Raw genomic sequence first — 71,131 nt, forward strand, 5'->3', positions numbered from 1 at the left:
GAAATAACCACCTGCAACGTTTGGTTTAGGTTTTAGGTGCATTTTTAATTTTATTGCTTAAATCGCATTTTCTCGACGAGCTGAGCACGTTTTCTGAAATGTGCTCCTCCCGTCACTCTGGTTGGGTGCGCATAGGAAAAAGTGCTCTTGGCAGCTAGAGAGTGCCGCGTTGACCACTGCGCATGAAGAAATAACCACCTGCAACGTTTGGTTTAGGTTTTAGGTGCATTTTTAATTTTATTGCTTAAATCACATTTTCTCGACGAGCTGAGCACGTTTTCTGAAATGTGCTCCTCCCGTCACTCTGGTTTGGTGCGCATAGTAAAAAGTGCTCTTGGCAGCTAGAGAGTGCCGCGTTGACTGCTGCGCATGAAGAAATAACCACCTGCAACGTTTGGTTTAGGTTTTATGTGCATTTTTAATTTTATTGCTTAAATCGCATTTTCTCGACGAGCTGAGCACGTTTTCTGAAATGTGCTCCTCCCGTCACTCTGGTTGGGTGCGCATAGTAAAAAGTGCTCTTGGCAGCTAGAGAGTGCCGCGTTGACCACTGCGCATGAAGAAATAACCACCTGCAACGTTTGGTTTAGGTTTTAGGTGCATTTTAAATTGTATTGCTTAAATCGCATTTTCTCGACGAGCTGAGCACGTTTTCTGAAATGTGCTCCTCCCGTCACTCTTGTTGGGTGCGCATAGTAAAAAGTGCTCTTGGCAGCTAGAGAGTGCCGCGTTGACCACTGCGCATGAAGAAATAACCACCTGCAACGTTTGGTTTAGGTTTTAGGTGCATTTTTAATTTTATTGCTTAAATCGCATTTTCTCGACGAGCTGAGCACGTTTTCTGAAATGTGCTCCTCCCGTCACTCTGGTTGGGTGCGCATAGTAAAAAGTGCTCTTGGCAGCTAGAGAGTGCCGTGTTGACCACTGCGCATGAAGAAATAACCACCTGCAACGTTTGGTTTAGGTTTTAGGTGCATTTTTAATTTTATTGCTTAAATCGCATTTTCTCGACGAGCTGAGCACGTTTTCTGAAATGTGCTCCTCCCGTCACTCTGGTTGAGTGCGCATAGTAAAAAGTGCTCTTGGCAGCTAGAGAGTGCCGCGTTGGCCACTGCGCATGAAGAAATAACCACCTGCAACGTTTGGTTTAGGTTTTGGGTGCATTTTTAATTTTATTGCTTAAATCGCATTTTCTCGACGAGCTGAGCACGTTTTCTGAAATGTGCTCCTCCCGTCACTCTGGTTGGGTGCGCATAGTAAAAATACTCTTGGCAGCTAGAGAGTGCCGCGTTGACCACTGCGCAAGAAGAAATAACCACCTGCAACGTTTGGTTTAGGTTTTATGTGCATTTTTAATTTTATTGCTTAAATCGCATTTTCTCGACGAGCCGAGCACGTTTTCTGAAATGTGCTCCTTTCCGTCACTCTGGTTGGGTGCACATAGTAAAAAGTGCTCTTGGCAGCTAGAGAGTGCCGCGTTGGCCACTGCGCATGAAGAAATAACCACCTGCAACGTTTGGTTTAGGTTTTGGGTGCATTTTTAATTTTATTGCTTAAATCGCATTTTCTCGACGAGCTGAGCACGTTTTCTGAAATGTGCTCCTCCCGTCACTCTGGTTGGGTGCGCATAGTAAAAAGTGCTCTTGGCAGCTAGAGAGTGCCGCGTTGACCACTGCGCAAGAAGAAATAACCACCTGCAACGTTTGGTTTAGGTTTTATGTGCATTTTTAATTTTATTGCTTAAATCGCATTTTCTCGACAAGCCGAGCACGTTTTCTGAAATGTGCTCCTTTCCGTCACTCTGGTTGGGTGCACATAGTAAAAGGTGCTCTTGGCAGCTAGAGAGTGCCGCGTTGACCACTGCGCATGAATAAATGACCATCTGCAACGTTTGGTTTAGGTTTTGGGTGCATTTTTAATTTGATTGCTTAAATCGCATTTTCTCGACGAGCTGAGCACGTTTTCTGAAATGTGCTCCTCCCGTCACTCTGATTGGGTGCGCATAGTAATAAGTGCTCTTGGCAGCTAGAGAGTGCCGCGTTGACTGCTGCGCATGAAGAAATAACCACCTGCAATGTTTGGTTTAGGTTTTGGGTGCATTTTTAATTTTATTGCTTAAATCGCATTTTCTCGACGAGCTGAGCACGTTTTCTGAAATGTGCTCCTCCCGTCACTCTGGTTGGGTGCGCATAGTAAAAAGTGCTCTTGGCAGCTAGAGAGTGCCACGTTGACCACTGCGCATGAAGAAATGACCATCTGCAACGTTTGGTTTAGGTCTTAGGTGCATTTTTAATTTTATTGCTTAAATCGCATTTTCTCGACAAGCTGAGCACGTTTTCTGAAATGTGCTCCTCCCGTCACTCTGGTTGGGTGCGCATAGTAAAAAGTGCTCTTGGCAGCTAGAGAGTGCAGCGTTGACCACTGCGCATGAAGAAATGACCATCTGCAACGTTTTTTTTTAGGTTTTGGGTGCATTTTTAATTTTATTGCTTAAATCGCATTTTCTCGACGAGCTGAGCACGTTTTCTGAAATGTGCTCCTCCCGTCACTCTGGTTGGGTGCGCATAGTAAAAAGTGCTCTTGGCAGCTAGAGAGTGCCGCGTTGACCACTGCGCATGAAGAAATAACCACCTGCATCGTTTGGTTTAGGTTTTAGGTGCATTTTTAATTTTATTGCTTAAATCACATTTTCTCGACGAGCTGAGCACGTTTTCTGAAATGTGCTCCTCCCGTCACTCTGGTTGGGTGCGCATAGTAAAAAGTGCTCTTGGCAGCTAGAGAGTGCCGCGTTGACCACTGCACATAAAGAAATAACCACGTGCAACGTTTGTTTTAGGTTTTAGGTGCATTTTTAATTTTATTGCTTAAATCGCATTTTCTCGACGAGCTGAGCACGTTTTCTGAAATGTGCTCCTCCCGTCACTCTGGTTGGGTGCGCATAGTAAAAAGTGCTCTTGGCAGCTAGAGAGTGCCGCGTTGACCACTGCGCATGAAGAAATAACCACCTGCAACGTTTGGTTTAGGTTTTAGGTGCATTTTTAATTTTATTGCTTAAATCGCATTTTCTCGACGAGCTGAGCACGTTTTCTGAAATGTGCTCCTCCCGTCACTCTGGTTGGGTGCGCATAGGAAAAAGTGCTCTTGGCAGCTAGAGAGTGCCGCGTTGACCACTGCGCATGAAGAAATAACCACGTGCAACGTTTGTTTTAGGTTTTAGGTGCATTTTTAATTTTATTGCTTAAATCGCATTTTCTCGACGAGCTGAGCACGTTTTCTGAAATGTGCTCCTCCCGTCACTCTGTTTGGGTGCGCATAGTAAAAAGTGCTCTTGGCAGCTAGAGAGTGCCGCGTTGACCGCTGCACATGAAGAAATAACCACCTGCAACGTTTGGTTTAGGTTTTAGGTGCATTTTTAATTTTATTGCTTAAATCGCATTTTCTCGACGAGCTGAGCACGTTTTCTGAAATGTGCTCCTCCCGTCACTCTGGTTGGGTGCGCATAGTAAAAAGTGCTCTTGGCAGCTAGAGAATGCCGCGTTGACCACTGCGCATGAAGAAATAACCACCTGCAACGTTTGGTTTAGGTTTTAGGTGCATTTTTAATTTTATTGCTTAAATCGAATTTTCTCGACGAGCTGAGCACGTTTTCTGAAATGTGCTCCTCCCGTCACTCTGGTTGGGTGCGCATAGGAAAAAGTGCTCTTGGCAGCTAGAGAGTGCCGCGTTGACCACTGCGCATGAAGAAATAACCACGTGCAACGTTTGTTTTAGGTTTTAGGTGCATTTTTAATTTTATTGCTTAAATCGCATTTTCTCGACGAGCTGAGCACGTTTTCTGAAATGTGCTCCTCCCGTCACTCTGTTTGGGTGCGCATAGTAAAAAGTGCTCTTGGCAGCTAGAGAGTGCCGCGTTGACCGCTGCACATGAAGAAATAACCACCTGCAACGTTTGGTTTAGGTTTTAGGTGCGTTTTTAATTTTATTGCTTAAATCGCATTTTCTCGACGAGCTGAGCACGTTTTCTGAAATGTGCTCCTCCCGTCACTCTGGTTGGGTGCGCATAGTAAAAAGTGCTCTTGGCAGCTAGAGAGTGCCGCGTTGACCACTGCGCATGAAGAAATAACCACCTGCAACGTTTGGTTTAGGTTTTAGGTGCATTTTTAATTTTATTGCTTACATCGAATTTTCTCGACGAGCTGAGCACGTTTTCTGAAATGTGCTCCTCCCGTCACTCTGGTTGGGTGCGCATAGTAAAAAGTGCTCTTGGCTGCTAGAGAGTGCCGCGTTGACTGCTGCGCATGAATAAATAACCACCTGCAACGTTTGGTTTAGGTTTTAGGTGCATTTTTAATTTTATTGCTTAAATCGCATTTTCTCGACGAGCTGAGCACGTTTTCTGAAATGTGCTCCTCCCGTCACTCTGGTTGGGTGCGCATAGTAAAAAGTGCTCTTGGCAGCTAGAGAGTGCCGCGTTGACCACTGCGCATGAAGAAATAACCACCTGCATCGTTTGGTTTAGGTTTTAGGTGCATTTTTAATTTTATTGCTTAAATCACATTTTCTCGACGAGCTGAGCACGTTTTCTGAAATTTGCTCCTCCCGTCACTCTGATTGGGTGTGCATAGTAAAAAGTGCTCTTGGCAGCTAGAGAGTGCCGCGTTGACCACTGCGCATGAAGAAATAACCATCTGCAACGTTTGGTTTAGGTTTTAGGTGCATTTTTAATTTTATTGCTTAAATCGCATTTTCTCGACGAGCTGAGCACGTTTTCTGAAATGTGCTCCTCCCGTCACTCTGGTTGGGTGCGCATAGTAAAAAGTGCTCTTGGCAGCTAGAGAGTGCCGCGTTGACCACTGCGCATGAAGAAATAACCACCTGCAACGTTTGGTTTAGGTTTTGGGTGCATTTTTAATTTTATTGCTTAAATCGCATTTTCTCGACGAGCTGAGCACGTTTTCTGAAATGTGCTCCTCTCGTCACTCTGGTTGGGTGCGCATAGTAAAAAGTGCTCTTGGCAGCTAGAGAGTGCCGCGTTGACCACTGCGCATGAAGAAATAACCACCTGCATCGTTTGGTTTAGGTTTTAGGTGCATTTTTAATTTTATTGCTTAAATCACATTTTCTCGACGAGCTGAGCACGTTTTCTGAAATGTGCTCCTCCCGTCACTCTGGTTGGGTGCGCATAGTAAAAAGTGCTCTTGGCAGCTAGAGAGTGCCGCGTTGACCACTGCGCATGAAGAAATAACCACGTGCAACGTTTGTTTTAGGTTTTGGGTGCATTTTTAATTTTATTGCTTAAATCGCATTTTCTCGTCGAGCTGAGCACGTTTTTAGAAATGTGCTCCTCCCGTCACTCTGATTGGGTGTGCATAGTAAAAAGTGCTCTTGGCAGCTAGAGAGTGCCGCGTTGACCACTGCGCATGAAGAAATGACCATCTGCAACGTTTGGTTTAGGTTTTAGGTGCATTTTTAATTTTATTGCTTAAATCGCATTTTCTCGACGAGCTGAGCACGTTTTCTGAAATGTGCTCCTCCTGTCACTCTGGTTGGGTGCGCATAGTAAAAAGTGCTCTTGGCAGCTAGAGAGTGCCGCGTTGACCACTGCGCATGAAGAAATAACCACCTGCAACGTTTGGTTTAGGTTTTGGGTGCATTTTTAATTTTATTGCTTAAATCGCATTTTCTCGACGAGCTGAGCACGTTTTCTGAAATGTGCTCCTCCCGTCACTCTGGTTGGGTGCGCATAGTGAAAAGTGCTCTTGGCAGCTAGAGAGTGCCGCGTTGACCACTGCGCATGAAGAAATAACCACCTGCATCGTTTGGTTTAGGTTTTAGGTGCATTTTTAATTTTATTGCTTAAATCACATTTTCTCGACGAGCTGAGCACGTTTTCTGAAATGTGCTCCTCCCGTCACTCTGGTTGGGTGCGCATAGTAAAAAGTGCTCTTGGCAGCTAGAGAGTGCCGCGTTGACCACTGCGCATGAAGAAATAACCACGTGCAACGTTTGTTTTAGGTTTTGGGTGCATTTTTAATTTTATTGCTTAAATCGCATTTTCTCGTCGAGCTGAGCACGTTTTCTGAAATGTGCTCCTCCCGTTACTCTGATTGGGTGCGCATAGTAATAAGTGCTCTTGGCAGCTAGAGAGTGCCGCGTTGACTGCTGCGCATGAAGAAATAACCACCTGCAACGTTTGGTTTAGGTTTTAGGTGCATTTTTCATTTTATTGCTTAAATCGCATTTTCTCGACGAGCTGAGCACGTTTTCTGAAATGTGCTCCTCCCGTCACTCTGGTTGGGTGCGCATAGTAAAAAGTGCTCTTGGCAGCTAGAGAGTGCCGCGTTGACCACTAGCCATGAAGAAATAACCACCTGCAACGTTTGGTTTAGGTTTTGGGTGCATTTTTAATTTTATTGCTTAAATCGCATTTTCTAGACGAGCTGAGCACGTTTTCTGAAATGTACTCCTCCCGTCACTCTGGTTGGGTGCGCATAGTAAAAAGTGCTCTTGGCAGCTAGAGAATGCCGCGTTGGCCACTGCGCATGAAGGAATAACCACCTGCAACGTTTGGTTTAGGTTTTAGGTGCATTTTTAATTTTATTGTTTAAATCGCATTTTCTGGACGAGCTGAGCACGTTTTCTGAAATGTGCTCCTCCCGTCACTCTGGTTGGGTGCGCATAGTAAAAAGTGCTCTTGGCAGCTAGAGAGTGCCGCGTTGACCACTGCGCATGAAGAAATAACCACCTGCAACGTTTGGTTTAGGTTTTGGGTGCATTTTTAATTTTATTGCTTAAATCGAATTTTCTCGACGAGCTGAGCACGTTTTCTGAAATGTGCTCCTCCCGTCACTCTTGTTGGGTGCGCATAGTAAAAAGTGCTCTTGGCAGCTAGAGAGTGCCGCGTTGACCACTGCGCATGAAGAAATGACCATCCGCAACGTTTGGTTTAGGTTTTAGGTGCATTTTTAATTTTATTGCTTAAATCGCATTTTCTCGACGAGCTGAGCACGTTTTCTGAAATGTGCTCCTCCCGTCACTCTGGTTGGGTGCGCATGGTAAAAAGTGCTCTTGGAGGCTAGAGAGTGCCACGTTGACCACTGAGCATGAAGACATAACCACCTGCAACGTGTGGTTTAGGTTTTAGGTGCATTTTTAATTTTATTGCTTAAATCGCATTTTCTCGACGAGCTGAGCACGTTTTCTGAAATGTGCTCCTCCCGTCACTCTGGTTGGGTGCGCATAGTAAAAAGTGCTCTTGGCAGCTAGAGAGTGCCGCGTTGACCACTGCGCATGAATAAAGAACCACATGCAACGTTTGGTTTAGGTTTTGGGTGCATTTTTAATTTTATTGCTTAAATCGCATTTTCTGGACGAGCTGAGCACGTTTTCTGAAATGTGCTCCTCCCGTCACTCTGGTTGGGTGCGCATAGTAAAAAGTGCTCTTGGCAGCTAGAGAGTGCCGCGTTGACCACTGCGCATGAAGAAATGACCATCTGCAACGTTTGGTTTAGGTTTTAGGTGCATTTTTAATTTTATTGCTTAAATCGCATTTTCTCGACGAGCTGAGCACGTTTTCTGAAATGTGCTCCTCCCGTCACTCTGGTTGGGTGCGCATAGTAAAAAGTGCTCTTGGCAGCTAGAGAGTGCCGCGTTGACCACTGCGCATGAAGAAATAACCGCCTGCAACGTTTGGTTTAGGTTTTGGGTGCATTTTTAATTTTATTGCTTAAATCGCATTTTCTCGTCGAGCTGAGCACGTTTTCTGAAATGTGCTCCTCCCGTCACTCTGGTTGGGTGCGCATAGTAAAAAGTGCTCGTGGCAGCTAGAGACTGCCGCGTTGACCACTGCGCATGAAGAAATGACAATCTGCAACGTTTGGTTTAGGTTTTGGGTGCATTTTTAATTTTATTGCTTAAATCGCATTTTCTCGACGAGCTGAGCACGTTTTCTGAAATGTGCTCCTCCCGTCACTCTGGTTGGGTGCGCATAGTAAAAAGTGCACTTGGCAGCTAGAGAGTGCCGCGTTGACCACTGCGCATGAAGAAATAACCACCTGCAACGTTTGGTTTAGGTTTTGGGTGCATTTTTAATTTTATTGCTTAAATCGCATTTTCTCGTCGAGCTGAGCACGTTTTCTGAAATGTGCTCCTCCCGTCACTCTGGTTGGGTGCGCATAGTAAAAAGTGCTCGTGGCAGCTAGAGAGTGCCGCGTTGACCACTGCGCATGAAGAAATGACAATCTGCAACGTTTGGTTTAGGTTTTGGGTGCATTTTTAATTTTATTGCTTAAATCGCATTTTCTCAACGAGCTGAGCACGTTTTTTGAAATGTGCTCCTCCCGTCACTCTGGTCTGGTGCGCATAGTAAAAAGTGCTCTTGGCAGCTAGAGAGTGCCGCGTTGACCACTGCGCATGAAGAAATAACCACCTGCAACGTTCGGTTTAGGTTTTAGGTGCATTTTTAATTTTATTGCTTAAATCGCATTTTCTCGACGAGCTGAGCACGTTTTCTGAAATGTGCTCCTCCCGTCACTCTGGTTGGGTGCGCATAGTAAAAAGTGCTCTTGGCAGCTAGAGAGTGCCACGTTGACCACTGCGTATGAAGAAATGACCATCTGCAACGTTTGATTTAGGTTTTAGGGGCATTTTTAATTTTATTGCTTAAATCGCATTTTCTCGATAAGCTGAGCACGTTTTCTGAAATGTGCTCCTCCCGTCACTCTGGTTGGGTGCGCATAGTAAAAAGTGCTCTTGGCAGCTAGAGAGTGCCGCGTTGACGACTGCGCATGAAGAAATGACCATCTGCAACGTTTGGTTTAGGTTTTAGGTGCATTTTTTATTTTATTGCTTAAATCGCATTTTCTCGACGAGCTGAGCACGTTTTGTGAAATGTGCTCCTCCCGTCACTCTGGTTGGGTGCGCATAGGAAAAAGTGCTCTTGGCAGCTAGAGAGTGCCGCGTTGACCACTGCGCATGAAGAAATAACCACCTGCAACGTTTGGTTTAGGTTTTAGGTGCATTTTTAATTTTATTGCTTAAATCGCATTTTCTCGACGAGCTGAGCACGTTTTCTGAAATGTGCTCCTCCCGTCACTCTTGTTGGGTGCGCATAGTAAAAAGTGCTCTTGGCAGCTAGAGAGTGCCGCGTTGACCACTGCGCATGAAGAAATGACCATCTGCAACGTTTGGTTTAGGTTTTAGGTGCATTTTTAATTTTATTGCTTAAATCGCATTTTCTCGACGAGCTGAGCACGTTTTCTGAAATGTGCTCCTCCCGTCACTCTGGTTGGGTGCGCATAGTAAAAAGTGCTCTTGGCAGCTAGAGAGTGCCGCGTTGACCACTGCGCATGAAGAAATAACCACCTGCAACGTTTGGTTTAGGTTTTAGGTGCATTTTTAATTTTATTGCTTAAATCGTATTTTCTCGACGAGCTGAGCACGTTTTCTGAAATGTGCTCCTCCCGTCACTCTGGTCGGGTGCGCATAGTAAAAAGTGCTCTTGGCAGCTAGAGAGTGCCGCGTTGACTGCTGCACATGAAGAAATAACCACCTGCAACGTCTGGTTTAGGTTTTAGGTGCATTTTTAATTTTATTGCTTAAATCGCATTTTCTCGACGAGCTGAGCACGTTTTCTGAAATGTGCTCCTCCCGTCACTCTGGTTGCGTGCGCATAGTAAAAAGTGCTCTTGGCAGCTAGAGAGTCCCGCGTTGGCCACTGCGCATGAAGAAATAACCACCTGCAACGTTTGGTTTAGGTTTTGGGTGCATTTTTAATTTTATTGCTTAAATCGCATTTTCTCGACGAGCTGAGCACGTTTTCTGAAATGTGCTCCTCCCGTCACTCTGGTTTGGTGCGCATAGTAAAAAGTGCTCTTGGCAGCTAGAGAGTGCCGCGTTGACCACTGCGCAAGAAGAAATAACCACCTGCAACGTTTGGTTTAGGTTTTATGTGCATTTTTAATTTTATTGCTTAAATCGCATTTTCTCGACGAGCCGAGCACGTTTTCTGAAATGTGCTCCTTTCCGTCACTCTGGTTGGGTGCGCATAGTAAAAAGTGCTCTTGGCAGCTAGAGAGTGCCGCGTTGACCACTGCGCATGAAGAAATAACCACCTGCAACGTTTGGTTTAGGTTTTAGGTGCATTTTAAATTTTATTGCTTTAATCGCATTTTCTCGACGAGCTGAGCACGTTTTCTGAAATGTGCTCCTCCCGTCACTCTTGTTGGGTGCGCATAGTAAAAAGTGCTCTTGGCAGCTAGAGAGTGCCGCGTTGACCACTGCGCATGAAGAAATAACCACCTGCAACGTTTGGTTTAGGTTTTAGGTGCATTTTTAATTTTATTGCTTAAATCGCATTTTCTCAACGAGCTGAGCACGTTTTCTGAAATGTGCTCCTCCCGTCACTCTGGTTGGGTGCGCATAGTAAAAAGTGCTCTTGGCAGCTAGAGAGTGCCGTGTTGACCACTGCGCAAGAAGAAATAACCACCTGCAACGTTTGGTTTAGGTTTTATGTGCATTTTTAATTTTATTGCTTAAATCGCATTTTCTCGACGAGCCGAGCACGTTTTCTGAAATGTGCTCCTTTCCGTCACTCTGGTTGGGTGCACATAGTAAAAAGTGCTCTTGGCAGCTAGAGAGTGCCGCGTTGGCCACTGCGCATGAAGAAATAACCACCTGCAACGTTTGGTTTAGGTTTTGGGTGCATTTTTAATTTTATTGCTTAAATCGCATTTTCTCGACGAGCTGAGCACGTTTTCTGAAATGTGCTCCTCCCGTCACTCTGGTTGGGTGCGCATAGTAAAAAGTGCTCTTGGCAGCTAGAGAGTGCCGCGTTGACCACTGCGCAAGAAGAAATAACCACCTGCAACGTTTGGTTTAGGTTTTATGTGCATTTTTAATTTTATTGCTTAAATCGCATTTTCTCGACGAGCCGAGCACGTTTTCTGAAATGTGCTCCTTTCCGTCACTCTGGTTGGGTGCACATAGTAAAAGGTGCTCTTGGCAGCTAGAGAGTGCCGCGTTGACCACTGCGCATGAATAAATGACCATCTGCAACGTTTGGTTTAGGTTTTGGGTGCATTTTTAATTTGATTGCTTAAATCGCATTTTCTCGACGAGCTGAGCACGTTTTCTGAAATGTGCTCCTCCCGTTACTCTGATTGGGTGCGCATAGTAATAAGTGCTCTTGGCAGCTAGAGAGTGCCGCGTTGACTGCTGCGCATGAAGAAATAACCACCTGCAACGTTTGGTTTAGGTTTTAGGTGCATTTTTCATTTTATTGCTTAAATCGCATTTTCTCGACGAGCTGAGCACGTTTTCTGAAATGTGCTCCTCCCGTCACTCTGGTTGAGTGCGCATAGTAAAAAGTGCTCTTGGCAGCTAGAGAGTGCCGCGTTGACCGCTGCGCATGAAGAAATAACCAACTGCAACGTTTGGTTTAGGTTTTAGGTGCATTTTTAATTTTATTGCTTAAATCGCATTTTCTCGACGAGCTGAGCACATTTTCTTAAATGTGCTCCTCCCGTCACTCTTGTTGGGTGCGCATAGTAAAAAGTGCTCTTGGCAGCTAGAGAGTGCCGCGTTGACCACTGCGCATGAAGAAATAACCACCTGCAACGTTTGGTTTAGGTTTTAGGTGCATTTTTAATTTTATTGCTTAAATCGCATTTTCTCGACGAGCTGAGCACGTTTTCTGAAATGTGCTCCTCCCGTCACTCTGGTTGGGTGCGCATAGTAAAAAGTGCTCTTGGCAGCTAGAGAGTGCCGTGTTGACCACTGCGCATGAAGAAATAACCACCTGCAACGTTTGGTTTAGGTTTTAGGTGCATTTTTAATTTTATTGCTTAAATCGCATTTTGTCGACGAGCTGAGCACGTTTTCTGAAATGTGCTCCTCCTGTCACTCTGGTTGGGTGCGCATAGTAAAAAGTGCTCTTGGCAGCTAGAGAGTGCCGCGTTGACCGCTGCGCATGAAGAAATAACCACCTGCAACGTTTGGTTTAGGTTTTAGGTGCATTTTTAATTTTATTGCTTAAATCGCATTTTCTCGACGAGCTGAGCACGTTTTCTGAAATGTGCTCCTCCCGTCACTCTGGTTGGGTGCGCATAGTAAAAAGTGCTCTTGGCAGCTAGAGAGTGCCGTGTTGACCACTGCGCATGAAGAAATGACCATCTGCAACGTGTGGTTTAGGTTTTAGGTGCATTTTTAATTTTATTGCTTAAATCGCATTTTCTCGACGAGCTGAGCACGTTTTCTGAAATGTGCTCCTCCCGTCACTCTGGTTGGGTGCGCTTAGTAAAAAGTGCTCTTGGCAGCTAGAGAGTGCCGCGTTGACCACTGCGCATGAAGAAATGACCATCTGCAACGTTTGGTTTAGGTTTTTGGTGCATTTTTAATTTTATTGCTTAAATCGCATTTTCTCGACGAGCTGAGCACGTTTTCTGAAATGTGCTCCTCCCGTCACTCTGGTTGGGTGCGCATAGTAAAAAGTGCTCTTGGCAGCTAGAGAGTGCCGCTTTGACTGCTGCGCATGAAGAAATAACCATCTGCAACGTTTGGTTTAGGTTTTAGGTGCATTTTTAATTTTATTGCTTAAATCGCATTTTCTCGACGAGCTGAGCACGTTTTCTGAAATGTGCTCCTCCCGTCACTCTGGTTGGGTGCGCATAGTGAAAAGTGCTCTTGGCAGCTAGAGAGTGCCGCGTTGACCACTGCGCATGAAGAAATAACCACGTGCAACGTTTGGTTTAGGTTTTAGGTGCATTTTTAATTTTATTGCTTAAATCACATTTTCTCGACGAGCTGAGCACGTTTTCTGAAATGTGCTCCTCCCGTCACTCTGGTTTGGTGCGCATAGTAAAAAGTGCTCTTGGCAGCTAGAGAGTGCCGCGTTGACCACTGCGCATGAAGAAATAACCACCTGCAACGTTTGGTTTAGGTTTTATGTGCATTTTTAATTTTATTGCTTAAATCGCATTTTCTCGACGAGCTGAGCACGTTTTCTGAAATGTGCTCCTCCCGTCACTCTGGTTGGGTGCGCATAGTAAAAAGTGCTCTTGGCAGCTAGAGAGTGCCGCGTTGACCACTGCGCATGAAGAAATAACCACCTGCAACGTTTGGTTTAGGTTTTAGGTGCATTTTAAATTTTATTGCTTAAATCGCATTTTCTCGACGAGCTGAGCACGTTTTCTGAAATGTGCTCCTCCCGTCACTCTTGTTGGGTGCGCATAGTAAAAAGTGCTCTTGGCAGCTAGAGAGTGCCGCGTTGACCACTGCGCATGAAGAAATAACCACCTGCAACGTTTGGTTTAGGTTTTAGGTGCATTTTTAATTTTATTGCTTAAATCGCATTTTCTCGACGAGCTGAGCACGTTTTCTGAAATGTGCTCCTCCCGTCACTCTGGTGTGGTGCGCATAGTAAAAAGTGCTCTTGGCAGCTAGAGAGTGCCGTGTTGACCACTGCGCATGAAGAAATAGCCACCTGCAACGTTTGGTTTAGGTTTTGGGTGCATTTTTAATTTTATTGCTTAAATCGCATTTTCTCGACGAGCTGAGCACGTTTTCTGAAATGTGCTCCTCCCGTCACTCTGGTTGGGTGCGCATAGTAAAAATACTCTTGGGAGCTAGAGAGTGCCGCGTTGACCACTGCGCAAGAAGAAATAACCACCTGCAACGTTTGGTTTAGGTTTTATGTGCATTTTTAATTTTATTGCTTAAATCGCATTTTCTCGACGAGCCGAGCACGTTTTCTGAAATGTGCTCCTTTCCGTCACTCTGGTTGGGTGCACATAGTAAAAAGTGCTCTTGGCAGCTAGAGAGTGCCGCGTTGGCCACTGCGCATGAAGAAATAACCACCTGCAACCTTTTTGTTTAGGTTTTGGGTGCATTTTTAATTTTATTGCTTAAATCGCATTTTCTCGACGAGCTGAGCACGTTTTCTGAAATGTGCTCCTCCCGTCACTCTGGTTGGGTGCGCATAGTAAAAAGTGCTCTTGGCAGCTAGAGAGTGCCGCGTTGACCACTGCGCAAGAAGAAATAACCACCTGCAACGTTTGGTTTAGGTTTTATGTGCATTTTTAATTTTATTGCTTAAATCGCATTTTCTCGACGAGCCGAGCACGTTTTCTGAAATGTGCTCCTTTCCGTCACTCTGGTTGGGTGCACATAGTAAAAGGTGCTCTTGGCAGCTAGAGAGTGCCGCGTTGACCACTGCGCATGAATAAATGACCATCTGCAACGTTTGGTTTAGGTTTTGGGTGCATTTTTAATTTGATTGCTTAAATCGCATTTTCTCGACGAGCTGAGCACGTTTTCTTCAATGTGCCCCTTCCGTCACTCTGATTGGGTGCGCATAGTAATAAGTGCTCTTGGCAGCTAGAGAGTGCCGCGTTGACTGCTGCGCATGAAGAAATAACCACCTGCAATGTTTGGTTTAGGTTTTGGGTGCATTTTTAATTTTATTGCTTAAATCGCATTTTCTCGACGAGCTGAGCACGTTTTCTGAAATGTGGTCCTCCCGTCACTCTGGTTGGGTGCGCATAGTAAAAAGTGCTCTTGGCAGCTAGAGAGTGCCACGTTGACCACTGCGCATGAAGAAATGACCATCTGCAACGTTTGGTTTAGGTCTTAGGTGCATTTTTAATTTTATTGCTTAAATCGCATTTTCTCGACAAGCTGAGCACGTTTTCTGAAATGTGCTCCTCCCGTCACTCTGGTTGGGTGCGCATAGTAAAAAGTGCTCTTGGCAGCTAGAGAGTGCAGCGTTGACCACTGCGCATGAAGAAATGACCATCTGCAACGTTTTTTTTAGGTTTTGGGTGCATTTTTAATTTTATTGCTTAAATCGCATTTTCTCGACGAGCTGAGCACGTTTTCTGAAATGTGCTCCTCCCGTCACTCTGGTTGGGTGCGCATAGTAAAAAGTGCTCTTGGCAGCTAGAGAGTGCCGCGTTGACCACTGCGCATGAAGAAATAACCACCTGCATCGTTTGGTTTAGGTTTTAGGTGCATTTTTAATTTTATTGCTTAAATCACATTTTCTCGACGAGCTGAGCACGTTTTCTGAAATGTGCTCCTCCCGTCACTCTGGTTGGGTGCGCATAGTAAAAAGTGCTCTTGGCAGCTAGAGAGTGCCGCGTTGACCACTGCACATAAAGAAATAACCACGTGCAACGTTTGTTTTAGGTTTTAGGTGCATTTTTAATTTTATTGCTTAAATCGCATTTTCTCGACGAGCTGAGCACGTTTTCTGAAATGTGCTCCTCCCGTCACTCTGGTTGGGTGCGCATAGTAAAAAGTGCTCTTGGCAGCTAGAGAGTGCCGCGTTGACCACTGCGCATGAAGAAATAACCACCTGCAACGTTTGGTTTAGGTTTTAGGTGCATTTTTAATTTTATTGCTTAAATCGCATTTTCTCGACGAGCTGAGCACGTTTTCTGAAATGTGCTCCTCCCGTCACTCTGGTTGGGTGCGCATAGGAAAAAGTGCTCTTGGCAGCTAGAGAGTGCCGCGTTGACCACTGCGCATGAAGAAATAACCACCTGCAACGTTTGGTTTAGGTTTTAGGTGCATTTTTAATTTTATTGCTTAAATCACATTTTCTCGACGAGCTGAGCACGTTTTCTGAAATGTGCTCCTCCCGTCACTCTGGTTTGGTGCGCATAGTAAAAAGTGCTCTTGGCAGCTAGAGAGTGCCGCGTTGACTGCTCCGCATGAAGAAATAACCACCTGCAACGTTTGGTTTAGGTTTTATGTGCATTTTTAATTTTATTGCTTAAATCGCATTTTCTCGACGAGCTGAGCACGTTTTCTGAAATGTGCTCCTCCCGTCACTCTGGTTGGGTGCGCATAGTAAAAAGTGCTCTTGGCAGCTAGAGAGTGCCGCGTTGACCACTGCGCATGAAGAAATAACCACCTGCAACGTTTGGTTTAGGTTTTAGGTGCATTTTAAATTGTATTGCTTAAATCGCATTTTCTCGACGAGCTGAGCACGTTTTCTGAAATGTGCTCCTCCCGTCACTCTGGTTGCGTGCGCATAGTAAAAAGTGCTCTTGGCAGCTAGAGAGTCCCGCGTTGGCCACTGCGCATGAAGAAATAACCACCTGCAACGTTTGGTTTAGGTTTTGGGTGCATTTTTAATTTTATTGCTTAAATCGCATTTTCTCGACGAGCTGAGCACGTTTTCTGAAATGTGCTCCTCCCGTCACTCTGGTTTGGTGCGCATAGTAAAAAGTGCTCTTGGCAGCTAGAGAGTGCCGCGTTGACCACTGCGCAAGAAGAAAAAACCACCTGCAACGTTTGGTTTAGGTTTTATGTGCATTTTTAATTTTATTGCTTAAATCGCATTTTCTCGACGAGCCGAGCACGTTTTCTGAAATGTGCTCCTTTCCGTCACTCTGGTTGGGTGCGCATAGTAAAAAGTGCTCTTGGCAGCTAGAGAGTGCCGCGTTGACCACTGCGCATGAAGAAATAACCACCTGCAACGTTTGGTTTAGGTTTTAGGTGCATTTTAAATTTTATTGCTTTAATCGCATTTTCTCGACGAGCTGAGCACGTTTTCTGAAATGTGCTCCTCCCGTCACTCTTGTTGGGTGCGCATAGTAAAAAGTGCTCTTGGCAGCTAGAGAGTGCCGCGTTGACCACTGCGCATGAAGAAATAACCACCTGCAACGTTTGGTTTAGGTTTTAGGTGCATTTTTAATTTTATTGCTTAAATCGCATTTTCTCAACGAGCTGAGCACGTTTTCTGAAATGTGCTCCTCCCGTCACTCTGGTTGGGTGCGCATAGTAAAAAGTGCTCTTGGCAGCTAGAGAGTGCCGTGTTGACCACTGCGCAAGAAGAAATAACCACCTGCAACGTTTGGTTTAGGTTTTATGTGCATTTTTAATTTTATTGCTTAAATCGCATTTTCTCGACGAGCCGAGCACGTTTTCTGAAATGTGCTCCTTTCCGTCACTCTGGTTGGGTGCACATAGTAAAAAGTGCTCTTGGCAGCTAGAGAGTGCCGCGTTGGCCACTGCGCATGAAGAAATAACCACCTGCAACGTTTGGTTTAGGTTTTGGGTGCATTTTTAATTTTATTGCTTAAATCGCATTTTCTCGACGAGCTGAGCACGTTTTCTGAAATGTGCTCCTCCCGTCACTCTGGTTGGGTGCGCATAGTAAAAAGTGCTCTTGGCAGCTAGAGAGTGCCGCGTTGACCACTGCGCAAGAAGAAATAACCACCTGCAACGTTTGGTTTAGGTTTTATGTGCATTTTTAATTTTATTGCTTAAATCGCATTTTCTCGACGAGCCGAGCACGTTTTCTGAAATGTGCTCCTTTCCGTCACTCTGGTTGGGTGCACATAGTAAAAGGTGCTCTTGGCAGCTAGAGAGTGCCGCGTTGACCACTGCGCATGAATAAATGACCATCTGCAACGTTTGGTTTAGGTTTTGGGTGCATTTTTAATTTGATTGCTTAAATCGCATTTTCTCGACGAGCTGAGCACGTTTTCTGAAATGTGCTCCTCCCGTTACTCTGATTGGGTGCGCATAGTAATAAGTGCTCTTGGCAGCTAGAGAGTGCCGCGTTGACTGCTGCGCATGAAGAAATAACCACCTGCAACGTTTGGTTTAGGTTTTAGGTGCATTTTTCATTTTATTGCTTAAATCGCATTTTCTCGACGAGCTGAGCACGTTTTCTGAAATGTGCTCCTCCCGTCACTCTGGTTGAGTGCGCATAGTAAAAAGTGCTCTTGGCAGCTAGAGAGTGCCGCGTTGACCGCTGCGCATGAAGAAATAACCAACTGCAACGTTTGGTTTAGGTTTTAGGTGCATTTTTAATTTTATTGCTTAAATCGCATTTTCTCGACGAGCTGAGCACATTTTCTGAAATGTGCTCCTCCCGTCACTCTTGTTGGGTGCGCATAGTAAAAAGTGCTCTTGGCAGCTAGAGAGTGCCGCGTTGACCACTGCGCATGAAGAAATAACCACCTGCAACGTTTGGTTTAGGTTTTAGGTGCATTTTTAATTTTATTGCTTAAATCGCATTTTCTCGACGAGCTGAGCACGTTTTCTGAAATGTGCTCCTCCCGTCACTCTGGTTGGGTGCGCATAGTAAAAAGTGCTCTTCGCAGCTAGAGAGTGCCGTGTTGACCACTGCGCATGAAGAAATAACCACCTGCAACGTTTGGTTTAGGTTTTAGGTGCATTTTTAATTTTATTGCTTAAATCGCATTTTGTCGACGAGCTGAGCACGTTTTCTGAAATGTGCTCCTCCTGTCACTCTGGTTGGGTGCGCATAGTAAAAAGTGCTCTTGGCAGCTAGAGAGTGCCGCGTTGACCGCTGCGCATGAAGAAATAACCACCTGCAACGTTTGGTTTAGGTTTTAGGTGCATTTTTAATTTTATTGCTTAAATCGCATTTTCTCGACGAGCTGAGCACGTTTTCTGAAATGTGCTCCTCCCGTCACTCTGGTTGGGTGCGCATAGTAAAAAGTGCTCTTGGCAGCTAGAGAGTGCCGTGTTGACCACTGCGCATGAAGAAATGACCATCTGCAACGTGTGGTTTAGGTTTTAGGTGCATTTTTAATTTTATTGCTTAAATCGCATTTTCTCGACGAGCTGAGCACGTTTTCTGAAATGTGCTCCTCCCGTCACTCTGGTTGGGTGCGCTTAGTAAAAAGTGCTCTTGGCAGCTAGAGAGTGCCGCGTTGACCACTGCGCATGAAGAAATGACCATCTGCAACGTTTGGTTTAGGTTTTTGGTGCATTTTTAATTTTATTGCTTAAATCGCATTTTCTCGACGAGCTGAGCACGTTTTCTGAAATGTGCTCCTCCCGTCACTCTGGTTGGGTGCGCATAGTAAAAAGTGCTCTTGGCAGCTAGAGAGTGCCGCTTTGACTGCTGCGCATGAAGAAATAACCATCTGCAACGTTTGGTTTAGGTTTTAGGTGCATTTTTAATTTTATTGCTTAAATCGCATTTTCTCGACGAGCTGAGCACGTTTTCTGAAATGTGCTCCTCCCGTCACTCTGGTTGGGTGCGCATAGTGAAAAGTGCTCTTGGCAGCTAGAGAGTGCCGCGTTGACCACTGCGCATGAAGAAATAACCACGTGCAACGTTTGGTTTAGGTTTTAGGTGCATTTTTAATTTTATTGCTTAAATCACATTTTCTCGACGAGCTGAGCACGTTTTCTGAAATGTGCTCCTCCCGTCACTCTGGTTTGGTGCGCATAGTAAAAAGTGCTCTTGGCAGCTAGAGAGTGCCGCGTTGACTGCTGCGCATGAAGAAATAACCACCTGCAACGTTTGGTTTAGGTTTTATGTGCATTTTTAATTTTATTGCTTAAATCGCATTTTCTCGACGAGCTGAGCACGTTTTCTGAAATGTGCTCCTCCCGTCACTCTGGTTGGGTGCGCATAGTAAAAAGTGCTCTTGGCAGCTAGAGAGTGCCGCGTTGACCACTGCGCATGAAGAAATAACCACCTGCAACGTTTGGTTTAGGTTTTAGGTGCATTTTAAATTTTATTGCTTAAATCGCATTTTCTCGACGAGCTGAGCACGTTTTCTGAAATGTGCTCCTCCCGTCACTCTTGTTGGGTGCGCATAGTAAAAAGTGCTCTTGGCAGCTAGAGAGTGCCGCGTTGACCACTGCGCATGAAGAAATAACCACCTGCAACGTTTGGTTTAGGTTTTAGGTGCATTTTTAATTTTATTGCTTAAATCGCATTTTCTCGACGAGCTGAGCACGTTTTCTGAAATGTGCTCCTCCCGTCACTCTGGTGTGGTGCGCATAGTAAAAAGTGCTCTTGGCAGCTAGAGAGTGCCGTGTTGACCACTGCGCATGAAGAAATAGCCACCTGCAACGTTTGGTTTAGGTTTTAGGTGCATTTTTAATTTTATTGCTTAAATCGCATTTTCTCGACGAGCTGAGCACGTTTTCTGAAATGTGCTCCTCCCGTCACTCTGGTTGAGTGCGCATAGTAAAAAGTGCTCTTGGCAGCTAGAGAGTGCCGCGTTGGCCACTGCGCATGAAGAAATAACCACCTGCAACGTTTGGTTTAGGTTTTGGGTGCATTTTTAATTTTATTGCTTAAATCGCATTTTCTCGACGAGCTGAGCACGTTTTCTGAAATGTGCTCCTCCCGTCACTCTGGTTGGGTGCGCATAGTAAAAATACTCTTGGCAGCTAGAGAGTGCCGCGTTGACCACTGCGCAAGAAGAAATAACCACCTGCAACGTTTGGTTTAGGTTTTATGTGCATTTTTAATTTTATTGCTTAAATCGCATTTTCTCGACGAGCCGAGCACGTTTTCTGAAATGTGCTCCTTTCCGTCACTCTGGTTGGGTGCACATAGTAAAAAGTGCTCTTGGCAGCTAGAGAGTGCCGCGTTGGCCACTGCGCATGAAGAAATAACCACCTGCAACGTTTGGTTTAGGTTTTGGGTGCATTTTTAATTTTATTGCTTAAATCGCATTTTCTCGACGAGCTGAGCACGTTTTCTGAAATGTGCTCCTCCCGTCACTCTGGTTGGGTGCGCATAGTAAAAAGTGCTCTTGGCAGCTAGAGAGTGCCGCGTTGACCACTGCGCAAGAAGAAATAACCACCTGCAACGTTTGGTTTAGGTTTTATGTGCATTTTTAATTTTATTGCTTAAATCGCATTTTCTCGACGAGCCGAGCACGTTTTCTGAAATGTGCTCCTTTCCGTCACTCTGGTTGGGTGCACATAGTAAAAGGTGCTCTTGGCAGCTAGAGAGTGCCGCGTTGACCACTGCGCATGAATAAATGACCATCTGCAACGTTTGGTTTAGGTTTTGGGTGCATTTTTAATTTGATTGCTTAAATCGCATTTTCTCGACGAGCTGAGCACGTTTTCTGAAATGTGCTCCTCCCGTCACTCTGATTGGGTGCGCATAGTAATAAGTGCTCTTGGCAGCTAGAGAGTGCCGCGTTGACTGCTGCGCATGAAGAAATAACCACCTGCAATGTTTTGTTTAGGTTTTGGGTGCATTTTTAATTTTATTGCTTAAATCGCATTTTCTCGACGAGCTGAGCACGTTTTCTGAAATGTGCTCCTCCCGTCACTCTGGTTGGGTGCGCATAGTAAAAAGTGCTCTTGGCAGCTAGAGAGTGCCACGTTGACCACTGCGCATGAAGAAATGACCATCTGCAACGTTTGGTTTAGGTCTTAGGTGCATTTTTAATTTTATTGCTTAAATCGCATTTTCTCGACAAGCTGAGCACGTTTTCTGAAATGTGCTCCTCCCGTCACTCTGGTTGGGTGCGCATAGTAAAAAGTGCTCTTGGCAGCTAGAGAGTGCAGCGTTGACCACTGCGCATGAAGAAATGACCATCTGCAACGTTTTTTTTAGGTTTTGGGTGCATTTTTAATTTTATTGCTTAAATCGCATTTTCTCGACGAGCTGAGCACGTTTTCTGAAATGTGCTCCTCCCGTCACTCTGGTTGGGTGCGCATAGTAAAAAGTGCTCTTGGCAGCTAGAGAGTGCCGCGTTGACCACTGCGCATGAAGAAATAACCACCTGCATCGTTTGGTTTAGGTTTTAGGTGCATTTTTAATTTTATTGCTTAAATCACATTTTCTCGACGAGCTGAGCACGTTTTCTGAAATGTGCTCCTCCCGTCACTCTGGTTGGGTGCGCATAGTAAAAAGTGCTCTTGGCAGCTAGAGAGTGCCGCGTTGACCACTGCACATAAAGAAATAACCACGTGCAACGTTTGTTTTAGGTTTTAGGTGCATTTTTAATTTTATTGCTTAAATCGCATTTTCTCGACGAGCTGAGCACGTTTTCTGAAATGTGCTCCTCCCGTCACTCTGGTTGGGTGCGCATAGTAAAAAGTGCTCTTGGCAGCTAGAGAGTGCCGCGTTCACCACTGCGCATGAAAAAATAACCACCTGCAACGTTTGGTTTAGGTTTTAGGTGCATTTTTAATTTTATTGCTTAAATCGCATTTTCTCGACGAGCTGAGCACGTTTTCTGAAATGTGCTCCTCCCGTCACTCTGGTTGGGTGCGCATAGGAAAAAGTGCTCTTGGCAGCTAGAGAGTGCAGCGTTGACCACTGCGCATGAAGAAATAACCACCTGCAACGTTTGGTTTAGGTTTTAGGTGCATTTTTAATTTTATTGCTTAAATCACATTTTCTCGACGAGCTGAGCACGTTTTCTGAAATGTGCTCCTCCCGTCACTCTGGTTTGGTGCGCATAGTAAAAAGTGCTCTTGGCAGCTAGAGAGTGCCGTGTTGACTGCTGCGCATGAAGAAATAACCACCTGCAACGTTTGGTTTAGGTTTTATGTGCATTTTTAATTTTATTGCTTAAATCGCATTTTCTCGACGAGCTGAGCACGTTTTCTGAAATGTGCTCCTCCCGTCACTCTGGTTGGGTGCGCATAGTAAAAAGTGCTCTTGGCAGCTAGAGAGTGCCGCGTTGACCACTGCGCATGAAGAAATAACCACCTGCAACGTTTGGTTTAGGTTTTAGGTGCATTTTAAATTTTATTGCTTAAATCGCATTTTCTCGACGAGCTTAGCACGTTTTCTGAAATGTACTCCTCCCGTCACTCTTGTTGGGTGCGCATAGTAAAAAGTGCTCTTGGCAGCTAGAGAGTGCCGCGTTGACCACTGCGCATGAAGAAATAACCACCTGCAACGTTTGGTTTAGGTTTTAGGTGCATTTTTAATTTTATTGCTTAAATCGCATTTTCTCGACGAGCTGAGCACGTTTTCTGAAATGTGCTCCTCCCGTCACTCTGGTTGGGTGCGCATAGTAAAAAGTGCTCTTGGCAGCTAGAGAGTGCCGTGTTGACCACTGCGCATGAAGAAATAGCCACCTGCAACGTTTGGTTTAGGTTTTAGGTGCATTTTTAATTTTATTGCTTAAATCGCATTTTCTCGACGAGCTGAGCACGTTTTCTGAAATGTGCTCCTCCCGTCACTCTGGTTGAGTGCGCATAGTAAAAAGTGCTCTTGGCAGCTAGAGAGTGCCGCGTTGGCCACTGCGCATGAAGAAATAACCACCTGCAACGTTTGGTTTAGGTTTTGGGTGCATTTTTAATTTTATTGCTTAAATCGCATTTTCTCGACGAGCTGAGCACGTTTTCTGAAATGTGCTCCTCCCGTCACTCTGGTTGGGTGCGCATAGTAAAAATACTCTTGGGAGCTAGAGAGTGCCGCGTTGACCACTGCGCAAGAAGAAATAACCACCTGCAACGTTTGGTTTAGGTTTTATGTGCATTTTTAATTTTATTGCTTAAATCGCATTTTCTCGACGAGCCGAGCACGTTTTCTGAAATGTGCTCCTTTCCGTCACTCTGGTTGGGTGCACATAGTAAAAAGTGCTCTTGGCAGCTAGAGAGTGCCGCGTTGGCCACTGCGCATGAAGAAATAACCACCTGCAACCTTTTTGTTTAGGTTTTGGGTGCATTTTTAATTTTATTGCTTAAATCGCATTTTCTCGACGAGCTGAGCACGTTTTCTGAAATGTGCTCCTCCCGTCACTCTGGTTGGGTGCGCATAGTAAAAAGTGCTCTTGGCAGCTAGAGAGTGCCGCGTTGACCACTGCGCAAGAAGAAATAACCACCTGCAACGTTTGGTTTAGGTTTTATGTGCATTTTTAATTTTATTGCTTAAATCGCATTTTCTCGACGAGCCGAGCACGTTTTCTGAAATGTGCTCCTTTCCGTCACTCTGGTTGGGTGCACATAGTAAAAGGTGCTCTTGGCAGCTAGAGAGTGCCGCGTTGACCACTGCGCATGAATAAATGACCATCTGCAACGTTTGGTTTAGGTTTTGGGTGCATTTTTAATTTGATTGCTTAAATCGCATTTTCTCGACGAGCTGAGCACGTTTTCTTCAATGTGCCCCTTCCGTCACTCTGATTGGGTGCGCATAGTAATAAGTGCTCTTGGCAGCTAGAGAGTGCCGCGTTGACTGCTGCGCATGAAGAAATAACCACCTGCAATGTTTGGTTTAGGTTTTGGGTGCATTTTTAATTTTATTGCTTAAATCGCATTTTCTCGACGAGCTGAGCACGTTTTCTGAAATGTGGTCCTCCCGTCACTCTGGTTGGGTGCGCATAGTAAAAAGTGCTCTTGGCAGCTAGAGAGTGCCACGTTGACCACTGCGCATGAAGAAATGACCATCTGCAACGTTTGGTTTAGGTCTTAGGTGCATTTTTAATTTTATTGCTTAAATCGCATTTTCTCGACAAGCTGAGCACGTTTTCTGAAATGTGCTCCTCCCGTCACTCTGGTTGGGTGCGCATAGTAAAAAGTGCTCTTGGCAGCTAGAGAGTGCAGCGTTGACCACTGCGCATGAAGAAATGACCATCTGCAACGTTTTTTTTAGGTTTTGGGTGCATTTTTAATTTTATTGCTTAAATCGCATTTTCTCGACGAGCTGAGCACGTTTTCTGAAATGTGCTCCTCCCGTCACTCTGGTTGGGTGCGCATAGTAAAAAGTGCTCTTGGCAGCTAGAGAGTGCCGCGTTGACCACTGCGCATGAAGAAATAACCACCTGCATCGTTTGGTTTAGGTTTTAGGTGCATTTTTAATTTTATTGCTTAAATCACATTTTCTCGACGAGCTGAGCACGTTTTCTGAAATGTGCTCCTCCCGTCACTCTGGTTGGGTGCGCATAGTAAAAAGTGCTCTTGGCAGCTAGAGAGTGCCGCGTTGACCACTGCACATAAAGAAATAACCACGTGCAACGTTTGTTTTAGGTTTTAGGTGCATTTTTAATTTTATTGCTTAAATCGCATTTTCTCGACGAGCTGAGCACGTTTTCTGAAATGTGCTCCTCCCGTCACTCTGGTTGGGTGCGCATAGTAAAAAGTGCTCTTGGCAGCTAGAGAGTGCCGCGTTGACCACTGCGCATGAAGAAATAACCACCTGCAACGTTTGGTTTAGGTTTTAGGTGCATTTTTAATTTTATTGCTTAAATCGCATTTTCTCGACGAGCTGAGCACGTTTTCTGAAATGTGCTCCTCCCGTCACTCTGGTTGGGTGCGCATAGGAAAAAGTGCTCTTGGCAGCTAGAGAGTGCCGCGTTGACCACTGCGCATGAAGAAATAACCACCTGCAACGTTTGGTTTAGGTTTTAGGTGCATTTTTAATTTTATTGCTTAAATCACATTTTCTCGACGAGCTGAGCACGTTTTCTGAAATGTGCTCCTCCCGTCACTCTGGTTTGGTGCGCATAGTAAAAAGTGCTCTTGGCAGCTAGAGAGTGCCGCGTTGACTGCTCCGCATGAAGAAATAACCACCTGCAACGTTTGGTTTAGGTTTTATGTGCATTTTTAATTTTATTGCTTAAATCGCATTTTCTCGACGAGCTGAGCACGTTTTCTGAAATGTGCTCCTCCCGTCACTCTGGTTGGGTGCGCATAGTAAAAAGTGCTCTTGGCAGCTAGAGAGTGCCGCGTTGACCACTGCGCATAAAGAAATAACCACCTGCAACGTTTGGTTTAGGTTTTAGGTGCATTTTAAATTGTATTGCTTAAATCGCATTTTCTCGACGAGCTGAGCACGTTTTCTGAAATGTGCTCCTCCCGTCACTCTTGTTGGGTGCGCATAGTAAAAAGTGCTCTTGGCAGCTAGAGAGTGCCGCGTTGACCACTGCGCATGAAGAAATAACCACCTGCAACGTTTGGTTTAGGTTTTAGGTGCATTTTTAATTTTATTGCTTAAATCGCATTTTCTCGACGAGCTGAGCACGTTTTCTGAAATGTGCTCCTCCCGTCACTCTGGTTGGGTGCGCATAGTAAAAAGTGCTCTTGGCAGCTAGAGAGTGCCGTGTTGACCACTGCGCATGAAGAAATAACCACCTGCAACGTTTGGTTTAGGTTTTAGGTGCATTTTTAATTTTATTGCTTAAATCGCATTTTCTCGACGAGCTGAGCACGTTTTCTGAAATGTGCTCCTCCCGTCACTCTGGTTGAGTGCGCATAGTAAAAAGTGCTCTTGGCAGCTAGAGAGTGCCGCGTTGGCCACTGCGCATGAAGAAATAACCACCTGCAACGTTTGGTTTAGGTTTTGGGTGCATTTTTAATTTTATTGCTTAAATCGCATTTTCTCGACGAGCTGAGCACGTTTTCTGAAATGTGCTCCTCCCGTCACTCTGGTTGGGTGCGCATAGTAAAAATACTCTTGGCAGCTAGAGAGTGCCGCGTTGACCACTGCGCAAGAAGAAATAACCACCTGCAACGTTTGGTTTAGGTTTTATGTGCATTTTTAATTTTATTGCTTAAATCGCATTTTCTCGACGAGCCGAGCACGTTTTCTGAAATGTGCTCCTTTCCGTCACTCTGGTTGGGTGCACATAGTAAAAAGTGCTCTTGGCAGCTAGAGAGTGCCGCGTTGGCCACTGCGCATGAAGAAATAACCACCTGCAACGTTTGGTTTAGGTTTTGGGTGCATTTTTAATTTTATTGCTTAAATCGCATTTTCTCGACGAGCTGAGCACGTTTTCTGAAATGTGCTCCTCCCGTCACTCTGGTTGGGTGCGCATAGTAAAAAGTGCTCTTGGCAGCTAGAGAGTGCCGCATTGACCACTGCGCAAGAAGAAATAACCACCTGCAACGTTTGGTTTAGGTTTTATGTGCATTTTTAATTTTATTGCTTAAATCGCATTTTCTCGACAAGCCGAGCACGTTTTCTGAAATGTGCTCCTTTCCGTCACTCTGGTTGGGTGCACATAGTAAAAGGTGCTCTTGGCAGCTAGAGAGTGCCGCGTTGACCACTGCGCATGAATAAATGACCATCTGCAACGTTTGGTTTAGGTTTTGGGTGCATTTTTAATTTGATTGCTTAAATCGCATTTTCTCGACGAGCTGAGCACGTTTTCTGAAATGTGCTCCTCCCGTCACTCTGATTGGGTGCGCATAGTAATAAGTGCTCTTGGCAGCTAGAGAGTGCCGCGTTGACTGCTGCGCATGAAGAAATAACCACCTGCAATGTTTGGTTTAGGTTTTGGGTGCATTTTTAATTTTATTGCTTAAATCGCATTTTCTCGACGAGCTGAGCACGTTTTCTGAAATGTGCTCCTCCCGTCACTCTGGTTGGGTGCGCATAGTAAAAAGTGCTCTTGGCAGCTAGAGAGTGCCACGTTGACCACTGCGCATGAAGAAATGACCATCTGCAACGTTTGGTTTAGGTCTTAGGTGCATTTTTAATTTTATTGCTTAAATCGCATTTTCTCGACAAGCTGAGCACGTTTTCTGAAATGTGCTCCTCCCGTCACTCTGGTTGGGTGCGCATAGTAAAAAGTGCTCTTGGCAGCTAGAGAGTGCAGCGTTGACCACTGCGCATGAAGAAATGACCATCTGCAACGTTTTTTTTAGGTTTTGGGTGCATTTTTAATTTTATTGCTTAAATCGCATTTTCTCGACGAGCTGAGCACGTTTTCTGAAATGTGCTCCTCCCGTCACTCTGGTTGGGTGCGCATAGTAAAAAGTGCTCTTGGCAGCTAGAGAGTGCCGCGTTGACCACTGCGCATGAAGAAATAACCACCTGCATCGTTTGGTTTAGGTTTTAGGTGCATTTTTAATTTTATTGCTTAAATCACATTTTCTCGACGAGCTGAGCACGTTTTCTGAAATGTGCTCCTCCCGTCACTCTGGTTGGGTGCGCATAGTAAAAAGTGCTCTTGGCAGCTAGAGAGTGCCGCGTTGACCACTGCACATAAAGAAATAACCACGTGCAACGTTTGTTTTAGGTTTTAGGTGCATTTTTAATTTTATTGCTTAAATCGCATTTTCTCGACGAGCTGAGCACGTTTTCTGAAATGTGCTCCTCCCGTCACTCTGGTTGGGTGCGCATAGTAAAAAGTGCTCTTGGCAGCTAGAGAGTGCCGCGTTGACCACTGCGCATGAAGAAATAACCACCTGCAACGTTTGGTTTAGGTTTTAGGTGCATTTTTAATTTTATTGCTTAAATCGCATTTTCTCGACGAGCTGAGCACGTTTTCTGAAATGTGCTCCTCCCGTCACTCTGGTTGGGTGCGCATAGGAAAAAGTGCTCTTGGCAGCTAGAGAGTGCCGCGTTGACCACTGCGCATGAAGAAATAACCACGTGCAACGTTTGTTTTAGGTTTTAGGTGCATTTTTAATTTTATTGCTTAAATCGCATTTTCTCGACGAGCTGAGCACGTTTTCTGAAATGTGCTCCTCCCGTCACTCTGTTTGGGTGCGCATAGTAAAAAGTGCTCTTGGCAGCTAGAGAGTGCCGCGTTGACCGCTGCACATGAAGAAATAACCACCTGCAACGTTTGGTTTAGGTTTTAGGTGCATTTTTAATTTTATTGCTTAAATCGCATTTTCTCGACGAGCTGAGCACGTTTTCTGAAATGTGCTCCTCCCGTCACTCTGGTTGGGTGCGCATAGTAAAAAGTGCTCTTGGCAGCTAGAGAGTGCCGCGTTGACCACTGCGCATGAAGAAATAACCACCTGCAACGTTTGGTTTAGGTTTTAGGTGCATTTTTAATTTTATTGCTTAAATCGAATTTTCTCGACGAGCTGAGCACGTTTTCTGAAATGTGCTCCTCCCGTCACTCTGGTTGGGTGCGCATAGGAAAAAGTGCTCTTGGCAGCTAGAGAGTGCCGCGTTGACCACTGCGCATGAAGAAATAACCACGTGCAACGTTTGTTTTAGGTTTTAGGTGCATTTTTAATTTTATTGCTTAAATCGCATTTTCTCGACGAGCTGAGCACGTTTTCTGAAATGTGCTCCTCCCGTCACTCTGTTTGGGTGCGCATAGTAAAAAGTGCTCTTGGCAGCTAGAGAGTGCCGCGTTGACCGCTGCACATGAAGAAATAACCACCTGCAACGTTTGGTTTAGGTTTTAGGTGCGTTTTTAATTTTATTGCTTAAATCGCATTTTCTCGACGAGCTGAGCACGTTTTCTGAAATGTGCTCCTCCCGTCACTCTGGTTGGGTGCGCATAGTAAAAAGTGCTCTTGGCAGCTAGAGAGTGCCGCGTTGACCACTGCGCATGAAGAAATAACCACCTGCAACGTTTGGTTTAGGTTTTAGGTGCATTTTTAATTTTATTGCTTACATCGAATTTTCTCGACGAGCTGAGCACGTTTTCTGAAATGTGCTCCTCCCGTCACTCTGGTTGGGTGCGCATAGTAAAAAGTGCTCTTGGCTGCTAGAGAGTGCCGCGTTGACTGCTGCGCATGAATAAATAACCACCTGCAACGTTTGGTTTAGGTTTTAGGTGCATTTTTAATTTTATTGCTTAAATCGCATTTTCTCGACGAGCTGAGCACGTTTTCTGAAATGTGCTCCTCCCGTCACTCTGGTTGGGTGCGCATAGTAAAAAGTGCTCTTGGCAGCTAGAGAGTGCCGCGTTGACCACTGCGCATGAAGAAATAACCACCTGCATCGTTTGGTTTAGGTTTTAGGTGCATTTTTAATTTTATTGCTTAAATCACATTTTCTCGACGAGCTGAGCACGTTTTCTGAAATTTGCTCCTCCCGTCACTCTGATTGGGTGTGCATAGTAAAAAGTGCTCTTGGCAGCTAGAGAGTGCCGCGTTGACCACTGCGCATGAAGAAATAACCGCCTGCAACGTTTGGTTTAGGTTTTGGGTGCATTTTTAATTTTATTGCTTAAATCGCATTTTCTCGTCGAGCTGAGCACGTTTTCTGAAATGTGCTCCTCCCGTCACTCTGGTTGGGTGCGCATAGTAAAAAGTGCTCGTGGCAGCTAGAGACTGCCGCGTTGACCACTGCGCATGAAGAAATGACAATCTGCAACGTTTGGTTTAGGTTTTGGGTGCATTTTTAATTTTATTGCTTAAATCGCATTTTCTCGACGAGCTGAGCACGTTTTCTGAAATGTGCTCCTCCCGTCACTCTGGTTGGGTGCGCATAGTAAAAAGTGCACTTGGCAGCTAGAGAGTGCCGCGTTGACCACTGCGCATGAAGAAATAACCACCTGCAACGTTTGGTTTAGGTTTTGGGTGCATTTTTAATTTTATTGCTTAAATCGCATTTTCTCGTCGAGCTGAGCACGTTTTCTGAAATGTGCTCCTCCCGTCACTCTGGTTGGGTGCGCATAGTAAAAAGTGCTCTTGGCAGCTAGAGAGTGCCGCGTTGACCACTGCGCATGAAGAAATGACAATCTGCAACGTTTGGTTTAGGTTTTGGGTGCATTTTTAATTTTATTGCTTAAATCGCATTTTCTCAACGAGCTGAGCACGTTTTTTGAAATGTGCTCCTCCCGTCACTCTGGTCTGGTGCGCATAGTAAAAAGTGCTCTTGGCAGCTAGAGAGTGCCGCGTTGACCACTGCGCATGAAGAAATAACCACCTGCAACGTTTGGTTTAGGTTTTAGGTGCATTTTTAATTTTATTGCTTAAATCGCATTTTCTCGACGAGCTGAGCACGTTTTCTGAAATGTGCTCCTCCCGTCACTCTGGTTGGGTGCGCATAGTAAAAAGTGCTCTTGGCAGCTAGAGAGTGCCACGTTGACCACTGCGTATGAAGAAATGACCATCTGCAACGTTTGATTTAGGTTTTAGGTGCATTTTTAATTTTATTGCTTAAATCGCATTTTCTCGATAAGCTGAGCACGTTTTCTGAAATGTGCTCCTCCCGTCACTCTGGTTGGGTGCGCATAGTAAAAAGTGCTCTTGGCAGCTAGAGAGTGCCGCGTTGACGACTGCGCATGAAGAAATGACCATCTGCAACGTTTGGTTTAGGTTTTAGGTGCATTTTTTATTTTATTGCTTAAATCGCATTTTCTCGACGAGCTGAGCACGTTTTGTGAAATGTGCTCCTCCCGTCACTCTGGTTGGGTGCGCATAGGAAAAAGTGCTCTTGGCAGCTAGAGAGTGCCGCGTTGACCACTGCGCATGAAGAAATAACCACCTGCAACGTTTGGTTTAGGTTTTAGGTGCATTTTTAATTTTATTGCTTAAATCGCATTTTCTCGACGAGCTGAGCACGTTTTCTGAAATGTGCTCCTCCCGTCACTCTTGTTGGGTGCGCATAGTAAAAAGTGCTCTTGGCAGCTAGAGAGTGCCGCGTTGACCACTGCGCATGAAGAAATGACCATCTGCAACGTTTGGTTTAGGTTTTAGGTGCATTTTTAATTTTATTGCTTAAATCGCATTTTCTCGACGAGCTGAGCACGTTTTCTGAAATGTGCTCCTCCCGTCACTCTGGTTGGGTGCGCATAGTAAAAAGTGCTCTTGGCAGCTAGAGAGTGCCGCGTTGACCACTGCGCATGAAGAAATAACCACCTGCAACGTTTGGTTTAGGTTTTAGGTGCATTTTTAATTTTATTGCTTAAATCGTATTTTCTCGACGAGCTGAGCACGTTTTCTGAAATGTGCTCCTCCCGTCACTCTGGTCGGGTGCGCATAGTAAAAAGTGCTCTTGGCAGCTAGAGAGTGCCGCGTTGACTGCTGCACATGAAGAAATAACCACCTGCAACGTCTGGTTTAGGTTTTAGGTGCATTTTTAATTTTATTGCTTAAATCGCATTTTCTCGACGAGCTGAGCACGTTTTCTGAAATGTGCTCCTCCCGTCACTCTGGTTGCGTGCGCATAGTAAAAAGTGCTCTTGGCAGCTAGAGAGTCCCGCGTTGGCCACTGCGCATGAAGAAATAACCACCTGCAACGTTTGGTTTAGGTTTTGGGTGCATTTTTAATTTTATTGCTTAAATCGCATTTTCTCGACGAGCTGAGCACGTTTTCTGAAATGTGCTCCTCCCGTCACTCTGGTTTGGTGCGCATAGTAAAAAGTGCTCTTGGCAGCTAGAGAGTGCCGCGTTGACCACTGCGCAAGAAGAAATAACCACCTGCAACGTTTGGTTTAGGTTTTATGTGCATTTTTAATTTTATTGCTTAAATCGCATTTTCTCGACGAGCCGAGCACGTTTTCTGAAATGTGCTCCTTTCCGTCACTCTGGTTGGGTGCGCATAGTAAAAAGTGCTCTTGGCAGCTAGAGAGTGCCGCGTTGGCCACTGCGCATGAAGAAATAACCACCTGCAACGTTTGGTTTAGGTTTTGGGTGCATTTTTAATTTTATTGCTTAAATCGCATTTTCTCGACGAGCTGAGCACGTTTTCTGAAATGTGCTCCTCCCGTCACTCTGGTTGGGTGCGCATAGTAAAAAGTGCTCTTGGCAGCTAGAGAGTGCCGCGTTGACCACTGCGCAAGAAGAAATAACCACCTGCAACGTTTGGTTTAGGTTTTATGTGCATTTTTAATTTTATTGCTTAAATCGCATTTTCTCGACGAGCCGAGCACGTTTTCTGAAATGTGCTCCTTTCCGTCACTCTGGTTGGGTGCACATAGTAAAAGGTGCTCTTGGCAGCTAGAGAGTGCCGCGTTGACCACTGCGCATGAATAAATGACCATCTGCAACGTTTGGTTTAGGTTTTGGGTGCATTTTTAATTTGATTGCTTAAATCGCATTTTCTCGACGAGCTGAGCACGTTTTCTGAAATGTGCTCCTCCCGTTACTCTGATTGGGTGCGCATAGTAATAAGTGCTCTTGGCAGCTAGAGAGTGCCGCGTTGACTGCTGCGCATGAAGAAATAACCACCTGCAACGTTTGGTTTAGGTTTTAGGTGCATTTTTCATTTTATTGCTTAAATCGCATTTTCTCGACGAGCTGAGCACGTTTTCTGAAATGTGCTCCTCCCGTCACTCTGGTTGAGTGCGCATAGTAAAAAGTGCTCTTGGCAGCTAGAGAGTGCCGCGTTGACCGCTGCGCATGAAGAAATAACCAACTGCAACGTTTGGTTTAGGTTTTAGGTGCATTTTTAATTTTATTGCTTAAATCGCATTTTCTCGACGAGCTGAGCACATTTTCTGAAATGTGCTCCTCCCGTCACTCTTGTTGGGTGCGCATAGTAAAAAGTGCTCTTGGCAGCTAGAGAGTGCCGCGTTGACCACTGCGCATGAAGAAATAACCACCTGCAACGTTTGGTTTAGGTTTTAGGTGCATTTTTAATTTTATTGCTTAAATCGCATTTTCTCGACGAGCTGAGCACGTTTTCTGAAATGTGCTCCTCCCGTCACTCTGGTTGGGTGCGCATAGTAAAAAGTGCTCTTGGCAGCTAGAGAGTGCCGTGTTGACCACTGCGCATGAAGAAATAACCACCTGCAACGTTTGGTTTAGGTTTTAGGTGCATTTTTAATTTTATTGCTTAAATCGCATTTTGTCGACGAGCTGAGCACGTTTTCTGAAATGTGCTCCTCCTGTCACTCTGGTTGGGTGCGCATAGTAAAAAGTGCTCTTGGCAGCTAGAGAGTGCCGCGTTGACCGCTGCGCATGAAGAAATAACCACCTGCAACGTTTGGTTTAGGTTTTAGGTGCATTTTTAATTTTATTGCTTAAATCGCATTTTCTCGACGAGCTGAGCACGTTTTCTGAAATGTGCTCCTCCCGTCACTCTGGTTGGGTGCGCATAGTAAAAAGTGCTCTTGGCAGGTAGAGAGTGCCGTGTTGACCACTGCGCATGAAGAAATGACCATCTGCAACGTGTGGTTTAGGTTTTAGGTGCATTTTTAATTTTATTGCTTAAATCGCATTTTCTCGACGAGCTGAGCACGTTTTCTGAAATGTGCTCCTCCCGTCACTCTGGTTGGGTGCGCTTAGTAAAAAGTGCTCTTGGCAGCTAGAGAGTGCCGCGTTGACCACTGCGCATGAAGAAATGACCATCTGCAACGTTTGGTTTAGGTTTTTGGTGCATTTTTAATTTTATTGCTTAAATCGCATTTTCTCGACGAGCTGAGCACGTTTTCTGAAATGTGCTCCTCCCGTCACTCTGGTTGGGTGCGCATAGTAAAAAGTGCTCTTGGCAGCTAGAGAGTGCCGCTTTGACTGCTGCGCATGAAGAAATAACCATCTGCAACGTTTGGTTTAGGTTTTAGGTGCATTTTTAATTTTATTGCTTAAATCGCATTTTCTCGACGAGCTGAGCACGTTTTCTGAAATGTGCTCCTCCCGTCACTCTGGTTGGGTGCGCATAGTGAAAAGTGCTCTTGGCAGCTAGAGAGTGCCGCGTTGACCACTGCGCATGAAGAAATAACCACCTGCAACGTTTGGTTTAGGTTTTAGGTGCATTTTTAATTTTATTGCTTAAATCACATTTTCTCGACGAGCTGAGCACGTTTTCTGAAATGTGCTCCTCCCGTCACTCTGGTTTGGTGCGCATAGTAAAAAGTGCTCTTGGCAGCTAGAGAGTGCCGCGTTGACTGCTGCGCATGAAGAAATAACCACCTGCAACGTTTGGTTTAGGTTTTATGTGCATTTTTAATTTTATTGCTTAAATCGCATTTTCTCGACGAGCTGAGCACGTTTTCTGAAATGTGCTCCTCCCGTCACTCTGGTTGGGTGCGCATAGTAAAAAGTGCTCTTGGCAGCTAGAGAGTGCCGCGTTGACCACTGCGCATGAAGAAATAACCACCTGCATCGTTTGGTTTAGGTTTTAGGTGCATTTTTAATTTTATTGCTTAAATCACATTTTCTCGACGAGCTGAGCACGTTTTCTGAAATGTGCTCCTCCCGTCACTCTGGTTGGGTGCGCATAGTAAAAAGTGCTCTTGGCAGCTAGAGAGTGCCGCGTTGACCACTGCACATAAAGAAATAACCACGTGCAACGTTTGTTTTAGGTTTTAGGTGCATTTTTAATTTTATTGCTTAAATCGCATTTTCTCGACGAGCTGAGCACGTTTTCTGAAATGTGCTCCTCCCGTCACTCTGGTTGGGTGCGCATAGTAAAAAGTGCTCTTGGCAGCTAGAGAGTGCCGCGTTGACCACTGCGCATGAAAAAATAACCACCTGCAACGTTTGGTTTAGGTTTTAGGTGCATTTTTAATTTTATTGCTTAAATCGCATTTTCTCGACGAGCTGAGCACGTTTTCTGAAATGTGCTCCTCCCGTCACTCTGGTTGGGTGCGCATAGGAAAAAGTGCTCTTGGCAGCTAGAGAGTGCAGCGTTGACCACTGCGCATGAAGAAATAACCACCTGCAACGTTTGGTTTAGGTTTTAGGTGCATTTTTAATTTTATTGCTTAAATCACATTTTCTCGACGAGCTGAGCACGTTTTCTGAAATGTGCTCCTCCCGTCACTCTGGTTTGGTGCGCATAGTAAAAAGTGCTCTTGGCAGCTAGAGAGTGCCGTGTTGACTGCTGCGCATGAAGAAATAACCACCTGCAACGTTTGGTTTAGGTTTTATGTGCATTTTTAATTTTATTGCTTAAATCGCATTTTCTCGACGAGCTGAGCACGTTTTCTGAAATGTGCTCCTCCCGTCACTCTGGTTGGGTGCGCATAGTAAAAAGTGCTCTTGGCAGCTAGAGAGTGCCGCGTTGACCACTGCGCATGAAGAAATAACCACCTGCAACGTTTGGTTTAAGTTTTAGGTGCATTTTAAATTTTATTGCTTAAATCGCATTTTCTCGACGAGCTGAGCACGTTTTCTGAAATGTGCTCCTCCCGTCACTCTTGTTGGGTGCGCATAGTAAAAAGTGCTCTTGGCAGCTAGAGAGTGCCGCGTTGACCACTGCGCATGAAGAAATAACCACCTGCAACGTTTGGTTTAGGTTTTAGGTGCATTTTTAATTTTATTGCTTAAATCGCATTTTCTCGACGAGCTGAGCACGTTTTCTGAAATGTGCTCCTCCCGTCACTCTGGTTGGGTGCGCATAGTAAAAAGTGCTCTTGGCAGCTAGAGAGTGCCGTGTTGACCACTGCGCATGAAGAAATAGCCACCTGCAACGTTTGGTTTAGGTTTTAGGTGCATTTTTAATTTTATTGCTTAAATCGCATTTTCTCGACGAGCTGAGCACGTTTTCTGAAATGTGCTCCTCCCGTCACTCTGGTTGAGTGCGCATAGTAAAAAGTGCTCTTGGCAGCTAGAGAGTGCCGCGTTGGCCACTGCGCATGAAGAAATAACCACCTGCAACGTTTGGTTTAGGTTTTGGGTGCATTTTTAATTTTATTGCTTAAATCGCATTTTCTCGACGAGCTGAGCACGTTTTCTGAAATGTGCTCCTCCCGTCACTCTGGTTGGGTGCGCATAGTAAAAATACTCTTGGGAGCTAGAGAGTGCCGCGTTGACCACTGCGCAAGAAGAAATAACCACCTGCAACGTTTGGTTTAGGTTTTATGTGCATTTTTAATTTTATTGCTTAAATCGCATTTTCTCGACGAGCTGAGCACGTTTTCTGAAATGTGCTCCTTTCCGTCACTCTGGTTGGGTGCACATAGTAAAAAGTGCTCTTGGCAGCTAGAGAGTGCCGCGTTGGCCACTGCGCATGAAGAAATAACCACCTGCAACGTTTGGTTTAGGTTTTGGGTGCATTTTTAATTTTATTGCTTAAATCGCATTTTCTCGACGAGCTGAGCACGTTTTCTGAAATGTGCTCCTCCCGTCACTCTGGTTGGGTGCGCATAGTAAAAAGTGCTCTTGGCAGCTAGAGAGTGCCGCGTTGACCACTGCGCAAGAAGAAATAACCACCTGCAACGTTTGGTTTAGGTTTTATGTGCATTTTTAATTTTATTGCTTAAATCGCATTTTCTCGACGAGCCGAGCACGTTTTCTGAAATGTGCTCCTTTCCGTCACTCTGGTTGGGTGCACATAGTAAAAGGTGCTCTTGGCAGCTAGAGAGTGCCGCGTTGACCACTGCGCATGAATAAATGACCATCTGCAACGTTTGGTTTAGGTTTTGGGTGCATTTTTAATTTGATTGCTTAAATCGCATTTTCTCGACGAGCTGAGCACGTTTTCTTCAATGTGCCCCTTCCGTCACTCTGATTGGGTGCGCATAGTAATAAGTGCTCTTGGCAGCTAGAGAGTGCCGCGTTGACTGCTGCGCATGAAGAAATAACCACCTGCAATGTTTGGTTTAGGTTTTGGGTGCATTTTTAATTTTATTGCTTAAATCGCATTTTCTCGACGAGCTGAGCACGTTTTCTGAAATGTGGTCCTCCCGTCACTCTGGTTGGGTGCGCATAGTAAAAAGTGCTCTTGGCAGCTAGAGAGTGCCACGTTGACCACTGCGCATGAAGAAATGACCATCTGCAACGTTTGGTTTAGGTCTTATGTGCATTTTTAATTTTATTGCTTAAATCGCATTTTCTCGACGAGCCGAGCACGTTTTCTGAAATGTGCTCCTTTCCGTCACTCTGGTTGGGTGCACATAGTAAAAGGTGCTCTTGGCAGCTAGAGAGTGCCGCGTTGACCACTGCGCATGAATAAATGACCATCTGCAACGTTTGGTTTAGGTTTTGGGTGCATTTTTAATTTGATTGCTTAAATCGCATTTTCTCGACGAGCTGAGCACGTTTTCTTCAATGTGCCCCTTCCGTCACTCTGATTGGGTGCGCATAGTAATAAGTGCTCTTGGCAGCTAGAGAGTGCCGCGTTGACTGCTGCGCATGAAGAAATAACCACCTGCAATGTTTGGTTTAGGTTTTGGGTGCATTTTTAATTTTATTGCTTAAATCGCATTTTCTCGACGAGCTGAGCACGTTTTCTGAAATGTGGTCCTCCCGTCACTCTGGTTGGGTGCGCATAGTAAAAAGTGCTCTTGGCAGCTAGAGAGTGCCACGTTGACCACTGCGCATGAAGAAATGACCATCTGCAACGTTTGGTTTAGGTCTTAGGTGCATTTTTAATTTTATTGCTTAAATCGCATTTTCTCGACAAGCTGAGCACGTTTTCTGAAATGTGCTCCTCCCGTCACTCTGGTTGAGTGCGCATAGTAAAAAGTGCTCTTGGCAGCTAGAGAGTGCAGCGTTGACCACTGCGCATGAAGAAATGACCATCTGCAACGTTTTTTTTAGGTTTTGGGTGCATTTTTAATTTTATTGCTTAAATCGCATTTTCTCGACGAGCTGAGCACGTTTTCTGAAATGTGCTCCTCCCGTCACTCTGGTTGGGTGCGCATAGTAAAAAGTGCTCTTGGCAGCTAGAGAGTGCCGCGTTGACCACTGCGCATGAAGAAATAACCACCTGCATCGTTTGGTTTAGGTTTTAGGTGCATTTTTAATTTTATTGCTTAAATCACATTTTCTCGACGAGCTGAGCACGTTTTCTGAAATGTGCTCCTCCCGTCACTCTGGTTGGGTGCGCATAGTAAAAAGTGCTCTTGGCAGCTAGAGAGTGCCGCGTTGACCACTGCACATAAAGAAATAACCACGTGCAACGTTTGTTTTAGGTTTTAGGTGCATTTTTAATTTTATTGCTTAAATCGCATTTTCTCGACGAGCTGAGCACGTTTTCTGAAATGTGCTCCTCCCGTCACTCTGGTTGGGTGCGCATAGTAAAAAGTGCTCTTGGCAGCTAGAGAGTGCCGCGTTGACCACTGCGCATGAGGAAATAACCACCTGCAACGTTTGGTTTAGGTTTTAGGTGCATTTTTAATTTTATTGCTTAAATCGCATTTTCTCGACGAGCTGAGCACGTTTTCTGAAATGTGCTCCTCCCGTCACTCTGGTTGGGTGCGCATAGGAAAAAGTGCTCTTGGCAGCTAGAGAGTGCCGCGTTGACCACTGCGCATGAAGAAATAACCACCTGCAACGTTTGGTTTAGGTTTTAGGTGCATTTTTAATTTTATTGCTTAAATCACATTTTCTCGACGAGCTGAGCACGTTTTCTGAAATGTGCTCCTCCCGTCACTCTGGTTTGGTGCGCATAGTAAAAAGTGCTCTTGGCAGCTAGAGAGTGCCGCGTTGACTGCTGCGCATGAAGAAATAACCACCTGCAACGTTTGGTTTAGGTTTTATGTGCATTTTTAATTTTATTGCTTAAATCGCATTTTCTCGACGAGCTGAGCACGTTTTCTGAAATGTGCTCCTCCCGTCACTCTGGTTGGGTGCGCATAGTAAAAAGTGCTCTTGGCAGCTAGAGAGTGCCGCGTTGACCACTGCGCATGAAGAAATAACCACCTGCAACGTTTGGTTTAGGTTTTAGGTGCATTTTAAATTGTATTGCTTAAATCGCATTTTCTCGACGAGCTGAGCACGTTTTCTGAAATGTGCTCCTCCCGTCACTCTTGTTGGGTGCGCATAGTAAAAAGTGCTCTTGGCAGCTAGAGAGTGCCGCGTTGACCACTGCGCATGAAGAAATAACCACCTGCAACGTTTGGTTTAGGTTTTAGGTGCATTTTTAATTTTATTGCTTAAATCGCATTTTCTCGACGAGCTGAGCACGTTTTCTGAAATGTGCTCCTCCCGTCACTCTGGTTGGGTGCGCATAGTAAAAAGTGCTCTTGGCAGCTAGAGAGTGCCGTGTTGACCACTGCGCATGAAGAAATAACCACCTGCAACGTTTGGTTTAGGTTTTAGGTGCATTTTTAATTTTATTGCTTAAATCGCATTTTCTCGACGAGCTGAGCACGTTTTCTGAAATGTGCTCCTCCCGTCACTCTGGTTGAGTGCGCATAGTAAAAAGTGCTCTTGGCAGCTAGAGAGTGCCGCGTTGGCCACTGCGCATGAAGAAATAACCACCTGCAACGTTTGGTTTAGGTTTTGGGTGCATTTTTAATTTTATTGCTTAAATCGCATTTTCTCGACGAGCTGAGCACGTTTTCTGAAATGTGCTCCTCCCGTCACTCTGGTTGGGTGCGCATAGTAAAAATACTCTTGGCAGCTAGAGAGTGCCGCGTTGACCACTGCGCAAGAAGAAATAACCACCTGCAACGTTTGGTTTAGGTTTTATGTGCATTTTTAATTTTATTGCTTAAATCGCATTTTCTCGACGAGCCGAGCACGTTTTCTGAAATGTGCTCCTTTCCGTCACTCTGGTTGGGTGCACATAGTAAAAAGTGCTCTTGGCAGCTAGAGAGTGCCGCGTTGGCCACTGCGCATGAAGAAATAACCACCTGCAACGTTTGGTTTAGGTTTTGGGTGCATTTTTAATTTTATTGCTTAAATCGCATTTTCTCGACGAGCTGAGCACGTTTTCTGAAATGTGCTCCTCCCGTCACTCTGGTTGGGTGCGCATAGTAAAAAGTGCTCTTGGCAGCTAGAGAGTGCCGCGTTGACCACTGCGCAAGAAGAAATAACCACCTGCAACGTTTGGTTTAGGTTTTATGTGCATTTTTAATTTTATTGCTTAAATCGCATTTTCTCGACAAGCCGAGCACGTTTTCTGAAATGTGCTCCTTTCCGTCACTCTGGTTGGGTGCACATAGTAAAAGGTGCTCGGCAGCTAGAGAGTGCCGCGTTGACCACTGCGCATGAATAAATGACCATCTGCAACGTTTGGTTTAGGTTTTGGGTGCATTTTTAATTTGATTGCTTAAATCGCATTTTCTCGACGAGCTGAGCACGTTTTCTGAAATGTGCTCCTCCCGTCACTCTGATTGGGTGCGCATAGTAATAAGTGCTCTTGGCAGCTAGAGAGTGCCGCGTTGACTGCTGCGCATGAAGAAATAACCACCTGCAATGTTTGGTTTAGGTTTTGGGTGCATTTTTAATTTTATTGCTTAAATCGCATTTTCTCGACGAGCTGAGCACGTTTTCTGAAATGTGCTCCTCCCGTCACTCTGGTTGGGTGCGCATAGTAAAAAGTGCTCTTGGCAGCTAGAGAGTGCCACGTTGACCACTGCGCATGAAGAAATGACCATCTGCAACGTTTGGTTTAGGTCTTAGGTGCATTTTTAATTTTATTGCTTAAATCGCATTTTCTCGACAAGCTGAGCACGTTTTCTGAAATGTGCTCCTCCCGTCACTCTGGTTGGGTGCGCATAGTAAAAAGTGCTCTTGGCAGCTAGAGAGTGCAGCGTTGACCACTGCGCATGAAGAAATGACCATCTGCAACGTTTTTTTTAGGTTTTGGGTGCATTTTTAATTTTATTGCTTAAATCGCATTTTCTCGACGAGCTGAGCACGTTTTCTGAAATGTGCTCCTCCCGTCACTCTGGTTGGGTGCGCATAGTAAAAAGTGCTCTTGGCAGCTAGAGAGTGCCGCGTTGACCACTGCGCATGAAGAAATAACCACCTGCATCGTTTGGTTTAGGTTTTAGGTGCATTTTTAATTTTATTGCTTAAATCACATTTTCTCGACGAGCTGAGCACGTTTTCTGAAATGTGCTCCTCCCGTCACTCTGGTTGGGTGCGCATAGTAAAAAGTGCTCTTGGCAGCTAGAGAGTGCCGCGTTGACCACTGCACATAAAGAAATAACCACGTGCAACGTTTGTTTTAGGTTTTAGGTGCATTTTTAATTTTATTGCTTAAATCGCATTTTCTCGACGAGCTGAGCACGTTTTCTGAAATGTGCTCCTCCCGTCACTCTGGTTGGGTGCGCATAGTAAAAAGTGCTCTTGGCAGCTAGAGAGTGCCGCGTTGACCACTGCGCATGAAGAAATAACCACCTGCAACGTTTGGTTTAGGTTTTAGGTGCATTTTTAATTTTATTGCTTAAATCGCATTTTCTCGACGAGCTGAGCACGTTTTCTGAAATGTGCTCCTCCCGTCACTCTGGTTGGGTGCGCATAGGAAAAAGTGCTCTTGGCAGCTAGAGAGTGCCGCGTTGACCACTGCGCATGAAGAAATAACCACGTGCAACGTTTGTTTTAGGTTTTAGGTGCATTTTTAATTTTATTGCTTAAATCGCATTTTCTCGACGAGCTGAGCACGTTTTCTGAAATGTGCTCCTCCCGTCACTCTGTTTGGGTGCGCATAGTAAAAAGTGCTCTTGGCAGCTAGAGAGTGCCGCGTTGACCGCTGCACATGAAGAAATAACCACCTGCAACGTTTGGTTTAGGTTTTAGGTGCATTTTTAATTTTATTGCTTAAATCGCATTTTCTCGACGAGCTGAGCACGTTTTCTGAAATGTGCTCCTCCCGTCACTCTGGTTGGGTGCGCATAGTAAAAAGTGCTCTTGGCAGCTAGAGAGTGCCGCGTTGACCACTGCGCATGAAGAAATAACCACCTGCAACGTTTGGTTTAGGTTTTAGGTGCATTTTTAATTTTATTGCTTAAATCGAATTTTCTCGACGAGCTGAGCACGTTTTCTGAAATGTGCTCCTCCCGTCACTCTGGTTGGGTGCGCATAGGAAAAAGTGCTCTTGGCAGCTAGAGAGTGCCGCGTTGACCACTGCGCATGAAGAAATAACCACGTGCAACGTTTGTTTTAGGTTTTAGGTGCATTTTTAATTTTATTGCTTAAATCGCATTTTCTCGACGAGCTGAGCACGTTTTCTGAAATGTGCTCCTCCCGTCACTCTGTTTGGGTGCGCATAGTAAAAAGTGCTCTTGGCAGCTAGAGAGTGCCGCGTTGACCGCTGCACATGAAGAAATAACCACCTGCAACGTTTGGTTTAGGTTTTAGGTGCGTTTTTAATTTTATTGCTTAAATCGCATTTTCTCGACGAGCTGAGCACGTTTTCTGAAATGTGCTCCTCCCGTCACTCTGGTTGGGTGCGCATAGTAAAAAGTGCTCTTGGCAGCTAGAGAGTGCCGCGTTGACCACTGCGCATGAAGAAATAACCACCTGCAACGTTTGGTTTAGGTTTTAGGTGCATTTTTAATTTTATTGCTTAAATCGAATTTTCTCGACGAGCTGAGCACGTTTTCTGAAATGTGCTCCTCCCGTCACTCTGGTTGGGTGCGCATAGTAAAAAGTGCTCTTGGCTGCTAGAGAGTGCCGCGTTGACTGCTGCGCATGAATAAATAACCACCTGCAACGTTTGGTTTAGGTTTTAGGTGCATTTTTAATTTTATTGCTTAAATCGCATTTTCTCGACGAGCTGAGCACGTTTTCTGAAATGTGCTCCTCCCGTCACTCTGGTTGGGTGCGCATAGTAAAAAGTGCTCTTGGCAGCTAGAGAGTGCCGCGTTGACCACTGCGCATGAAGAAATAACCACCTGCATCGTTTGGTTTAGGTTTTAGGTGCATTTTTAATTTTATTGCTTAAATCACATTTTCTCGACGAGCTGAGCACGTTTTCTGAAATTTGCTCCTCCCGTCACTCTGATTGGGTGTGCATAGTAAAAAGTGCTCTTGGCAGCTAGAGAGTGCCGCGTTGACCACTGCGCATGAAGAAATAACCATCTGCAACGTTTGGTTTAGGTTTTAGGTGCATTTTTAATTTTATTGCTTAAATCGCATTTTCTCGACGAGCTGAGCACGTTTTCTGAAATGTGCTCCTCCCGTCACTCTGGTTGGGTGCGCATAGTAAAAAGTGCTCTTGGCAGCTAGAGAGTGCCGCGTTGACCACTGCGCATGAAGAAATAACCACCTGCAACGTTTGGTTTAGGTTTTGGGTGCATTTTTAATTTTATTGCTTAAATCGCATTTTCTCGACGAGCTGAGCACGTTTTCTGAAATGTGCTCCTCCCGTCACTCTGGTTGGGTGCGCATAGTAAAAAGTGCTCTTGGCAGCTAGAGAGTGCCGCGTTGACCACTGCGCATGAAGAAATAACCACCTGCATCGTTTGGTTTAGGTTTTAGGTGCATTTTTAATTTTATTGCTTAAATCACATTTTCTCGACGAGCTGAGCACGTTTTCTGAAATGTGCTCCTCCCGTCACTCTGGTTGGGTGCGCATAGTAAAAAGTGCTCTTGGCAGCTAGAGAGTGCCGCGTTGACCACTGCGCATGAAGAAATAACCACGTGCAACGTTTGTTTTAGGTTTTGGGTGCATTTTTAATTTTATTGCTTAAATCGCATTTTCTCGTCGAGCTGAGCACGTTTTTAGAAATGTGCTCCTCCCGTCACTCTGATTGGGTGTGCATAGTAAAAAGTGCTCTTGGCAGCTAGAGAGTGCCGCGTTGACCACTGCGCATGAAGAAATGACCATCTGCAACGTTTGGTTTAGGTTTCAGGTGCATTTTTAATTTTATTGCTTAAATCGCATTTTCTCGACGAGCTGAGCACGTTTTCTGAAATGTGCTCCTCCCGTCACTCTGGTTGGGTGCGCATAGTAAAAAGTGCTCTTGGCAGCTAGAGAGTGCCGCGTTGACCACTGCGCATGAAGAAATAACCACCTGCAACGTTTGGTTTAGGTTAAGGGTGCATTTTTAATTTTATTGCTTAAATCGCATTTTCTCGACGAGCTGAGCACGTTTTCTGAAATGTGCTCCTCCCGTCACTCTGGTTGGGTGCGCATAGTAAAAAGTGCTCTTGGCAGCTAGAGAGTGCCGCGTTGACCACTGCGCATGAAGAAATAACCACCTGCATCGTTTGGTTTAGGTTTTAGGTGCATTTTTAATTTTATTGCTTAAATCACATTTTCTCGACGAGCTGAGCACGTTTTCTGAAATGTGCTCCTCCCGTCACTCTGGTTGGGTGCGCATAGTAAAAAGTGCTCTTGGCAGCTAGAGAGTGCCGCGTTGACCACTGCGCATGAAGAAATAACCACGTGCAACGTTTGTTTTAGGTTTTGGGTGCATTTTTAATTTTATTGCTTAAATCGCATTTTCTCGTCGAGCTGAGCACGTTTTTAGAAATGTGCTCCTCCCGTCACTCTGGTTGGGTGTTCATAGTAAAAAGTGCTCTTGGCAGCTAGAGAGTGCCGCGTTGACCACTGCGCATGAAGAAATGACCATCTGCAACGTTTGGTTTAGGTTTTGGGTGCATTTTTAATTTTATTGCTTAAATCGCATTTTCTCGACGAGCTGAGCACGTTTTCTGAAATGTGCTCCTCCCGTCACTCTGGTTGGGTGCGCATAGTGAAAAGTGCTCTTGGCAGCTAGAGAGTGCCGCGTTGACCATTGCGCATGAAGAAATAACCACCTGCAACGTTTGGTTTAGGTTTTAGGTGCATTTTTAATTTTATTGCTTAAATCGCATTTTCTCGACGAGCTGAGCACGTTGTCTGAAATGTGCTCCTCACGTCACTCTGGTTGGGTGCGCATAGTAAAAAGTGCTCTTGGCAGCTAGAGAGTGCCGCGTTGACCACTGCGCATGAAGAAATAACCACCTGCAACGTTTGGTTTAGGTTTTGGGTGCATTTTTAATTTTATTGCTTAAATCGCATTTTCTCGTCGAGCTGAGCACGTTTTCTGAAATGTGCTCCTCCGTCACTCTGGTTGGGTGCGCATAGTAAAAAGTGCTCTTGGCAGCTAGAGAGTGCCGCGTTGACCACTGCGCATAAAGAAATGACCATCTGCAACGTTTGGTTTAGGTTTTGGGTGCATTTTTAATTTTATTGCTTAAATCGCATTTTCTCGACGAGCTAAGCACGTTTTCTGAAATGTGCTCCTCCCGTGACTCTGGTTGGGTGCGCATAGTAAAAAGTGCTCTTGGCAGCTAGAGAGTGCCGCGTTGACCACTGCCCATGAAGAAATAACCACCTTCAACGTTTGGTTTAGGTTTTAGGTGCATTTTTAATTTTATTGCTTAAATCGCATTTTCTCGACGAGCTGAGCACGTTTTCTGAAATGTGCTCCTCCCGTCACTCTGGTTGGGTGCGCATAGTAAAAAGTGCTCTTGGCAGCTAGAGAGTGCCGCGTTGGCCACTGCGCATGAAGAAATAACCACCTGCAACGTTTGGTTTAGGTTTTAGATGCATTTTTAATTTTATTGCTTGAATCGCATTTTTTCGACGAGCTGAGCACGTTTTCTGAAATGTGCTCCTCCCGTCACTCTGGTTGGGTGCGCATAGTAAAAAGTGCTCTTGGCACCTAGAGAATGCCGCGTTGACCACTGCGCATGAAGAAATGACCATCTGCAACGTTTGGTTTAGGTTTTGGGTGCATTTTTAATTTTATTGCTTAAATCGCATTTTCTCGACGAGCTGAGCACATTTTCTGAAATGTGCTCCTCCCGTCACTCTGGTTGGGTGCGGATAGTAAAAAGTGCTCTTGGCAGCTAGAGAGTGCCGCGTTGACCACTGCGCATGAAGAAATAACCACCTGCAACGTTTGGTTTAGGTTTTGGGTGCATTTTTAATTTTATTGCTTAAATCGCATTTTCTGGACAAGCTGAGCACGTTTTCTGAAATGTGCTCCTCCCGTCACTCTGGTTGGGTGCGCATAGTAAAAAGTGCTCTTGGCAGCTAGAGAGTGCCGCGTTGACCACTGCGCATGAAGAAATAACCACCTGCATCGTTTGGTTTAGGTTTTAGGTGCATTTTTAATTTTATTGCTTAAATCACATTTTCTCGACGAGCTGAGCACGTTTTCTGAAATGTGCTCCTCCCGTCACTCTGGTTGGGTGCGCATAGTAAAAAGTGCTCTTGGCAGCTAGAGAGTGCCGCGTTGACCACTGCGCATGAAGAAATAACCACGTGCAACGTTTGTTTTAGGTTTTGGGTGCATTTTTAATTTTATTGCTTAAATCGCATTTTCTCGTCGAGCTGAGCACGTTTTTAGAAATGTGCTCCTCCCGTCACTCTGGTTGGGTGTTCATAGTAAAAAGTGCTCTTGGCAGCTAGAGAGTGCCGCTTTGACCACTGCGCATGAAGAAATGACCATCTGCAACGTTTGGTTTAGGTTTTGGGTGCATTTTTAATTTTATTGCTTAAATCGCATTTTCTCGACGAGCTGAGCACGTTTTCTGAAATGTGCTCCTCCCGTCACTCTGGTTGGGTGCGCATAGTGAAAAGTGCTCTTGGCAGCTAGAGAGTGCCGCGTTGACCATTGCGCATGAAGAAATAACCACCTGCAACGTTTGGTTTAGGTTTTAGGTGCATTTTTAATTTTATTGCTTAAATCGCATTTTCTCGACGAGCTGAGCACGTTGTCTGAAATGTGCTCCTCACGTCACTCTGGTTGGGTGCGCATAGTAAAAAGTGCTCTTGGCAGCTAGAGAGTGCCGCGTTGACCACTGCGCATGAAGAAATAACCATCTGCAACGTTTGGTTTAGGTTTTGGGTGCATTTTTAATTTTATTGCTTAAATCGCATTTTCTCGACGAGCTGAGCACATTTTCTGAAATGTGCTCCTCCCGTCACTCTGGTTGGGTGCGGATAGTAAAAAGTGCTCTTGGCAGCTAGAGAGTGCCGCGTTGACCACTGCGCATGAAGAAATAACCACCTGCAACGTTTGGTTTAGGTTTTGGGTGCATTTTTAATTTTATTGCTTAAATCGCATTTTCTGGACAAGCTGAGCACGTTTTCTGAAATGTGCTCCTCCCGTCACTCTGGTTGGGTGCGCATAGTAAAAAGTGCTCTTGGCAGCTAGAGAGTGCCGCGTTGACCACTGCGCATGAAGAAATGACCATCTGCAACGTTTAGTTTAGGTTTTAGGTGCATTTTTAATTTTATTGCTTAAATCGCATTTTCTCGACGAGCTGAGCACGTTTTCTGAAATGTGCTCCTCCCGTCACTCTGGTTGGGTGCGCATAGTAAAAAGTGCTCTTGGCAGCTAGAGAGTGCCGCGTTGACCTCTGCGCATGAAGAAATAACCACGTGCAACGTTTGTTTTAGGTTTTAGGTGCATTTTTAATTTTATTGCTTAAATCGCATTTTCTCGACGAGCTGAGCACGTTTTCTGAAATGTGCTCCTCCCGTCACTCTGGTTGGGTGCGCATAGTAAAAAGTGCTCTTGGCAGCTAGAGAGTGCCGCGTTGACCGCTGCGCATGAAGAAATAACCACCTGCAACGTTTGGTTTAGGTTTTAGGTGCATTTTTAATTTTATTGCTTAAATCGCATTTTCTCGACGAGCTGAGCACGTTTTCTGAAATGTGCTCCTCCCGTCACTCTGGTTGGGTGCGCATAGTAAAAAGTGCTCTTGGCAGCTAGAGAGTGCCGCGTTGACCACTGCGCATGAAGAAATAACCACCTGCAACGTTTGGTTTAGGTTTTAGGTGCATTTTTAATTTTATTGCTTAAATCGCATTTTCTGGACGAGCTGAGCACGTTTTCTGAAATGTGCTCCTCCCGTCACTCTGGTTGGGTGCGCATAGTAAAAAGTGCTCTTGGCAGCTAGAGAGTGCCGCGTTGATCACTGCGCATGAAGAAATAACCACGTGCAACGTTTGTTTTAGGTTTTAGGTGCATTTTTAATTTTATTGCTTAAATCGCATTTTCTCGACAAGCTGAGCACGTTTTCTGAAATGTGCTCCTCCCGTCACTCTGGTTGGGTGCGCATAGTAAAAAGTGCTCTTGGCAGCTAGAGAGTGCCGCGTTGACCACTGCGCATGAAGAAATAACCACCTGCAACGTTTGGTTTAGGTTTTGGGTGCATTTTTAATTTTATTGCTTAAATCGCATTTTCTCGACGAACTGAGCACGTTTTCTGAAATGTGCTCCTCCCGTCACTCTGGTTGGGTGCGCATAGTAAAAAGTGCTCTTGGCAGCTAGAAAGTGCCGCGTTGACCACTGCGCATGAAGAAATAACCACGTGCAACGTTTGTTTTAGGTTTTAGGTGCATTTTTAATTTTATTGCTTAAATCGCATTTTCTCGACGAGCTGAGCACGTTTTCTGAAATGTGCTCCTCCCGTCACTCTGGTTGGGTGCGCATAGTAAAAAGTCCTCTTGGCAGCTAGAGAGTGCCGCGTTGACCGCTGCGCATGAAGAAATAACCACCTGCAACGTTTGGTTTAGGTTTTAGGTGCCTTTTTAATTTTATTGCTTAAATCGCATTTTCTCGACGAGCTGAGCACGTTTTCTGAAATGGGCTCCTCCCGTCACTCTGGTTGGGTGTGCATAGTAAAAAGTGCTCTTGGCAGCTAGAGAGTGCCGCGTTGACTGCTGCGCATGAAGAAATAACCACCTGCAACGTTTGGTTTAGGTTTTAGGTGCATTTTTAATTTTATTGCTTAAATCGCATTTTCTCGACGAGCTGAGCACGTTTTCTGAAATGTGCTCCTCCCGTCACTCTGGTTGGGTGCGCATAGTAAAAAGTGCTCTCTGCAGCTAGAGAGTGCCACGTTGACCACTGCGCATGAAGAAATGACCATCTGCAACGTTTGGTTTAGGTTTTAGGTGCATTTTTAATTTTATTGCTTGAATCGCATTTTCTCCACAAGCTGAGCACGTTTTCTGAAATGTGCTCCTCCCGTCACTCTGGTTGGGTGTGCATAGTAAAAAAGTGCTCTTGGCAGCTAGAGAGTGCCGCGTTGACTGCTGCGCATGGAGAAATAACCACCTGCAACGTTTGGTTTAGGTTTTAGGTGTATTTTTAATTTTATTGCTTAAATCGCATTTTCTCGACGAGCTGAGCACGTTTTCTGAAATGTGCTCCTCCCGTCACTCTGGTTGGGTGCGCATAGTAAAAAGTGCTCTTGGCAGCTAGAGAGTGCCACGTTGACCACTGCGCATGAAAAAATGACCATCTGCAACGTTTGGTTTAGGTTTTAGGTGCATTTTTAATTTTATTGCTTAAATCGCATTTTCTCGACAAGCTGAGCACGTTTTCTGAAATGTGCTCCTCCCGTCACTCTGGTTGGGTGCGCATAGTAAAAAGTGCTTTTGGCAGCTATAGAGTGCCGCGTTGACCACTGCGCATGAAGAAATGACCATCTGCAACGTTTGGTTTAGGTTTTAGGTGCATTTTTAATTTTATTGCTTAAATCGCATTTTCTCGACGAGATGAGCACGTTTTCTGAAATGTGCTCCTCCCGTCACTCTGGTTGGGGGCGCATAGTAAAAAGTGCTCTTGGCAGCTAGAGAGTGCCGCGTTGACCACTGCGCATGAAGAAATAACCACCTGCAACGTTTGGTTTAGGTTTTAGGTGCATTTTTAATTTTATTGCTTAAATCGCATTTTCTCGACGAGCTGAGCACGTTTTCTGAAATGTGCTCCTCCCGTGCCTCTGGTTGGGTGCGCATAGTAAAAAGTGCTCTTGGCAGCTAGAGAGTGCCGCGTTGACTGCTGCGCATGAAGAAATAACCACCTGCAACGTTTGGTTTAGGTTTTAGGTGCATTTTTAATTTTATTGCTTAAATCGCATTTTCTCGACGAGCTGAGCACGTTTTCTGAAATGTGCTCCTCCCGTCACTCTGGTTGGGTGCGCATAGTAAAAAGTGCTCTTGGCAGCTAGAGAGTGCCACGTTGACCACTGCGCATGAAGAAATGACCATCTGCAACGTTTGGTTTAGGTTTTAGGTGCATTTTAGATTTTATTGCTTGAATCGCATTTTCTCCACAAGCTGAGCACGTTTTCTGAAATGTGCTCCTCCCGTCACTCTGGTTGGGTGTGCATAGTAAAAAAGTGCTCTTGGCAGCTAGAGAGTGCCGCGTTGACTGCTGCGCATGGAGAAATAACCACCTGCAACGTTTGGTTTAGGTTTTAGGTGTATTTTTAATTTTATTGCTTAAATCGCATTTTCTCGACGAGCTGAGCACGTTTTCTGAAATGTGCTCCTCCCGTCACTCTGGTTGGGTGCGCATAGTAAAAAGTGCTCTTGGCAGCTAGAGAGTGCCACGTTGACCACTGCGCATGAAAAAATGACCATCTGCAACGTTTGGTTTAGGTTTTAGGTGCATTTTTAATTTTATTGCTTAAATCGCATTTTCTCGACAAGCTGAGCACGTTTTCTGAAATGTGCTCCTCCCGTCACTCTGGTTGGGTGCGCATAGTAAAAAGTGCTTTTGGCAGCTATAGAGTGCCGCGTTGACCACTGCGCATGAAGAAATGACCATCTGCAACGTTTGGTTTAGGTTTTAGGTGCATTTTTAATTTTATTGCTTAAATTGCATTTTCTCGACGAGATGAGCACGTTTTCTGAAATGTGCTCCTCCCGTCACTCTGGTTGGGGGCGCATAGTAAAAAGTGCTCTTGGCAGCTAGAGAGTGCCGCGTTGACCACTGCGCATGAAGAAATAACCACCTGCAACGTTTGGTTTAGGTTTTAGGTGCATTTTTAATTTTATTGCTTAAATCGCATTTTCTCGACGAGCTGAGCACGTTTTCTGAAATGTGCTCCTCCCGTGCCTCTGGTTGGGTGCGCATAGTAAAAAGTGCTCTTGGCAGCTAGAGAGTGCCGCGTTGACTGCTGCGCATGAAGAAATAACCACCTGCAACGTTTGGTTTAGGTTTTAGGTGCATTTTTAATTTTATTGCTTAAATCGCATTTTCTCGACGAGCTGAGCACGTTTTCTGAAATGTGCTCTCCCGTCACTCTGGTTGGGTGGGCATAGTAAAAAGTGCTCTTGGCAGCTAGAGAGTGCCGCGTTGACCACTGCGCATGAAGAAATAACCACCTGCAACGTTTGGTTTAGGTTTTAGGTGAATTTTTAATTTTATTGCTTAAATCGCATTTTCTGGACGAGCTGAGCACGTTTTCTGAAATGTGCTCCTCCCGTCACTCTAGTTGGGTGAGCATAGTAAAAAGTGCTCTTGGCAGCTAGAGAGTGCCGCGTTGACCACTGCGCATGAAGAAATGACCATCTGCAACCTTTGGTTTAGGTTTTAAGTGCATTTTTAATTTTATTGCTTAAATCGCATTTTCTCGACGAGCTGAGCACGTTTTCTGAAATGTGCTCCTCCCGTCACTCTGGTTGGGTGCGCATAGTAAAAAGTGCTCTTGGCAGCTAGAGAGTGCCGCGTTGACCACTGCGCATGAAGAAGTAACCACCTGCAACGTTTGGTTTAGGTTTTGGGTGCATTTTTAATTTTATTGCTTAAATCGCATTTTCTCGACGAGCTGAGCACGTTTTCTGAAATGTGCTCCTCCCGTCACTCTGGTTGGGTGCGCATAGTAAAAAGTGCTCTTGGCAGCTAGAGAGTGCCGCGTTGACCACTGCGCATGAAGAAATGACCATCTGCAACGTTTGGTTTAGGTTTTGGGTGCATTTTTAATTTTATTGCTTAAATCGCATTTTCTCGACGAGCTGAGCACGTTTTCTGAAATGTGCTCGTCCCGTCACTCTGGTTGGGTGCGCATAGTAAAAAGTCCTCTTGGCAGCTAGAGAGTGCCGCGTTGACCACTGCGCATGAAGAAATAACCACCTGCAACGTTTGGTTTAGGTTTTTGGTGTATTTTTAATTTTATTGCTTAAATCGCATTTTCTGGACGAGCTGAGCACGCTTTCTGAAATGTGCTCCTCCCGTCACTCTGGTTGGGTGCGCATAGTAAAAAGTGCTCTTGGCAGCTAGAGAGTGTCGCGTTGACTGCTGCGCATGAAGAAATAACCACCTGCAACGTTTGGTTTAGGTTTTAGGTGCATTTTTAATTTTATTGCTTAAATCGCATTTTCTCGACGAGCAGAGCACGTTTTCTGAAATGTGCTCCTCCCGTCACTCTGGTTGGGTGCGCATGGTAAAAAGTGCTCTTGGCAGCTAGAGAGTGCCACGTTGACCACTGCGCATGAAGAAATAACCGCCTGCAACGTTTGGTTTTTGTTTTGGGTGCATTTTTAATTTCATTGCTTAAATCGCATTTTCTCGTCGAGCTGAGCACGTTTTCTGAAATGTGCTCCTCCCGTCACTCTGGTTGGGTGCGCATAGTAAAAAGTGCTCTTGGCAGCTAGAGAGTGCCGCGTTGACCACTGCGCATGAAGAAATGACCATCTGCAACGTTTGGTTTAGGTTTTGGGTGCATTTTTAATTTTATTGCTTAAATCGCATTTTCTCGACGAGCTGAGCACGTTTTCTGAAATGTGCTCCTCCCGTCACTCTGGTTGGGTGCGCATAGTAAAAAGTGCTCTTGGCAGCTAGAGAGTGCCGCGTTGACCACTGCGCATGAAGAAATAACCACCTGCAACGTTTGGTTTAGGTTTTAGGTGCATTTTTAATTTTATTGCTTAAATCGCATTTTCTCGTCGAGCTGAGCACGTTTTCTGAAATGTGCTCCTCCCGTCACTCTGGTTGGGTGCGCATAGTAAAAAGTGCTCTTGGCAGCTAGAGAGTGCCGCGTTGACCACTGCGCATGAAGAAATGACCATCTGCAACGTTTGGTTTAGGTTTTGGGTGCATTTTTAATTTTATTGCTTAAATCGCATTTACTCGACGAGCTGAGCACGTTTTCTGAAATGTGCTCCTCCCGTCACTCTGGTTGGGTGCGCATAGTAAAAAGTGCTCTTGGCAGCTAGAGAGTGCCGCGTTGACCACTGCACATAAAGAAATAACCACGTGCAACGTTTGTTTTAGGTTTTATGTGCATTTTTAATTTTATTGCTTAAATCGCATTTTCTCGACGAGCTGAGCACGTTTTCTGAAATGTGCTCCTCCCGTCACTCTGGTTGGGTGCGCATAGTAAAAAGTGATCTTGGCAGCTAGAGAGTGCCGCGTTGACCATTGCGCATGAAGAAATAACCACCTGCAACGTTTGGTTTAGGTTTTAGGTGCATTTTTAATTTTATTGCTTAAATTGCATTTTCTCGAGGAGCTGAGCACGTTTTCTGAAATGTGCTCCTCCCGTCACTCTGGTTGGGTGCGCATAGTAAAAACTGCTCTTGGCAGCTAGAGAGTGCCGCGTTGACCACTGCGCATGAAGAAATAACCACCTGCAACGTTTGGTTTAGGTTTTGGGTGCATTTTTAATTTTATTGCTTAAATCGCATTTTCTCGACGAGCTGAGCACGTTTTCTGAAATGTGCTCCTCCCGTCACTCTGGTTGGGTGCGCATAGTAAAAACTGCTCTTGGCAGCTAGAGAGTGCCGCGTTGACCACTGCGCATGAAGAAATAACCACCTGCAACGTTTGGTTTAGGTTTTGGGTGCATTTTTAATTTTATTGCTTAAATCGCATTTTCTCGTCGAGCTGAGCACGTTTTCTGAAATGTGCTCCTCCCGTCACTCTGGTTGGGTGCGCATAGTAAAAAGTGCTCTTGGCAGCTAGAGAGTGCCGCGTTGACCACTGCGCATGAAGAAATGACCATCTGCAACGTTTGGTTTAGGTTTTGGGTGCATTTTTAATTTTATTGCTTAAATCGCATTTTCTCGACGAGCTGAGGACGTTTTCTGAAATGTGCTCCTCCCGTCACTCTGGTTGGGTGCGCATAGTAAAAAGTGCTCTTGGCAGCTAGAGAGTGCAGCGTTGACCACTGCGCATGAAGAAATGACCATCTGCAACGTTTTTTTTAGGTTTTGGGTGCATTTTTAATTTTATTGCTTAAATCGCATTTTCTCGACGAGCTGAGCACGTTTTCTGAAATGTGCTCCTCCCGTCACTCTGGTTGGGTGCGCATAGTAAAAAGTGCTCTTGGCAGCTAGAGAGTGCCGCGTTGACCACTGCGCATGAAGAAATAACCACCTGCAATGTTTGGTTTAGGTTTTAGGTGCATTTTTAATTTTATTGCTTAAATCGCATTTTCTCGACGAGCTGAGCACGTTTTCTGAAATGTGCTCCTCCCGTCACTCTGGTTGGGTGCACATAGTAAAAAGTGCTCTTGGCAGCTAGAGAGTGCCGCGTTGACTACTGCACATGAAGAAATAACCACCTGCAAGTTTGGTTTAGGTTTTAGGTGCATTTTTAATTTTATTGCTTAAGTCGCATTTTCTCGACGAGCTGAGAACGTTTTCTGAAATGTGCTCCTCCCGTCACTCTTGTTGGGTGCGCATAGTAAAAAGTGCTCTTGGCAGCTAGAGAGTGCCGCGTTGACCACTGCGCATGAAGAAATAACCACCTGCAACGTTTGGTTTAGGTTTTAGGTGCATTTTTAATTTTATTGCTTGAATCGCATTTTCTCGACGAGCTGAGCACGTTTTCTGAAATGTGCTCCTCCCGTCACTCTGGTTGGGTGCGCATAGTAAAAAGTGCTCTTGGCAGCTAGAGAGTGCCGCGTTGACCACTGCGCATGAAGAAATAACCACCTGCAACGTTTGGTTTAGGTTTTGGGTGCATTTTTAATTTTATTGCTTAAATCGCATTTTCTGGACGAGCTGAGCACGTTTTCTGAAATGTGCTCCTCCCGTCACTCTGGTTGGGTGCGCATAGTAAAAAGTGCTCTTGGCAGCTAGAGAGTGCCGCGTTGACCACTGCGCATGAAGAAATGACCATCTGCAACGTTTGGTGTAGGTTTTAGGTGCATTTTTAATTTTATTGCTTAAATCGCATTTTCTCGACGAGCTGAGCACGTTTTCTGAAATGTGCTCCTCCCGTCACTTTGGTTGGGTGCGCATATTAAAAAGTGCTCTTGGCAGCTAGAGAGTGCCGCGTTGACCACTGCGCATAAAGAAATGACCATCTGCAACGTTTGGTTTAGGTTTTAGGTGCATTTTTAATTTTATTGCTTAAATCGCATTTTCTCGACGAGCTGAGCACGTTTTCTGAAATGTGCTCCTCCCGTCACTCTGGTTGGGTGCGCATAGTAAAAAGTGCTCTTGGCAGCTAGAGAGTGCCACGTTGACCACTGCGCATGAAGAAATAACCACGTGCAACGTTTGTTTTAGGTTTTAGGTGCATTTTTATTTTTATTGCTTAAATCGCAATTTCTCGACGAGCTGAGCACGTTTTCTGAAACGTGCTCCTCCCGTCACTCTGGTTGGGTGCGCATAGTAAAAAGTGCTCTTGGCAGCTAGAGAGTGCCGCGTTGACTGCTGCGCATGAAGAAATGACCACCTGCAACGTTTGTTTTAGGTTTTGGGTGCATTTTTAATTTTATTGCTTAAATCGCATTTTCTCGACGAGCTGAGCACGTTTTCTGAAATGTGCTCCTCCCGTCACTCTGGTTGGGTGCGCATGGTAAAAAGTGCTCTTGGCAGCTAGAGAGTGCCGCGTTGACCACTGCGCATGAAGAAATAACCGCCTGCAACGTTTGGTTTAGGTTTTGGGTGCATTTTTAATTTTATTGCTTAAATCGCATTTTCTCGTCGAGCTGAGCACGTTTTCTGAAATGTGCTCCTCCCGTCACTGTGGTTGGGTGCGCATAGTAAAAAGTGCTCTTGGCAGCTAGAGAGTGCCGCGTTGACCACTGCGCATTTAGAAATGACCATCTGCAAAGTTTGGTTTAGGTTTTGGGTGCATTTTTAATTTTATTGCTTAAATCGCATTTTCTCGACGAGCTGAGCACGTTTTCTGAAATGTGCTCCTCCCGTCACTCTGGTTGGGTGCGCATAGTAAAAAGTGCTCTTGGCAGCTAGAGAGTGCCGCGTTGACCACTGCACTTGAAGAAATAACCACCTGCAACGTTTGGTTTAGGTTTTGGGTGCATTTTTAATTTTATTGCTTAAATCGCATTTTCTCGTCGAGCTGAGCACGTTTTCTGAAATGTGCTCCTCCCGTCACTCTGGTTGGGTGCGCATAGTAAAAAGTGCTATTTGTCACGGTCGGGTGTGGAGCATGGAGCAGGACGACCAAGTGCAGCTTGGACCAGGGTTTATTGGCGGAACTCAAAAGGCAACTAACATGACATAACAAACAATAACTTGACTGACTGACCGGGACGTGAAACAAGACAGCAGGACATGACGGCACCAAGACAGGACGACACACCGAACGACAGGAACCAAAACCAATGACCAAACCCAATACCAATACCAATACCAATGATCCGACAGGGAGAGAGGGGCAGACAGGACTTTTATACAAGACAGGTAACGAGAGGCAGGTGGGAACAATCACATTGATCATGGGCACACAGGAGGGGAGGGGCGAGCACACAGACAGAAACCAAGACAACAGACCCATAGTAGAGCAGTTGGGGGCGAGACGTGACACTATTGGCAGCTAGAGAGTGCCGCGTTGACCGCTGCGCATGAAGAAATGACCATCTGCAACGTTTGGTTTAGGTTTTGGGTGCATTTTGATTTTGATTGCTTAAATCACATTTTCTCGACGAGCTGAGCACGTTTTCTGAAATGTGCTCCTCCCGTCACTCTGGTTGGGTGCGCATAGTAAAAAGTGCTCTTGGCAGCTAGAGAGTGCCGCGTTGACCACTGCGCAGGGAGAAATAACCACGTGCAACGTTTGTTTTAGGTTTTAGGTGCATTTTTAATTTTATTGCTTAAATCGCATTTTCTCGACGAGCTGAGCACGTTTTCTGAAATGTGCTCCTCCCGTCACTCTGGTTGGGTGCGCATAGTAAAAAGTGCTCTTGGCAGCTAGAGAGTGCCGCGTTGACTACTGTGCATGAAGAAATGACCATCTGCAACGTTTGGTTTAGGTTTTAGGTGCATTTTTAATTTTATTGCTTAAATCGCATTTTCTCGACGAGCTGTGCACGTTTTCTGAAATGTGCTCCTCCCGTCAGTCTGGTTGGGTGCGCATAGTAAAAAGTGCTCTTGGCAGCTAGAGAGTGCCGCGTTGACCACTGTGCATGAAGAAATAACCACCTGCAACGTTTGGTTTAGGTTTTAGGTGCATTTTTAATTTTATTGCTTAAATTGCATTTTCTCGACGAGCTGAGCACGTTTTCTGAAATGTGCTCCTCCCGTCACTCTGGTTGGGTGCGCATAGTAAAAAGTGCTCTTGGCAGCTAGAGAGTGCCGCGTTGACCACTGCGCATGAAGAAATAACCACCTGCAACGTTTGGTTTAGGTTTTGGGTGCATTTTTAATTTTATTGCTTAAATCGCATTTTCTGGACGAGCTGATCACGTTTTCTGAAATGTGCTCCTCCCGTCACTCTGGTTGGGTGCGCATAGTAAAAAGTGCTCTTGGCAGCTAGAGAGTGCCGCGTTGACCACTGCGCATGAAGAAATGACCATCTGCAACGTTTGGTTTAGGTTTTAGGTGCATTTGTTGGATTTTGTCCACAATTTAGGGAGCGCGTTATCTGCGCCTCACGGCAAAAGCCTTTGCCAATCACCTGTTCTCCAATTTACTCACTGCGTGCTCGTTTGATTTCTTCAGATTTAGGAAAATGCAAAGACACTGAAGCAGAAATTAGACTTAGACAGATTGGTTGAGTTCAATCACAATTCTTGTTCAAAAAGCTCTGTTTTCAGGAAAGTACAATACAGCGCTGGGCCCTTCAAGAGCGGAAAGTCTCCATTCAGAAAAGGCAAAGTCCAAGGTTGTTAGATCAGTTTTATATTCAGTAGCACATTGTGGGCTGGGATTGATGGGCGATGAGTCTTCGGGGTGGGGCAAGTTTGAAGGAGAGTCTGATTCCATGGGAGTGGTGCTGGTTATGGGCGATTCGGTGTGTTGGTGGGGGGCTGTTGGTGTGTGTGTGTGTGTGTGTGGAGGGGGCTGTTGTCTTCCATCCCGTCTCTCGGCCTTGGCGATCATCTTTGGCCGAGTTCTCGGGTGGCTCCTTCTGGCACCCACTGGTTTTATCTCCACGTGACCTTCCTGTGAACATTCTTCTCCAATCTTGGACATACACTGTCGTACCGCATTCAACCGTATCTTTTCTTTGTTAGACAAACTATTTCCCTCTGTGCAGAGCGTTCAGTAGTAATCAAAAACTGGCGTCTAGCATTAGTCAAAACATAAGATACAATCAAGTACTGAACGGTCAAGACGACTCTGGCCGTGTCCATGATTCAGAGAAAAAACATCAGGCATGCATTCCACAGTTCCTTAAGGGTCATTAAGCTATTTAGGCAATATATCAAAAGTCATTTGTTATTTCAAAGTCCTCAGAAATATATATATCAGATCATAAAGTTATAAAAACCTTTCTCATCACCACTTATCAAAAATGTCTAGTTATGTCTTCTTTATTGATTTGGTGTGTACGTATAATTATATGCTTCAAATGTTTCTTTTATTTATTTAATATGTGAATATACTAGTCTGCTTATGTACTTTATTCAATGAGGTTTGAGCATATCTGTTTTTGTAGCGAGGCAGGACTTTTTGTATTTCGACCTCATTCCTTCAGTGCATTTTTAATTTTATTGCTTAAATCGCATTTTCTCGACGAGCTGAGCACGTTTTCTGAAACGTGCTCCTCCCGTCACTCTGGTTGGGTGCGCATAGTAAAAAGTGCTCTTGGCAGCTAGAGAGTGCCGCGTTGACCACTGCGCATTAAGAAAAAAACACCTGCAACGTTTGGTTTAGGTTTTAGGTGCATCTTTAATTTTATTGCTTAAATCGCATTTTCTCGACGAGCTGAGCACGTTTTCTGAAATGTGCTCCTCCCGTCACTCTGGTTGGGTGCGCATAGTAAAAAGTGCTCTTGGCAACTAGAGAGTGCCGCGTTGATCACTGCGCATGAAGAAATAACCACGTGCAACGTTTGTTTTAGGTTTTAGGTGGATTTTTAATTTGATTGCTTAAATCGCATTTTCTCGACGAGCTGAGCACGTTTTCTGAAATGTGCTCCTCCCGTCACTCTGGTTGGGTGCGCATAGTAAAAAGTGCTCTTGGCAGCTAGAGAGTGCCGCGTTGACTGCTGCGCATGAAGAAATAACCGCCTGCAACGTTTGGTTTAGGTTTTAGGTGCATTTTTAATTTTATTGCTTAAATCGCATTTTCTCGACGAGCTGAGCAGGTTTTCTGAAATGTGCTCCTCCCGTCACTCTGGTTGGGTGCGCATAGTAAAAAGTGCTCTTGGCAGCTAGAGAGTGCCGCGTTGACTACTGCGCATGAAGAAATAACCGCCTGCAACGTTTGGTTTAGGTTTTGGGTGCATTTTTAATTTTATTGCTTAAATCGCATTTTCTCGTCGAGCTGAGCACGTTTTCTGAAATGTGCTCCTCCCGTCACTCTGGTTGGGTGCGCATAGTAAAAAGTGCTCGTGGCAGCTAGAGAGTGCCGCGTAGACCTCTGCGCATGAAGAAATGACCATCTGCAACGTTTGGTTTAGGTTTTGGGTGCATGTTTAATTTTATTGCTTAAATCGCATTTTCTCGACGAGCTGAGCACGTTTTCTGAAATGTGCTCCTCCCGTCACTCTGGTTGGGTGTGCATAGTAAAAAGTGCACTTGGCAGCTAGAGAGTGCCGCGTTGACCACTGCGCATGAAGAAATAACCACCTGCAACGTTTGGTTTAGGTTTTAGGTGCATTTTTAATTTTATTGCTTAAATCGCATTTTCTCGACGAGCTGAGCACGTTTTCTGAAATGTGCTCCTCCCGTCACTCTGGTTGGGTGCGCATAGTAAAAAGTGCTCTTGGCAGCTAGAGAGTGCCGCGTTGACCACTGCGCATGAAGAAATAACCACCTGCAACGTTTGGTTTAGGTTTTAGGTGCATCTTTAATTTTATTGCTTAAATCGCATTTTCTCGACGAGCTGAGCACGTTTTCTGAAATGTGCTCCTCCCGTCACTCCGGTTGGGTGCGCATAGTAAAAAGTGCTCTTGGCAACTAGAGAGTGCCACGTTGACCACTGCGCATGAAGAAATGACCATCTGCAACGTTTGGTTTAGGTTTTAGGTGCATTTTTAATTTTATTGCTTAAATCGCATTTTCTCGACGAGCTGAGCACGTTTTCTGAAATGTGCTCCTCCCGTCACTCTGGTTGGGTGCGCATAGTAAAAAGTGCTCTTGGCAGCTAGAGAGTGCCGCGTTGATCACTGCGCATGAAGAAATAACCACGTGCAACGTTTGTTTTAGGTTTTAGGTGCATTTTTAATTTGATTGCTTAAATCGCATTTTCTCGACGAGCTGAGCACGTTTTCTGAAATGTGCTCCTCCCTTCACTCTGGTTGGGTGCGCATAGTAAAAAGTGCTCTTGGCAGCTAGAGAGTGCCGCGTTGACTGCTGCGCATGAGGAAATAACCACCTGCAACGTTTGGTTTAGGTTTTAGGTGCATTTTTAATTTTATTCCTTAAATCGCATTTTCTCGACGAGTTGAGCACGTTTTAGCTAGCTCAGTGGCCTAGTAGTAGAGTGTCCGCCCTGAGACTGGAAGGTTGTGGGTTCAAACCCCGGCCGGGTCATACCAAAGACTATAAAAATGGGACCCATTGCCTCCCTGCTTGGCACTCAGCATTAAGGGTTGGAATTGGGGGGTTAGATCACCAAATGATTCCCGAGCGCGGCACCGCTGCTGCTCACTGCTCCCCTCTCCCCCAGGGGATGGATCAAAATCACATGGGGATGGGTTAAATGCAGAGGACAAATTTCACCACACCCAGATGTGTGTGTGACGATGATCATTGGGACTTAACTTTAACTTTAACGTTTTCTGAAATGTGCTCCTCCCGTCACTCTGGTTGGGTGCGCATAGTAAAAAGTGCTCTTGGCAGCTAGAGAGTGCCGCGTTGACCACTGCGCATGAAGAAATAACCGCCTGCAACGTTTGGTTTAGGTTTTGGGTGCATTTTTAATTTTATTGCTTAAATCGCATTTTCTCGTCGAGCTGAGCACGTTTTCTGAAATGTGCTACTCCCGTCACTCTGGTTCGGTGCGCATAGTAAAAAGTGCTCTTGGCAGCTAGAGAGTGCCGCGTTGACCACTGCGCATGAAGAAATGACCATCTGCAACGTTTGGTTTAGGTTTTGGGTGCATTTTTAATTTTATATCTTAAATCGCATTTTCTCGACGAGCTGAGCACGTTTTCTGAAATGTGCTCCTCCCGTCACTCTTGTTGGGTGCGCATAGTAAAAAGTGCTCTTGGCAGCTAGAGAGTGCCGCGTTGACAACTGCGCATGAAGAAATAACCACCTGCAACGTTTGGTTTAGGTTTTAGGTGCATTTTTAATTTTATTGCTTTATCGCATTTTCTCGACGAGCTGAGCACGTTTTCTGAAATGTGCTCCTCCCGTCACTCTGGTTGGGTGCGCATAGTAAAAAGTGCTCGTGGCAGCTAGAGAGTGCCGCGTAGACCTCTGCGCATGAAGAAATGACCATCTGCAACGTTTGGTTTAGGTTTTGGGTGCATGTTTAATTTTATTGCTTAAATCGCATTTTCTCGACGAGCTGAGCACGTTTTCTGAAATGTGCTCCTCCCGTCACTCTGGTTGGGTGCGCATAGTAAAAAGTGCACTTGGCAGCTAGAGAGTGCCGCGTTGACCACTGCGCATGAAGAAATAACCACCCCCAACGTTTGGTTTAGGTTTTAGGTGCATTTTTAATTTGATTGCTTAAATCGCATTTTCTCGACGAGCTGAGCACGTTTTCTGAAATGTGCTCCTCCCGTCACTCTGGTTGGGTGCACATAGTAAAAAGTGCTCTTGGCAGCTAGAGAGTGCCGCGTTGACCACTGCGCATGAAGAAATGACCATCTGCAACGTTTGGTTTAGGTTTTAGGTGCATTTTTAATTTTATTGCTTAAATCGCATTTTCTCGACGAGCTGAGCATGTTTTCTGAAATGTGCTCCTCCCGTCACTCTGGTTGGGTGCGCATAGTAAAAAGTGCTCTTGGCAGCTAGAGAGTGCCGCGTTGACCACTGCGCATGAAGAAATGACCATCTGCAACGTTTGGTTTAGGTTTTAGGTGCATTTTTAATTTTTTTGCTTTAATCGCATTTTCTCGACGAGCTGAGCACGTTTTCTGAAATGTGCTCCTCCCGTCACTCTGGTTGGGTGCGCATAGTAAAAAGTAATCTTGGCAGCTAGAGAGTGCCGCGTTTACCACTGCGCATGAAGAAATAACCACCTGCAACGTTTGGTTTAGGTTTTAGGTGCATTTTTAATTGTATTGCTTAAATTGCATTTTCTCGACGAGCTGAGCACGTTTTCTGAAATGTGCTCCTCCCGTCACTCTGGTCGGGTGCGATTAGTAAAAAGTGCTCTTAGCAGCTAGAGAGTGCCGCGTTGACTGCTGCACATGAAGAAATAACCACCCCCAACGTTTGGTTTAGGTTTTAGGTGCATTTTTAATTTTATTGCTTAAATCGCATTTTCTCGACGAGCTGAGCACGTTTTCTACAATGTGCTCCTCCCGTCACTCTGGTTGGGTGCGCATAGTAAAAAGTTCTCTTGGCAGCTAGAGAGTGCCACGTTGACCACTGCGCATGAAGAAATAACCACCTGCAACGTTTGGTTTAGGTTTTGGGTGCATTTTTAATTTTATTGCTTAAATCGCATTTTCTGGACGAGCTGAGCACGTTTTCTGAAATGTGCTCCTCCCGTCACTTTGGTTGGGTGCGCATAGTAAAAAGTGCTCTTGGCAGCTAGAGAGTGCCGCGTTGACCACTGCGCATGAAGAAATGACCATCTGCAACGTTTGGTTTAGGTTTTAGGTGCATTTTTAATTTTATTGCTTAAATCGCATTTTCTCGACGAGCTGAGCACGTTTTCTGAAATGTGCTCCTCCCGTCACTCTGGTTGGGTGCACATAGTAAAAAGTGCTCTTGGCAGCTAGAGAGTGCCGCGTTGACCACTGCGCATGAAGAAATAACCACCTGCAACGTTTGGTTTAGGTTTTAGGTGCATTTTTAATTTTATTGCTTAAATCGCATTTTCTCGACGAGCTGAGCACGTTTTCTGAAATGTGCTCCTCCCGTCACTCTGGTTGGGTGCGCATAGTAAAAAGTGCTCTTGGCAGCTAGAGAGTGCCGCGTTGACCACTCCGCATGAAGAAATAACCACCTGCAACGTTTGGTTTAGGTTTTGGGTGCATTTTTAATTTTATTGCTTAAATCGCATTTTCTCGACGAGCTGAGCACGTTTTCTGAAATGTGCTCCTCCCGTCACTCTGGTTGGGTGCGCATAGTAAAAAGTGCTCGTGGCAGCTAGAGAGTGCCGCGTTGACCACTGAGCATGAAGAAATGACCATCTGCAACGTTTGGTTTAGGTTTTGGGTGCATTTTTAATTTTATTGCTTAAATCGCATTTTCTCGACGAGCTGAGCACGTTTTCTGAAATGTGCTCCTCCCGTCACTCTGGTCGGGTGCGCATAGTAAAAAGTGCTCTTGGCAGCTAGAGAGTGCCGCGTTGACTGCTGCACATGAAGAAATAACCACCCCCAACGTTTGGTTTAGGTTTTAGGTGCATTTTTAATTTTATTGCTTAAATCGCATTTTCTCGACGAGCTGAGCACGTTTTCTGAAATGTGCTCCTCCCGTCACTCTGGTTGGGTGCGCATAGTAAAAAGTGCTCTTGGCAGCTAGAGAGTGCCGCGTTGACCACTGCGCATGAAGAAATGACCATCTGCAACGTTTGGTTTAGGTTTTGGGTGCATTTTTAATTTTATTGCTTAAATCGCATTTTCTCGACGAGCTGAACACCTTTTCTGAAATGTGCTCCTCCCGTCACTCTGGTTGGGTGCGCATAGTAAAAAGTGCTCTTGGCAGCTAGAGAGTGCCGCGTTGACCACTGCGCATGAAGAAATGACCATCTGCAACGTTTGGTTTAGGTTTTAGGTGCATTTTTAATTTTATTGCTTTAATCGCATTTTCTCGACGAGCTGAGCACGTTTTCTGAAATGTGCTCCTCCCGTCACTCTGGTTGGGTGCGCATAGTAAAAAGTGCTCTTGGCAGCTAGAGTGCCGCGTTGACCACTGCGCATGAAGAAATAACCACCTGCAACGTTTGGTTTAGGTTTTAGGTACATTTTTTTAATTTTATTGCTTAAATCGCATTTTCTCGACGAGCTGACCACGTTTTCTGAAATGTGCTCCTCCCGTCACTCTGGTCGGGTGCGCAGAGTAAAAAGTGCTCTTGGCAGCTAGAGAGTGCCGCGTTGACTGCTGCACATGAAGAAATAACCACCTGCAACGTTTGGTTTAGGTTTTGGGTGCATTTTTAATTTTATTGCTTAAATCTCATTTTCTCGACGAGCTGAGCACGTTTTCTGAAATGTGCTCCTCCCGTCACTCTGGTTGGGTGCGCATAGTAAAAAGTGCTCTTGGCAGCTAGAGAGTGCCGCGTTGACCACTGCGCATGAAGAAATGACCATCTGCAACGTTTGGTTTAGGTTTTAGGTGCATTTTTAGTTTTATTGCTTAAATCGCATTTTCTCGACGAGCTGAGCACGTTTTCTGAAATGTGCTCCTCCCGTCACTCTGGTTGGGTGCGCATAGTAAAAAGTGCTCTTGGCAGCTAGAGAGTGCCGCATTGACCATTGCGCATGAAGAAATAACCACCTGCAACGTTTGGTTTAGGTTTTAGGTGCATTTTTAATTTTATTGCTTAAATCGCATTTTCTTGACGAGCTGAGCACGTTTTCTGAAATGTGCTCCTCCCGTCACTCTGGTTGGGTGCGCATAGTAAAAAGTGCTCTTGGCAGCTATAGAGTGCCGCGTTGACCACTGCGCATGAAGAAATAACCACCTGCAACGTTTGGCTTAGGTTTTGCGTGCATTTTTAATTTTATTGCTTGACTCGCATTTTCTCGTCGAGCTGAGGACGTTTTCTGAAATGTGCTCCTCCCGTCACTCTGGTCGGGTGCGCATAGTAAAAAGTGCTCTTGGCAGCTAGAGAGTGCCGCGTTGACCACTGCGCATGAAGAAATAACCACGTGCAACGTTTGTTTTAGGTTTTAGGTGCATTTATAATTTGATTGCTTAAATCGCATTTTCTCGACGAGCTGAGCACGTTTTCTGAAATGGGCTCCTCCCGTCACTCTGGTTGGGTGCGCATAGTAAAAAGTGCTCTTGGCAGCTAGAGAGTGCCGCGTTGACTGCTGCGCATGAAGAAATAACCACCTGCAACGTTTGGTTTAGGTTTTAGGTGCATTTTTAATTTTATTGCTTAAATCGCATTTTCTCGACGAGCTGAGCACGTTTTCTGAAATGGGCTCCTCCCGTCACTCTGGTTGGGTGCGCATAGTAAAAAGTGCTCTTGGCAGCTAGAGAGCGCCGCGTTGACCACTGCGCATGAAGAAATAACCGCCTGCAACGTTTGGTTTAGGTTTTGGGTGCATTTTTAATTTTATTGCTTAAATCGCATTTTCTCGTCGAGCTGAGCACGTTTTCTGAAATGTGCTCCTCCCGTCACTTTGGTTCGGTGCGCATAGTAAAAAGTGCTCTTGGCAGCTAGAGAGTGCCGCGTTGACCACTGCGCATGAAGAAATGACCATCTGCAACGTTTGGTTTAGGTTTTGGGTGCATTTTTAATTTTATTGCTTAAATCGCATTTTCTCGTCGAGCTGAGCACGTTTTCTGAAATGTGCTCCTCCCGTCACTCTGGTTGGGTGCGCATAGTAAAACGTGCTCTTGGCAGCTAGAGAGTGCCGCGTTGACCACTGCGCATGAAGAAATGACCATCTGCAACGTTTGGTTTAGGTTTTGGGTGCATTTTTAATTTTATTGCTTAAATCGCATTTTCTGGACGAGCTGAGCACGTTTTCTGAAATGTGCTCCTCCCGTCACTCTGGTTGGGTGCGCATAGTAAAAAGTGCTCTTGGCAGCTAGAGAGTGCCGCGTTGACCACTGCGCATGAAGAAATGACCATCTGCAACGTTTGGTTTAGGTTTTAGGTGCATTTTTGATTATATTGCTTAAATCGCATTTTCTCGACGAGCTGAGCACGTTTTCTGAAATGTGCTCCTCCCGTCACTCTGGTTGGGTGCGCATAGTAAAAAGTGCTCTTGGCAGCTAGAGAGTGCCGCGTTGACCACTGCGCATGAAGAAATAACCATCTGCAACGTTTGGTTTAGGTTTTGGGTGCATTTTTAATTTTATTGCTTAAATCGCATTTTCTCGACGAGCTGAGCACGTTTTCTGAAATGTGCTCCTCCCGTCACTCTGGTCGGGTGCGCATAGTAAAAAGTGCTCTTGGCAGCTAGAGAGTGCCGCGTTGACTGCTGCACATGAAGAAATAACCACCCCCAACGTTTGGTTTAGGTTTTAGGTGCATTTTTAATTTTATTGCTTAAATCGCATTTTCTCGACGAGCTGAGCACGTTTTCTGAAATGTGCTCCTCCCGTCACTCTGGTTGGGTGCGCATAGTAAAAAGTGCTCTTGGCAGCTAGAGAGTGCCGCGTTGACCACTGCGCATGAATAAATGACCATCTGCAACGTTTGGTTTAGGTTTTGGGTGCATTTTTAATTTTATTGCTTAAATCGCATTTTCTCGACGAGCTGAACACCTTTTCTGAAATGTGCTCCTCCCGTCACTCTGGTTGGGTGCGCATAGTAAAAAGTGCTCTTGGCAGCTAGAGAGTGCCGCGTTGACCACTGCGCATGAAGAAATAACCACCCGCAACGTTTGGTTTAGGTTTTAGGTGCATTTTTAATTTTATTGCTTAAATCGCATTTTCTCGTCGAGCTGAGCACGTTTTCAGAAATGTGCTCCTCCCGTCACTCTGGTTGGGTGTGCATAGTAAAAAGTGCTCTTGGCAGCTAGAGAGTGCCGCGTTTACCACTGCGCATGAAGAAATGACCATCTGCAACGTTTGGTTTAGGTTTTGGGTGCATTTTTAATTTTATTGCTTAAATCGCATTTTTTCGACGAGCTGAGCACGTTTTCTGAAATGTGCTCCTCCCGTCACTCTGGTTGGGTGCGCATAGTAAAAAGTGCTCTTGGCAGCTAGAGAGTGCCGCGTTGATCACTGCGCATGAAGAAATAACCACGTGCAACGTTTGTTTTAGGTTTTAGGTGCATTTTTAATTTGATTGCTTAAATCGCATTTTCTCGACGAGCTGAGCACGTTTTCTGAAATGTGCTCCTCCCGTCACTCTGGTTGGGTGCGCATAGTAAAAAGTGCTCTTGGCAGCTAGAGAGTGCCGGGTTGACCACTGCGCATGAAGAAATAACCACCCGCAACGTTTGGTTTAGGTTTTAGGTGCATTTTTAATTTTATTGCTTAAATCGCATTTTCTCGACGAGCTGAGCACGTTTTCTGAAATGTGCTCCTCCCGTCACTCTGGTTGGGTGCGCATAGTAAAAACTGCTCTTGGCAGCTAGAGAGTGCCGCGTTGACCACTGCGCATGAAGAAATAACCACCTGCAACGTTTGGTTTAGGTTTTATGTGCATTTTTAATTGTATTGCTTAAATCGCATTTTCTCGACGAGCTGAGCACGTTTTCTGAAATGTGCTCCTCCCGTCACTCTGGTTGGGTGCGCATAGTAAAAAGTGCTCTTGGCAGCCAGAGAGTGCCGCGTTGACCACTGCGCATGAAGAAATGACCATCTGCAACGTTTGGTTTAGGTTTTAGGTGCATTTTTAGTTTTATTGGTTTAAATCGCAATTTCTCGACGAGCTGAGCACGTTTTCTGAAATGTGCTCCTCCCGTCACTCTGGTTGGGTGCGCATAGTAAAAAGTGCTCTTGGCAGCTAGAGAGTGCCGCATTGACCATTGCGCATGAAGAAATAACCACCTGCAACGTTTGGTTTAGGTTTTAGGTGCATTTTTAATTTTATTGCTTAAATCGCATTTTCTTGACGAGCTGAGCACGTTTTCTGAAATGTGCTCCTCCCGTCACTCTGGTTGGGTGCGCATAGTAAAAAGTGCTCTTGGCAGCTAGAGAGTGCCGCGTTGACCACTGCGCATGAAGAAATAACCACGTGCAACGTTTGTTTTAGGTTTTAGGTGCATTTATAATTTGATTGCTTAAATCGCATTTTCTCGACGAGCTGAGCACGTTTTCTGAAATGTGCTCCTCCCGTCACTCTGGTTGGGTGCGCATAGTAAAAAGTGCTCTTGGCAGCTAGAGAGTGCCGCGTTGACCACTGCGCATTAAGAAAAAAACACCTGCAACGTTTGGTTTAGGTTTTAGGTGCATCTTTAATTTTATTGCTTAAATCGCATTTTCTCGTCGAGCTGAGCACGTTTTCTGAAATGTGCTCCTCCCGTCACTCTGGTTGGGTGCGCATAGTAAAAAGTGCTCGTGGCAGCTAGAGAGTGCCGCGTTGACCACTGAGCATGAAGAAATGACCATCTGCAACGTTTGGTTTAGGTTTTGGGTGCATTTTTAATTTTATTGCTTAAATCGCATTTTCTCGACGAGCTGAGCACGTTTTCTGAAATGTGCTCCTCCCGTCACTCTGGTCGGGTGCGCATAGTAAAAAGTGCTCTTGGCAGCTAGAGAGTGCTGCGTTGACTGCTGCACATGAAGAAATAACCACCCCCAACGTTTGATTTAGGTTTTAGGTGCATTTTTAATTTTATTGCTTAAATCGCATTTTCTCGACGAGCTGAGCACGTTTTCTGAAATGTGCTCCTCCCGTCACTCTGGTTGGGTGCGCATAGTAAAAAGTGCTCTTGGCAGCTAGAGAGTGCCGCGTTGACCACTGCGCATGAAGAAATGACCATCTGCAACGTTTGGTTTAGGTTTTGGGTGCATTTTTAATTTTATTGCTTAAATCGCATTTTCTCGACGAGCTGAACACGTTTTCTGAAATGTGCTCCTCCCGTCACTCTGGTTGGGTGCGCATAGTAAAAAGTGCTCTTGGCAGCTAGAGAGTGCCGCGTTGACCACTGCGCATGAAGAAATAACCACCCGCAACGTTTGGTTTAGGTTTTAGGTGCATTTTTAATTTTATTGCTTAAATCGCATTTTCTCGTCGAGCTGAGCACGTTTTCAGAAATGTGCTCCTCCCGTCACTCTGGTTGGGTGTGCATAGTAAAAAGTACTCTTGGCATTCAGAGAGTGCCGCGTTTACCACTGCGCATGAAGAAATGACCATCTGCAACGTTTGGTTTAGGTTTTGGGTGCATTTTTAATTTTATTGCTTAAATCGCATTTTCTCGACGAGCTGACCACGTTTTCTGAAATGTGCTCCTCCCGTCACTCTGGTTGGGTGCGCATAGTAAAAAGTGCTCCTGGCAGCTAGAGAGTGCCGCGTTGACCACTGCGCATGAAGAAATGACCATCTGCAACGTTTGGTTTAGGTTTTAGGTGCATTTTTACATTTATTGCTTTAATCGCATTTTCTCAACGAGCTGAGCACGTTTTCTGAAATGTGCTCCTCCCGTCACTCTGGTTGGGTGCGCATAGTAAAAAGTGCTCTTGGCAGCTAGAGAGTGCCGCGTTGACCACTGCGCATGAAGAAATGACCATCTGCAACGTTTGGTTTAGGTTTTAGGTGCATTTTTGATTATATTGCTTAAATCGCATTTTCTCGACGAGCTGAGCACGTTTTCTGAAATGTGCTCCTCCCGTCACTCTGGTTGGGTGCGCATAGTAAAAAGTGCTCTTGGCAGCTAGAGAGTGCCGCGTTGACCACTGCTCATGAAGAAATAACCATCTGCAACGTTTGGTTTAGGTTTTGGGTGCATTTTTAATTTTATTGCTTAAATCGCATTTTCTCGACGAGCTGAGCACGTTTTCTGAAATGTGCTCCTCCCGTCACTCTGGTCGGGTGCGCATAGTAAAAAGTGCTCTTGGCAGCTAGAGAGTGCCGCGTTGACTGCTGCACATGAAGAAATAACCACCCCCAACGTTTGGTTTAGGTTTTAGGTGCATTTTTAATTTTATTGCTTAAATCGCATTTTCTCGACGAGCTGAGCACGTTTTCTGAAATGTGCTCCTCCCGTCACTCTGGTTGGGTGCGCATAGTAAAAAGTGCTCTTGGCAGCTAGAGAGTGCCGCGTTGACCACTGCGCATGAATAAATGACCATCTGCAACGTTTGGTTTAGGTTTTGGGTGCATTTTTAATTTTATTGCTTAAATCGCATTTTCTCGACGAGCTGAACACCTTTTCTGAAATGTGCTCCTCCCGTCACTCTGGTTGGGTGCGCATAGTAAAAAGTGCTCTTGGCAGCTAGAGAGTGCCGCGTTGACCACTGCGCATGAAGAAATAACCACCCGCAACGTTTGGTTTAGGTTTTAGGTGCATTTTTAATTTTATTGCTTAAATCGCATTTTCTCGTCGAGCTGAGCACGTTTTCAGAAATGTGCTCCTCCCGTCACTCTGGTTGGGTGTGCATAGTAAAAAGTGCTCTTGGCAGCTAGAGAGTGCCGCGTTTACCACTGCGCATGAAGAAATGACCATCTGCAACGTTTGTTTTAGGTTTTGGGTGCATTTTTAATTTTATTGCTTAAATCGCATTTTTTCGACGAGCTGAGCACGTTTTCTGAAATGTGCTCCTCCCGTCACTCTGGTTGGGTGCGCATAGTAAAAAGTGCTCTTGGCAGCTAGAGAGTGCCGCGTTGATCACTGCGCATGAAGAAATAACCACGTGCAACGTTTGTTTTAGGTTTTAGGTGCATTTTTAATTTGATTGCTTAAATCGCATTTTCTCGACGAGCTGAGCACGTTTTCTGAAATGTGCTCCTCCCGTCACTCTGGTTGGGTGCGCATAGTAAAAAGTGCTCTTGGCAGCTAGAGAGTGCCGGGTTGACCACTGCGCATGAAGAAATAACCACCCGCAACGTTTGGTTTAGGTTTTAGGTGCATTTTTAATTTTATTGCTTAAATCGCATTTTCTCGACGAGCTGAGCACGTTTTCTGAAATGTGCTCCTCCCGTCACTCTGGTTGGGTGCGCATAGTAAAAACTGCTCTTGGCAGCTAGAGAGTGCCGCGTTGACCACTGCGCATGAAGAAATAACCACCTGCAACGTTTGGTTTAGGTTTTATGTGCATTTTTAATTGTATTGCTTAAATCGCATTTTCTCGACGAGCTGAGCACGTTTTCTGAAAT

The sequence above is a fragment of the Syngnathus scovelli genome, chromosome 4, assembly GCF_024217435.2.
Source record: "Syngnathus scovelli strain Florida chromosome 4, RoL_Ssco_1.2, whole genome shotgun sequence".
Lineage (NCBI taxonomy): Eukaryota > Metazoa > Chordata > Actinopteri > Syngnathiformes > Syngnathidae > Syngnathus > Syngnathus scovelli.